This window comes from Panthera onca, chromosome A1 (genome assembly GCF_046562875.1).
Source record: "Panthera onca isolate mPanOnc1 chromosome A1, mPanOnc1 haplotype 2, whole genome shotgun sequence".
Lineage (NCBI taxonomy): Eukaryota > Metazoa > Chordata > Mammalia > Carnivora > Felidae > Panthera > Panthera onca.
The window spans coordinates 72903340-72975428 of record NC_138339.1 but is presented as its reverse complement, the minus strand read 5'-3'; positions in this window follow the sequence as shown (position 1 = coordinate 72975428).

The window sequence follows — 72089 nt, the reverse complement described above, 5'->3', positions numbered from 1 at the left end:
TGAAATTCACAGACACCTAGATAGATGATGTGTGTAAGAATGTATGAGGAGCCAAAAGCCTAGCACTGCAAGGAAAGAAGGCTGCCATTTTTGTCCCTTAAAACTTCTAGTTGTTCAGGGTCAATGCACTGAAACTTAGAAAGAATAAGAATTGGAAACAAATTGTATCTGAATCATACCTTCCTCTAATATAAGAAGTCAGCAGAGACTGAGAATGAAAGTAAAAGGGAACCAAAGGTATCACGATAGTTGAAAGTTAAGGTACAAAGGATTTGTTGGACTTCTGCTAGGACCCAAAATTTTCTAGTGATTCTAAACTGATCAAATGACCTCATATTCTCTCTTTCTTACTATCTCCCTCCCTTTTCCCTTTCCTTTCCTTTCCTTTATCTGGAGTTTAACTAGGAGAGAGGCATTTTCATCCATACTACGTGCTCAGGTCCCGCCAAAATTGTTTAGATCAGGAAGGTCAAAGAATCAAAAAACATTCTTTCAAAACATTTGCCAAGATGTTATTAATCTCTAATTGACCCTCAATTTTTGTGTACTACAGCACTTTCATGGTATGATGAGTTCCTGGACTCCATGCCCTTATAAGAATTCAGCATACAGGAAGAAACTTCCCACACAGCTGGCAAGCATCCAACACAAAAATAGGTCTTCTGGGGCACCCAAATAAAGTCTCAGAAGAGAGCTATTACTTTGTCTTAGGAAATTCCAAACTTAAAACTGCCTTTTTTGCCTATCTTTTTTGTTGTGACATTGTTGAGAAACTAGATGTCAGCAAACTCTGGCTATTTTGGTTACCTTGTTCTGAGTAAAAGCATGTTTATTCAAGAGTGTAGAATTCATTACTTTCTATTTGCTAATATACAACACATACATGTAATTCACATCTTACCTCATTTTAGTGATCTCCTTATAATAATTGTGACTATTTTTTCTCTCAGATAATTGAATTGGAAGTGAAATGTCAAATATATATTAATGTCAAAGTCTACCTTTTCTAGATGCAGATTACATATATTGAACACTAAAGTAGTAGAGTATGATGCCTGCTAAAGGCAAAAGAAATGAGTTAATAAAGCTAATTTTATGCCTTATACCTATTCCTTGTGTTTGTAAAAGAAAATTAAATATATATCCTAAAAAATATACCAAACCAACTGGTCATGGAGTCAAAAGCTCTAGAACTTACTTTCATAGAATTAATGAGGCAGAACCATCTCTTCTTTCACAAACCCCCCTTTGACTTCAACAAATGTACAAACTTTGACTTGGCCAAAATAAAAGGGTTTGAAAGTATAAAAGTCTGTCCTACACTACCAAAGAAATGTTTGTATCAAACCATTCATTCAGTGATATGAAATTCAGTTCCATGTATTCGACACCTGAGTGTTTACTTGAAACAGGTGACAGATGTATTAGGAAGAGCACAGGCTTGTGACTGATTCCTGGCTTTAATTCTCAAAGTTCTGAATTCTTCAGCAAGTTTTTCAGTGTCTCAGAGTCTCATTTACTTAGAGGAGAATCTCAATCTCAAGATTTAAACTTATGAGTATGTGTTATGTAACTAGCATATCTGAATAATCCATACAAGTTGATTGGAACTCAATAAGGAATCAATAAATGCCTAGTCCCCTCCTTCGCTAATCAGAAATTCCTAAGTAGAAACTGTAAGAAGTCTATCTAAAGTAATGCCGCTATCCAGAAACACATGGAAAATCTAGAAATCTAAAACTAAATTTGATGGCAAAAAAATTAGGGAAATGAGATGCAGATAAACAACAAGATTTTCTGTGCCTAGTTTAAAAAAAAAAAAAAATGACTGTCATTTAGAGGAAGAACCATAAAAAATGCTACTTGAGAAGGGAAATGTGATCTCAGAAAAGTGTCTTAAAATCAGTGCCTAACAAAACTGTCTTTCCTTTATTATAATTTCTTCTGTTATATATTCAAATATTTAATCTCAGATCTATAACTATCTTAAGAACAAAAAATTATATACAAATTTACTGAATACATTACTATCTACAACAATACAAGACTTACAAAAAATATTTTATTCTGGAAATTATAGTGAAACTCAAAATGTGTCTTTGCCTGTTTTTAAACTTTTAACATTATTATTTTTTCAATTTTGGATGTTAAATTTATGAGTCATTCAGTTTACACTAAAATATAAAACATATTTTTTTCCTTCTAACTTTGATAGTGTTCTTTTTTCAGATGATTTTGAACATCTAGAAGTATACTAAATGAGAAGATGCTAACTGAAACTATTTAGAAAATGAATTAATTCTCATATAATTGTGGATCAGAATAGATGTATCCAGTAATGTATATAATTATGAGAGGAGTATATTATATCATGCATCTCTTGTGTATCTACTCTTAGATATATGACAAATATCTAAAAATATAATTTTGTAAACTATAAAACTTATGTTTAAAAGGAACATAATTTTAAATCATCATGAACAAGAGTATTACACTCACCATAATATTTCAAAATATTAATAAAGAATATAAACTACCTTAAAAAGGACATTGAAAAGGACTTTAATTTTTATTAATGTTTTGAACTCAGAACTCATTTGAGCACAGAACTGTGAGACATGTTTTTCAGGTTTCTCACCCTAGTTGATAAAAACCAATTTAGCTGCATTTGCAAGAACAAATTCGATAATAATACTATATTGATTTAGGGTTTTTGTTTGAAATAGAATCCTACTGAGTTAGCTTATCACAAAAAGAAAGTTCATTTAAATATTACTTCTAAGACCCTCGAGCAGGGTAAATCCTAACATCAGGAATTAATTAGAACCAGAACTAAAAGAACATCAAGATTCTTTCTCCCCCATCTCTGTTCCCAGTAAATCTCTGGGCACTTTAACTGTCCTGTCTCTGAAGAACACTTTTATGTTCTACATAGCTAGGCACAACTGACCCCAGCTTGTCCAAGTTTACTTCTCTTCCATTCCATTGATACATTAGACTATGTTTTGAATATCTTTGTTCTTCTAATTTCCAAAATAGAGAACTGTATTGGCCCTGGATGATGGGTCTATCCTGGACTAGTCTGTATTCTCCCACCTTATTTTTGTGCTTGGAGATTCCAGAGCTACTGGTGATGCTTGTGAGAGGGATTAGAACTGGGAAGTTTCCTGAATACCCAGCCAAGCCAACCAGAAAAAGTACAAGTAGGCACTGGTGATGCAGAGAAAAGCAGATATTTTGCAGCAGTGGCCCAGTCAGGAAAAGGAGAATTCAGAACAGCAGAACCAGTGGCAGAGGGAGAAAGGAAAGGAAAAGGAAGGAAAGGGTAGGAAAGGAAAGAGGAAAAAGGAAAAAGGAGAGGAAGAATGATTACAGAACATCAGCCTCTCACTTGTGCATTTCAGCCAAACCTTTTTTCAGTGTAGTAAAGAAAACCAGTGTGATAAGCTCTGCTCTTCATGAGTCTATCAAAGTGAATACTGGCCTAGAATATGGCATCCTTATTATAAAAAAAAAATAAATCAAATGATTTTCTTTTACAAATTTTCACAATAGCATAGATTTTTTCTCATCATAAGCCTGGTAAAAAATTAGGTGGAAGAAAATTAATTTCTCATAGATTACCTCTCCCAAATTGTGAATACAACAGACTGGTTAAAAATTGGCCACATAGAATTTGCTTGATATGTTTTCAATGTAGATCTCAAATGGTGTTAGAATAGAATTCTCAGCATACCATTAGCATAACTTTCATTTCCCTGTGGGCTTCCAGCTGAAAATAAACTCCAGTCAGTTTCCTTATCTCTGTTCCCAATAGAAGAGAAAAGATAGCTAATCTTTCAGTACAATTAGGTATAGAGAAAAGATCAAGGGTTTTTCTAAAAGAACCAGATACCTCCTGCCAGAAATTTTATCTTCAAGGGTTATCAGGAGTTGTCTAAAGTCTTTCCCCAAATATAAGAATTAGAGGACTCTCTGGGATGCTTTTGAGGAGACATAACTGGAGTGGCCTGACAATAGGATAAGTTGTGAAAAACAGTATTGGTCCTGCCACAATTACCCTGAATTAAGAAAAGATAAATGCAATGTGTGAATGTGTGTTAAATAGCATTGCTTCATTTTCCCACTGAAGATTAGCCAGGCTTAATGTAGGCTATGTCCTGAGGGGTAAGTGAAATTAACCACTAGTTTTTAGTCCAATTAACCTAGAACAGTGCCTCCCATAATACAGCATGCATCCCAGTCACTACAAAGACTGATAAAAACAGAGCTTGCTGGGTGCCACTCCATGTTTTCTGATTCTAACAAATTCCCAAGTGAAAATGATGACGCTTGGTGCTGGATCCACACTTTGAGAATAATTATAATAAAACCAAGATGCTATTGAGTGGTTCAAATACTAAAAGATTTGTCTTTCAAGATTCATAGTATATGCTACTTCCATCATGTGGCAAAGCCAAATAATAATTATAAAAACAATAATAACAATGATAACAGAATAAGGAAACTCTTTATGTAACTACAGATGAAGACTGAAGTCTATTGCTTTTACACTAAGGTTGGTAATGGCCTATTATTTTAATAGGCACACCTTTTTTGAAGAGCTCTAAAAGCATAAGTTTAACATCTCTAATACAAAAATACAAACGATATACAGAATTATTCATTTGCATAATATATTATTCCTTATAAATTATATTGCAAATCACAATTCAAACTTCAAGCAGAGAACTTGCTAAAAATCAGATTCTTGGTGTGTATCCCCAAATGTTAATTATGTGAGTCATAACTGGGCCTCAGAATCTATTTGTTTAATAGGCAATCATGTGACTCCTGTGTAGGGAGCTAGCAGACTACATTCTGGGATATATTGCTTCTAGATGACACTGTGAGTTAGAAAGAGTCTGATTATTCTTCTGTTTTGGTTATTCTTCTGTTTCACTAATGCGGAAATACAGTCAGAGAAATAATGCATTATTCAATGTCCCTAAGTTGGTAAGTGTTAGTTTCAGAACTCAAACTGAAGTCTTTTGACTTTGAGCTTCATGCCTCTACTCACCATATTGCATTATGTTTTGGGTTTTTTTGAAATGGATTTTTTATTTTCATTTTTGGGGGCTTAAACAGGTAATGTGCAGTCCCCTGAGATTTAGAATTGCAAAGTGCTAAGGCACTGTATGACTGTAACTTCATTTTCAAAAATCTTGTTTTAATGTTCTTTTATCCAATTTTAGTTCTACTCTATTCAGAAATCCTAATCTCATACCATCTTTTTTATCTTTTCTCATTACCATATCACATTATCTTAAAAATATGGATGAAACTAGTATTCATTAAAGTTCAAGGGTATAAAGAAATTTAACTAATATTGATACAGTAGCATTATTTATTTGTCGCTACTTTGTCGATATAATTTACTATTTTGGAATCCCAGACACCAATGGTCTTCCCAATAGGTTTGCAATCCAAGAAGGAAAGAGCATTTTAAGTTCATACAGAATGTAATTGATTCTGTCTATACAATGCTGAATAAAACAGCATGAGGAAACACATGCTTAAGCAAAGTCTTAACACTAAAAGAACTTACTAAAATAGCATGAAACTTGAACTGTTTTCTATCTGCTCTGCTTAGAAAAACTTTTAAGTTATATGAAATATATCTGATAAAATGCCAGTGGGAAGTACTAAATTTACTTAATAAATACATACCACTTCTATCAAACTACGAAGGGGGGAGGGGGCTTGCAAGATTTCCAGAGTTTTCACCAGTTCTGTATTTATGATTTGAAATATATTTATTTCATCATATAAAATGTTTGGAAAATACTGTCATGTTATTCTGATATGACATATTAAGTTTCACATGGAATTAATTCCAAATTTTAGTCCATTTGATCTCTTGACTCTTAAGAAAAAGGTTGATCTACATTTAACCCTACTCAGAAATAAACCTTCTATTTTCTTTTCAGCAGCTCAGAGTTCAATGTCATGCATATTCATTCATATACTAGAACTTTTGTTAACAATTGAAACTATGAGTGCAAGAGGAACACTTTCCAGCCCTCACCAAGGATCTGGGGTGGATCAAAAAGAGCTGTTAAATGATGATTAAACTCTTACATCCCTGTAAGCTCCCTCTGACTGGCTAATGGGAAAAAGCTGGTGAAAAACATTTCTCTCTGTTGTCAAGCCAGCATTATATATTATGAACACTGTTTCAACTGGACTTCTTAGCAGTTTCATAAAAGAAAGCCATTAGGATTTTTTTTTCTATATGCCTTAGTTTATGTGCTGCTTAATTGTAATGGAATAGTAAGAGTTTCCTTCTGGCTTGCTCAATGATTTCCCTCTTCTTGAATTTCTATTTTCCATATGTGTTTAATATGTCAAACAATCATAGGTAAGAACAGAAAACTATATTCACTACATGCAAAGAAAAAAATTATGTGCAGACTCAAATCGATATCCATGGCTTGCACACTATCTGTGAATTTTGTGCTTCCCAACTCTAAGCAGACAAACTGGATATGCTTTAATCAGTTTTGTTTTCATAGACTTTAGAACCCCTTTTTTAATTAGCATAATGAACAAATAGCTTCTTCCATCTCATCCTTGTCTCCAAAAAGAGTCATTAAAATGATTGCATTTATCTTGTTAAAGAGGAACTTTCATTCCACCCTAACCCTGATTTAGTTTCATAAAGCTGAGCACTTTAGGAAGTAGAAACACTTAAAAAATGCCCAGGTTTTGAACTTTAGTCTAAATCCTTTTGTGAGCTAAAAGAATTTTCCTTACTAAGCAATGTAGTGAGTCTATATAAAAACCTCTATGGAATAAAATGTCAGTTTATAAATCCTCTGGCTTTCTAGTTTATGTGAAGCTCTTAGTCTTTCTGTTTCCATCTAACAGTAAGATTGTTACCTCCTGAGGTAAGTTGAATGGAATAAATTACTCGAAAACATTTCCTAGAATAAAACCATGGTTTTAGTGTTGTCATAGTCTGTAATCACAGAGTGATTAAAACTGTCCATCCCTATCTTTATCACAGTTACTAGAATACTGTCTTGTTTTTACTGTCAACACTCAACATCTACGAATGCAAGTTCTTGTTGATACTATACCTTATAGTCATAGGACTCAAGATTCTGGCACTGTTCACTGATATTTCTCGCTTAACAAATGGCCTAAAAAAATCACTCTAATAATAACTTGTATTTTAACTCTAATTAGGCAAAATTGTTTTTCTATCTATTCTGGTAGTATGGCCTAATTCAACTTCTTAATTTGATATATTAAGGCTATTGTACATAGCAAGAGAATTATCATAACATATTAATTCTTTCCTTCCATTACTGATATGAATAAAGGGTTAACCATTAACCAAATATTTGTAATAAAGAAAATTCAGGATTTTAAAGACTATTTCTAATTGTTCCGCTCTAAAATTTAATTCACACAAGTTATTTTTTAAGTTATTTACTTTTAAAAATGTGGTAATATATAGTTTATCCACATACAAAGTTGATCAGCAAAGGTAAAAGAGATAACTTTAGTAGCTATGTACATTTGTTTTTTCTTGCTAACAGCTAGTTTTTCTTAGTCATGATACATTTTTGAAAATAAGTTTTCTAGTTTCTAGAGTTTCATGTGAGTTTACTATAACATTAGAAATAGACTGTCTTTTTAGTTTCACAAATTATATTTTCTTAGGGTGTGTTAATAAAATCATATAACCTGGCTAGTAAACCTTCAGCTTACGTAGTCAATTCAACTTAATAAACATTTATGTTTAGACCATTATACTAATGATGTAAAGAATCCCAATGTGTAAAAAGTATGATCCTAATTTTAAGCCATTTATAATCTTGGAAATAATTAGAAATGTCTCACTCTAATGATAACCATAATGAGCAACAGTTAGAGACTGTTAATTTGAATAACCACAAAATCACCTGATACACAATTGTCTATGTCATGTCCAAAATTCAGAAAGTTACTCTGAAAAGGGCCTTCATGAATTACATATGAATAATATATAGGCTTACAGATTTTACTTCATTATAAGAAATGGAAAGAGGAAGATTTTTCTCACCCTATGTTGAGAATGTTTCCACTTATCTTGCTCAGTATCCCCATTCAACGTCCCTTATAACAAGTCTTCTTAACATGGAGATCTTTTAAAGGCCTGACACATTTAGGGGTGCCTGGGTGGTTCAGTCAGTTAAGCGTCCGACTTTGGCTCAGGTCATGATCTTACTGTTCGTGAGTTCGAGCCTTGCGTCAGGCTCTGTGCTGACAGCTCAGAGCCTGGAGCCTGCTTCGGATTCTGTGTCTCCCTCTCTCTCTGCCCCTCCCCTGCTCATGTTCACTCTCTCTCTCCCTCTCTCTCAAAAATAAATAAACATAAAAAAAAAAAAAAAAAGAATGGATACATTTCCGTATACTGAATAGACACAATTTTGAAAGCCAATATGCTTTCCTTTATCTTTCTGGGCTTGAGGTAGGGGAGGTTAATTATTAAAAATTAAAATTACTTTTAAGTGACTTTTTAATTATTTTAGTCTGAAGCAGTGATCTTAAAATAAGACCTATAGATGGTCACTGAGATTCTTTCAGGAGGTCTATGAGGTCAAAACTATTTTTATAACACTACTAAGATGACATTTGCCTTTTTTATTATGCTGACTTTTTATTGCTATTACCAAAGCAACAGTGGTTTAATAGGGCAGAGATTAAGGTAAGTTAAGTGAGACACTCGCCCTGCGTGCAAAATTTAAGGGAACACCAAAAAGATCAGTCATCGACAATATTTAGTGCAGTATTTTAAAAATCAAAATTTATGCAAAAATACATGATGCAAAAAATTAATTTTAAATAAAGAACAATGCCATGCTAAGCAACACTGAGGTCTGAGTAAAAAAAATTCAATATTTCAGTATTTTTAAACTACATTAAAATTCTGGAAAAAGTAATAATTAAAAATACATTAAAACATATATAAACATATGCATATACAATTAAAATATATAAAATATACATGAAACACACAAGAACACAAACATAATCCATTTTGTGTCAGGCTCCAATATAGCATGTCAAGGCACTGGTAACTAAAATTGCTGTATGTCTTACCATGAATCAAGACAGTGGCACAAAATTGTATTAGTAGCCATTGCATTCTTCACCATAAGGTACTTGTAGCAAAAAGAAAAACTTTTATTACACATTAATTTCTTTAATAAGGCAGAGTAAACCTTGGTTCTTGAATGTTTTTAATGTTTTTTAATATTCTGTACATTAAATTGGAAGTATGCATAAAGTGCTGCATACCACACTACCATTGCTGTATTCAAGGGATAAAAAGTTTTGCAATTGTTTGAGTTGTAAGCTGAACTAGCCACTTTTCTCATTAAATTCTATTTTAACTCAAATGGGTGGCTAACCAAAAAACTAGAATTATTCAGAGCTGGTATTTGGCACAAAGTTTGTTGAAGATAAATGAAATGAGACAGTCACATCAAGAAGACAAAAAAATGACATGATTGTTTCCCAGTGACACAATTTGAGCCTTCATACAGATAGCATTTTGGAAAAAATTTTATCTGAAAAGAGATTTGTAATAGATTGCATCAAAATTTGGAAAGGTTGTGTGTCAACAAGCTAATATTTTCTGAAGGACAGATTTAAATAATCTGCTCAAAGTGTAAGACAGACCAATTAATTTTAAGTAAACGAGTAAAAGTCTATTTATATGTCTTCAGATTCCATATTGTAACTAGTCTTTGAAAGATGACTACTTAGACAATTGGGATATTGTATCAAAGAAAAATTTCCATGATTATCCAAAAAGGTTATTAACATCCCTTCCCTTTTCCAGTTACACATCTGCAAAAGGCTACAATTTTTATCACGTACTTCAGCCAAAACAAAATATTTCAATAGGCTGAATGTAAAAGCAAATAGAATCTAGCTGTTCTCTATAAAACAAGACATGGAAGAACTTTGTAAAATCCAGGCTGTCTTATATGTTTCTGAAACTATGGTTACATTTCACAAAATATGCAACACATTTAAGTTACCATGTGATGGTTTGTTATTATATTTAAAGAAATCAATTAAAATATTTTTAAATTTTTTCAATGCTATTTTTTAATATAAATTAAATATTTATCTACCCATGGCCATTGGCAAAACAGACTTGCATAGCCAGAGCATTGGAGTCATGAGGACTTGATGTAAGATTTATGTAGAAAAGTTGGTAGAATAAAGTTTACAAAGAGATCATTACAATATGCTAAAAAATTTAATTTCTTAAATAAAAAAGTGACATATTCAGAAATTTCAGGAATGTAATTCTCTTGGCCTCCTGGAACACTGAAAGGAAGAAACTGGAAGCAAGAAAATAAATGACTTGCAAAAATCGAAGTGAGGGATCATTGAAACCCAGACCAAGTCAGTGTCAGCAATGAAAGAAAGCAGGATTATATCCAAGGGATATTTAGGAGACAAAGTCTTCAGAAATAATTAACGCCGAATTGTGTAGTTAATGAGGAAGAAAAGGGTTTGGTGAAGAGTTTCAAATTGGGTAGATGGAGATTACGTCATCTCAAATGTAAAACACAAGATGTGGTCATGTTTTGGTGACGAAATAAAGTAAGCTTTGGGTACGATGAACTTGGAAAGACTATAAGATATCATAAAAGTAGAGCAGGCAAATATATTTCTTTCTGATAGCCCTAGAGGAGATCTAGATTTGGAAGCAAGCAATTAGGAGTCATTAGGATAAAGCAGTAGTCACATGCATGGAAGTGATTAAGATTACCAAAGGGAAATTTGTAGATTAAGAAGAGACTGACGTTAAAACGCCACACGTTACCAACATATTTGCTCTTTAAAAAGAAAAACAATAATGTTCTCACTATGAAATGCCAGAACTGATTTTCACATAGTCCAAAGAGTATGCACTCAAAACTCTGCAATATGAGACAAACTTTTACAAATCACTCTAATTCCTATTCAAGGGAAAGGTTTTTTGTTTGTTTGTTTTGTTTTCATAGTGGGCCAAAATAAACTTTGCTAAGCAAAATTTTATGATTCATTTGAAAAAAAATTAACACAAAATTTTCCTCATTTTGTTCTTGGTTTCTTTTTTGTTCATTTTTTAAACACTGTTTCTTTTTTTTTTTTTTTTTTTTTTTTTTAGTTTGTTTATTTTTGAGAGAGAGAGAGACAGAATCCGAGTGGGTTAGGAGCAGAGAGAGGAGACACAGAATCTGAAGAAGGCTCCAGGCTCTGAGCTGTCAGAACAGAGCCTGACAAGAGGCTCAAACTCAGGAGCTGTGAGATCATGACGCTCAACCGACTGAGCCACCCAGGCACCCCTTTTTGTTTCTTTGTTTTTTAAACCCTGTTTCTTCTTTTGTTTCAGCACTAGGGACACACAAATGGACTTCAGCTACAGTTGACACGAGCAGTTCTCTGAAGCCTGTTACTGTGTACTTTCTGCCCAGAATCTTCTGTGGTTAGTTTTCAACATAATGCTTTTGTTTAATGAAGTTTGAGAACCGCTACTCTGGATAGTCACTGTTGTACTTTTACTCACAGACATTCTATTTACATTTTAATACTCTGTGAGTAGGCTTGGTATAGATTTGAACCACTGGTTTATAAGCTTCTCCTCTGTGACTTCTACCATATTTTTAAACTTATTTCGGTTTATATGTCTTTTGACTGCCTCAATAAGATATGATCCCACTCTAACATGTTTTATTCATTCTTTTAAGTTGGTTTCCCTTAGAAAATGGAATCTGAGATGTATATATATTCATTTATGTGGTTTATTAGAGAGTGCTCTCAGAACTATTCCTGTATGGGAAGAAAAAAACAGGTTTGAGTAGAAAGAGAAATTGAAACATAGTAAAGTTAAGACCTCAGCCCATTCCATGAGATGCAAAGGAACTAGGAGAGACTTGCAGTTGTTTCAAACAGAAGCAACAGGAGTGGTCATTTGTCCCCCCACATGGCTAGCCACTAGATTAGGGAAACTCCCAGGAAGAGAAGAATCTCGAGCAAGACAGCCATTAGCAGCAAAAGTCAATTCCTAGAGAGGGAATATGCTGTGAATTATGCTAAAAACCCTAATAGTAGCTAAAAATGAGCACCTTGGTCCTAAAAGCAGCGTCTGAATGGATAATGACATTACTACAGCATTAACAGCAAAAGCTGATTCATCTTCACCGAACACACTTATTCATTTATGAAAGTATTTTTCAAGAAGTTCCTTTCTAAAGTTCTGGGTAAGACAAGGAAAAAAATGTAAATATGTAAAGAGGGGAAAGTTTTTAGAAAATAAAAGAGATTTTAGAGAAAATAAGCCTGGAAGAAAAAGACTCACAGAAGTTATAAAGCCTAGCTGAACTCTTGCTTTGCCCATCTTGAAGGCAGTGTGTACTTTTTTATCAGTTAAAGTGTTAAAAATTCTTAAGAGTTTGTAGTAATTTTTGAAAAAACACTGGAAAATCAAAAATATTGCAAATAATAACTTTTCAGGGGGAAGAGTTATTTAAAATCTGACTTTATTCCAAATGAGTACACTGAAAGTAATGTTTGCAACTACAAAAGCTGCTGGCTGCTCCGAATACAGAGGATGCTTTTTCGGGAGTGCTGTGTTTCACAGTATTTACTGCTTTCCAAGATTTGACAAGTCTGCTTCATTTAAGCTTTGGTTACTAAATTTAAGTGAGGTCTTTTATTCGTTCAGTAAATCAATAAACATAATGTAAGTTCTATGAGTAAAGCTCTGCATTGGGTTATGGTGATATTAATGTGCTACTGACAGACACAGGCCACAAAGTCCCTGCCTCAATTGCAGTGATTGAGTCCCCTCACTCAATTGCAGTGATTCCCAAACTATCAGGGGCTGATATTTTTGTATGACACAGTGAAAGTGTATTACCAGTGAAATGAAATCGAAATACATGGCCAAAATTCTTTATCATTACATCCATCATATGTAAGATTACTCTGTCATATTGCCAAAAGAGTTTCTAAACACTTTCAATTTCTTTACTTATTTCATCTCAGATTAGTAAGAATTTGTGGTCTGGCAACAGGCCATGGATTACAATCAGAGTGAGACTATTTTATGAAATATCCCATATTTCAACACAGATGAGGATCCTGACCAATACACTTCCACTTACAATAGAATATGTTCAGTGCATTGAATAAAGACCTAATCCAGAGATTTGCACCCAAAGGAATCTGCCTGGAGGAAGTAATAGCTAATGCCAATGCTAAAGTTTACATGGGATTAGGAAAAAAATATAAATTATCTGGCAGTAACAAAAGATGGAAATTTCTGGTTAGAAAAGAAAAACTTATGCGGATATCCAGATGAGACAGAAATTGAAGGAATTAGCAAGATCAAATTCATAAAGACTCTCACTGGCCCTGTTTTGGAGTTTGAATTTGTCATTAGGTCAAAGGAGAACTTTAATGATGGAGTGACATGATTTATGGCTATTCACTGGAAATAACTGGAATGGTATATAGCATTTATAGGGAACACTGTGTTTCTGTTTTGACCAACAAAACGGATGATAGTTCCAATGATTGGAATAGAAAATTCAAAAGTAATCCATTCGGGGAAGGAAGATGATGAGTTTAAACAGGCTGAATTAGAATCACCTCAGGAATATCCAAGTTGAGTTGTATAAAATTCAGCCTAAAGTATATAACCCTTAAGAGATATTTTAACTAGAGTTACATCTACAAATTTTATCAATTTAAATGGGCTAAGAAGATATTACCAAGGAAGAGTATATACAGTGAAAAGAGAAAGGCGTCTGAGAAGACAAAAAGTTGGACAAAGACCATTCAAAGTACTGGAACTTTCTACTTGAAAGGAACACATTTTCTACACAGTACCTAAGTAAAATATTTCCAGTATACAGAAAATAAACACTTAAAAATTTTATGAAAATGCATATGACTATCTTAGGATAGAATCCATAAACTGGAGGTACACTAACTTTCTGGAAAAAAGTAGCAAAATAACAAGACTTTAGCCTTGATTACATTAAGAAAAGGAGTCTAGGAAACTCTATTGCTATTGCCTCTTTTGACATGATTTCAAAATAAAGCATCTGTTTTTAAACCAATGATTTTCAAGGAGAAAAGAAAGTTGTGTTCAGTGGGGACTTGTCAAAATCACTTGGGGATTTTCAAACACAACATGCTTACAACTGATTCCCCACACTCCAGGCACCCACAAACCATCAATTTCTGACATGATAACTCCAAAATGTATGTTGTAGTAATACTGGACTCATTTTCTTTATGTAATAATATCTTTGAAATAGCAATTTGATTCAGCATGAACATCTATTATTTATTTATTTCATATTATTTGTCCTTAGCACCAGGGATATGAGAAGAGTAAAAAAAAAAATATTCATAGAAGTCGCAAAAGAGAGAGAGAGAGACAGAGAGAGAGAGACAGAGAGAGAGAGAGAGAGAGAGAGACAAAAATAACACACAAAAATCTGATTTAAAAATGGGCAGAGAAACTGAACAGAGACTTTTTTCAATGAAAATATACAAATGGCCAACAGGTACCTCTTCACCAACAGGTGAAAAGATGCTCAATATCACTAATTATCAAGGAGATACAACTCAGAACCACAATGAGACATCAGGCCAAACTTGTTAGAAAGGCTATTATGAAAAAGACACAAGATGACAAATGCTGGCAAGGATGTGGAGAAAAGGGAACTGCACTGCTGGTGAGAATATAAATTGGAGCAGCCACTGTGGAAAACAGTGAGGAGGTATCTCAAGAAATAAGAAATTAAAATAGCATATGATCAGTAATCCCACTTCTAGTTATATATTAAAAGGAAATAAAATCAGTATCTTAAACAGATATCTGCATCCCATGTTCACTGTGGCATTATTCACAATAGTTACCACATGGAAACAACCTAAGTAAGTGTTCACAGACAGATGAATAAAAGAAAAATGATAGATACATATGTGATAACACACACACCCACAGAGCAATATTATTCAGTCATAAAAAAGGAAACCTGGATTTGTGATATGATGGATGAAACTTAATTATGCTAAATGAAATGAGACAAAGAGAAGGACTTATACTATACAATTTCACTCCTATGTAGAAACCCTAAAAACACCAAACTCATAGAAATGGAGAATAAATTAGTAGTTACAGGGGCTGAGGACTGGAAGAAATAGGCAGATATAAGTCAAGGGTACAAACTTTCAGTTATAGGATGAGTAAGTTCTAGGGATCTAATGCACAGCATGGTGATTATAGTTAACAATACAGCATTGTTTAATTAAAAGCTGCTAAGAGAGTAGATCTTAAATCTATTCACACACAAAAAAAAAAATGGTAACTCAGTGAGGGGATTAGTATGTTAGGTAAACATACTGTGGTTATCATTTTGAAATATACACATACATCAAACTATCAGGCTGCACACCTTAACCTGTGTTATATGACAGTCTATCTCAATACAGCTAGGGAAAAAAAGAAACACTGAAGAAGGAACTTCTTTTTTCGTTTGCAATGTACTTGTTTTAGAAACAGAAAGATGCATGCATTGGAGCATAATATAAATATTAACTTTGGGAGAAATGATAATATGCTATTACTGGAGTGGTAGAGTAAGATGATGAATCAGAAGATTAGTTGTTTCTAGTTGTGATTCTGCCTCTCAATAGTTTTGTGATCTTGAACAAGTTTCTTAGAGTCTTGGAGTTCCAGGTTTCTTACATGTTAAAAAAAGAGTTTTTGGACTGTTTTACTTTTTTTTTTTAGAAGAACCAAGTAAGAATAAATTACACAGATTTCTAGATTCCACTTCAGAGTTACTAAGTATTTTCCATGATTGAGGCTCCCTAAAAAATTGTTTTAGGTGATACCTATATAGTCAATCCTGTAACCGTCCATTTGACCATCATCTGGACACATCTGGAGTAACTGACCACTGAAATCATGTATACTTAAGTTAGGAAACAAATTCAACCTCCTGGAATTTGAAAACGGTTATATAATTATATAAAATCCACCCTCTGCTTTATAATTGTGTTTCTAACTTTCTATACTATTCTCTAAAGATTGTGTTATTTTATAGCTACATTTTTTTTCTATTCCCTTTTTAAGTTTTAATTTTTATAAGTCAAGATACCTTTTTATATATTCATTAGCCATTTCCATTCTCTTCAATCACTACTCATATTCATGTGTCTTGCCCTTTTAAAAAATATTGTTTGTCTATTTCTTTTTGTTTTACAAAACCTCTTTTTATAAATTAGGGATATTCTTGTTTCAAATTTTTACTAAATTCTAGTCAGTTAACATACAGTATAATATTGGCTTCAGGAGAATTTAGTGATTCATCACTTACATGTTACCCCAGTGCTCATCACAGCAAGTGCCCTCCTTAATGCTCATCACCCATTTAGCCCCTTCCCTCCAGCAATGCTCACTTATTTCTCTACAGTTAAAAGTCTCTTATGGTTTACCTGCCTCTTTTATCCCCCTTCCCCTATGTTCACATATTTTGTTTCTTACATTCCACATATGCGTGAAATCATATGGTATTTGTCTTTCTCTGACTGACTTCTTTCGCTTAGCATAATATACTCTAGCACCATTCACCTCAATGAAAATGTCAAGGTTTCATTCTTTTTGATGGCTGAGTAATAGTCCATTGTGTATACAGGTATGTATTTCGGTATGTGTACATACATACATATACACTGCATCTTCTTCATCCATTCATCAGTCGATGGACATTTCAGCTCTTTCTATAATTTAGCTATTGTTGATAATGCTGTATAAAACTAAATTTGTAATGAGTAAACCAAATAGCCCATAAGGTTGTATATAAACCAAACCTAACTAAATCAATTACTTTCCATTCTAATAACAAAGTAAAATTTTGTACAAATAACCTTTAATTACAAACTTTGGTAATACAGTATCTATATAATATATTGATATATTATATATAATATATAATTATATTATACTATATAATATATATAGTATATAGTATATAGTATTAGTATATAATATATAGTATATAGTATATATAATTATATTATATTATATATTTAATAATACACAGTCTGTATATATACAGAAAATGTATTCATCTCTTTCCAAGAAAAGGTGGCATCTTCTCATGGGTAATAATCTTATAAATTTTTCTACCTACTCTTTTAGCCATTCAAATCAGCCAATCCTTCTTTGGTTTACAGAAAATCTATTATACATAAAGCATTGTGCTAATGGTTTTATCAATGATAGTTCCCACCTTTTAAAAAGAACCATCATGGGTGTACCTGGGTGGCTCCGTCAGTTGAGCATCCAACTCTTGATTTCAGCTCAGGTCATGATCCCAGGGTCATGGGATCAAGGCCTCCATCAGGCTCCATGCTGAGCAGAAAGCCTGTTTAAGATTCTGTCTTTCTTTCCCTCTGCCCCTCTCCCCTGCTCACGCTCTCTGTCTCTCTAATATGAAAATTAAAATGAGTAAAAATAAATAAAATAAAATAAAAATGAATAAAAAGATCATCATGAATACAAAGTTTTTCTCAAACTAAATGTTAACCATGAATTTGGGAAAAAAATGCTATTTATGGACCCACAGGGAAATATGTGCCAATAAATATATTGCCTGGACAGGCACTATTCTAAGCACAAACTTTTAAGCATTTAATTTACAATGGAAACATCAATTCATTCACTCCACAAGAAATTATCTAATTTGGGAAGAAATTATTATCATAGATTTCCTTCCTTTTATTTCTTGGCCTTGGTGTAGAATTTTATCAAAGAAAATTAAGGACATGTGTACATGTAATGTGCATGTAAGTGAATGAGAAAAAGGAAAAGTGATACTCTGAGTATATATCTGGCTGACATGTGTGTGCTCTAAATCTTGTTCACAAACCATGTAAAACCACTAGGAATGCTTTTGGAATATTCAACAATTCTATGAATGATTAGCATCTCTTTTTCATTGAAGAAACATGATAACATCTCTTTTATGAACTCTAATTCAAAACAAGGGTAGAGTCAAGCCAATTTTTAGAAATACATCAATTCTCTAATGTGTCATGATGTTTGAACAAAAAGATTTTGGACTGAGCAGGAAGATGCATTCAATATTTTAAAGGGGAAACTTTAGACAGTTTTCTATGATTTTTTTTCATGCAATGGGAGAAAATGGTAACAGTGCTATATACAATGAAAATAGTGAAAAATGCTGGAGTCTGCTCTACATGCCGTATATGATGTAAAAGAGTACACATTTGTTATCCCATTTCATCTTAACAGCAATTCTAGGACGTGGATCCTATTGTTACTCCCCAAAGAAGAGGAAATGGAAATTTAGAGAGATAAGGTGACAATTAGGAATCTGAAGAAATCATATTTGAATCTAATAAGCAATCCAGATCATTTATCCATTATATCAATTAACTTCTATCTACAGAAATGCATGTTTATTAGCAGAAGTTCATAGGGGATCCTCCAATGTCTATGCTTTGCCACTAAAAATTGTAAGTCAGTGTCATCTAATAGACACAGGTATCAGTGTAGTCACATTTTTCTCTCCAGGAAGAAAAATGCTCAATCAATAATATTAATATATAAGAATTAAATTTAAAGTGCCAGGATATGCTGACAACAGGAGCATTGAAGTATGTTCTCTTATTTTGTTTCATTACTTGGTTTGTTAGTTTTGTCTTTGAGTAGTGATTTTAATGGCATAATGCCAGCCTGGAGTAACAAGTTCTCTTAGCAGGGGGATACTGAGGTAAACACTCAAGTCCTTTGTGGTGTTGTTTGTTTGTTTGTTTTTTGTAGAAAACATGGCACAAAACTCTCTGTAGATTTGTTTTTATGTACAAATAACCAGTACACTATTAAATAAATGATTGAGATCTACATAAATTTTAAAAGTATATATTATGAATGCATTTTTTTAAAGTTTACTTTAGATTCTAAGAAATCTCCTGTGACTCTTGTATTCATAAAAATTTTGTCTTGAGTTGGCTATGGTTTTCAATTGCTGCTATTCTTGATTATAATTATAGATTAGTGTTATTTTGCCTTCACAATCAGCACTTTAATTTGTTGTAGGTTTGGGTAATTATAAAGTGATGCATATTTCCATTAACAACCTTTTTAGAAGCATAATTTTTTTTAAACGGGCTTTTAAGAAGTGTATGCATTGTGGTTCAAATATGAATGATTCACACCTCTATTGCTAAAAGAAATGCAATTATAATTTTAAAACAGCACATTTGTACAGTGACACTCCATTGGAAAACAGTAGAGCAGACATGGCAGAAGGTCCTCTTGAGGCAACTTCATTAAAAACTATTTGAGAATAACCTAAAAGCAAAAACTGTTTTGACTGCCTGTTCTTAAAAAAATTAAAGACCGAATATGTCAAACTTACCCTAATTTAATTTATATGTTTAAATGTATACATATTTCTTTCCAAAAAAGATATGAAAGAATGTACATACATAATAAATCTGGTCTAACATAATTTCAGTGTGATATTAAAAGCAAAGAAAGAAAATGTTCTAACCATACTTAATACGATTATAATTACCAATTAGTCTTGAGAATGCACCTTGATTTTGAAAAGGATATTAAGAGCCATGTGTTGTCCAGGAATTGAGATTTTTTTCAATTAGGGTTCGCTTGTAAAGTCTATCGATCTTATAGACAGTTAACATTTTAAATAATGATTTATGTGGTATAAAATTTATACCTCAGTATAAAAATTATTCCTCAACAATTAGAAATAGACAAAACTTCCTTAAAAACTATAAATGTTTTCCCAGTGTTCCTGTCAAGAGACAGTTGAGTATTTTATAGCAGTTGTGAGAGAAATAGTTGAGATGTTTCAAATTAAGGATTTCATACTTAAGAGATCAATTACGATAAATTCTTAGTTGAAAATTATATATTGTAGTAATTTTTATAAGTTTACTTATTTTGAGAGAGAGAGAGAGAGCACGAGTAGGGAAGGGGTAGAGAGAGAGGAGAGAGGGAATCCCATGCAGGCTCCCGCTGTCAGCACTGAACCCAGTGTGACGCTTGAACCCATGAACCATGAGATGGTGACCTGAGCTGAGCTGACATCAAGAGTTGGAGGCTTAACCAACTGAACCACCTAGGATCCCCCTGTTGTAGTAATTTTAATTTGCTTGATTAATTGCAAAGTTATACTATAGAAAATTGTATATCTTGTTAATTTGGGTTTTTCAGTAAATGGTCATATATTTTTCTAGTTTTCTTTTACCTATTTGAGGTTCAATTACTTTTATATTTAAATCTATGAAATTTACATATTAATACTTTTTGTTATATTTGTTATTAATATTTCAAATGTGCCATTAATTTTATACGTAAACTTGTGTAAAAGCAACTGAACTTAATCTTTGAAATTTCTTCCATTGCTTTTGTGTTCAGATAACCTTCTTTCATCTAATGGTAAGTTAAATACTTCCTTTCATTTTTTTTTAACTACTAATTTCTTCTGAACCAATGTGACCTGCACTGAAAATCACACAACCACCATTGTGTCTGGACATAGATCAATCAGAATAAACATGAACAATAGGTTGAAAAAGCTCCAGAAGAATGCTGCTCCTGCCATATGGTCATTCATCCTTCCATTGTTAGTTAGGAAAAAGGTCTTCAGGGCTGTCTGGAGGCAGAATCCTCCTCAAAGGGCTTAAGGAAGAGTCTATAAAACCACCTGCATGAAAAGATTCAGCTATTTTGACCATATGATAATACTGGTGCTCTTCAGCAGACAATCAACACTGGATGAGAGGCGAAGTTCTAACTGGATCTGTACTTTCCATACAGCAAAAGATTCTTCACATCAAATAATCTGATCAAATATCCATTTTTCTTTTGGTTCTAATTAATGAAGGAGAAATTCAGTTTATCCTAGTATTAGTCCCTAAGGATCCTATTATTGTTGTTACTGCTATTTTGTGTGTATTTGTTTTCTGGTTTCCGTTGGTTTGTTTTCCCTATGCCCAGGCAAATTGGTATATTTTGGGGATATTAATATTACAGAAAAATTCTGTTAGAGCAAGATGATAGATTGTTTTGCTACAATTGCAGGCTCTTCTCATTCCTTAAAAAAAAAAATAGAAAAAATGATAGACAACTTTTAAAGCTTTAAATTTCCTCTGTCCTAAGGATTAGCCCAATCTTGATTATACCACTGAGGGAGGGAAGTTTAGGCAATGAGCCAACCAAAGTAGAATTTTATTAGTATCTATCTACCACTTAAATGAGACAAGATGTTGAGACAGTTACAGGATTTCCTAAGCTTAGTCTTTGCATCTGGAAAATAAGTATAATAAGTTTTAAAGTATTATTGTAAATATATTGGTATGGGGGTGTGTGTATCATTTATTTAGTGCCAATTCTAATCCATTCTACTCCCAAGGGTAGGCACTGTATATATTGTATAATGTATGTATGTGTATGCACACATACATTGCATTCTATACACATTGTATATACAGTATATATAACATATATATACTCTATTATATATAGATTAGAATTTTGACTAATTAAATGATAACTACTATTGTTTTTTATTAAAAACCTCACCTTCCCTTAATTAGGATTACAGGTTAGATAAGTCCCTTAAATTTTAGCATGGGCCAAAAGATGGCAGGATGAAGGTAGGATTAACTTCTTCATAAGATGTTTACTATTGTACCCAGTTGCACCCTAATTTCCTCAACGCTCTACCAGCAATGTCTGAAATAACATGATAGTTGAGGAAAGAAGAAGATGTCACTGTCTTGAAAGAGGCCTATCATTAAATCAGCATTTACTTTCCTCCATGGATTTCCCTTACAATCCTCAAAATAAGACTTCATTGGAAGAGATTATACCTTCCCTGAATAAACCTAATTAAAGGGGGGAGGGTTAGCTATTAAAAGTTTTACAGTAATCAATGAACTTTAGGACACTGGTTGTTTGAAAATTGCAGAGCATTTTCCAGAATTCCTTTTGGAAAGAAAGGTTGGTAACAGTATGACTAATTTTCCTAAAAACCAGCATATATTCATAGATCATTTTATTGAGAATATCTTTTAGACACTTTAAACACTGGAAATGAGAATATCTAGTATGGTAGGTAGTTCATGATACCAGCTGCAGCATTTACAAATACCTCTCTGCTTATCACTGCACTGAAAATCCAGATTTCTATCATGTGGTAATATGTAAGTATGTAAAACTATATACTACAATCATTAGATATATGTTACCTATGTTCTTACGCACTGAGACATTTCTCTTGATTAGGTCTTGTTTTTACTTTCTTCAAAGTCTGTATTATAACATCACCTTTATACCATGATACTGAGTTTTGAATATCCATTACATACATCCCTTGAAGGAAATTCTGCCATATGGAGCTCAAGACTTTTGGACCCAATTCCCATTTGAGCATTATATTTGAGCATCACTGGCTGTAGTGAAAGATGCCAAAGTTGACCAGGCAGTGCTGTGTCAAAGCAAAAATAAAAGGAACAAATGGAACACTAGAGTATATGCTCCGAAAAGATTGAGAATGATTATTTTTCAATGCTTTCCTAGAGACTTTACAAATTTGCTACTTTTTAGAATATTTTTATGTTGGCTCTTATATTCAAACTATTTTACAGGTTTAACATTTTACATTAACAGGTTTAACTATTTTACAGGTATTTTACAGGTTTAACTTTTTCTAGTTTAACTAGTTGTCTTTGTCTAAGGTAATTATATAAACAAACTATTATCTTTTAAATTCTTTGTTTTTCCTCTAGGATAGTTTTTGAAAGTTGTTTTGCTTTAACTTCTCTATGTCACAAAATTTTAATTTTCTTTCTCAATTCCCCATTGATGAATTGCTGAAGATTTCCCCAAATTTATGTAAGTGAACACTAGGGCTTATTACCAAATTATTAATTCCTTATTAATTTTTATCTAAAAGACATTAATGTCATATGCACCCAATAAATTCCAAAAACAATCCTAAACTGTATTCCTAGTTGTTTAGTAGATATCCACAGTACACAAATCCCATCTATATTTCTAATCTAATTACACATTTTATAATCATGACCCATCTTTCTCTCAAAATTATCCAGGTGTCTTAATTTTTATTTCTTATGATCACATAGTCAGTTTCAGGAACAGTATATATTTCCAGATAAAACTGAGTTATTTAGGGTACTATCAATTTTCACAGAAAGATCATTCTGAAACTTAAGTGATTAACCTTACTGTCATTTAAAATCTATTACAGGAGAGATAATATAATCCCTTGTATAATCTTTAACATAATACTATATGGGGAGAGGAAGTGAAAGAATATAAATACATGTTGATAACTTGATGTTAATGGTGGATGATGGGACAGTAAGGTTCTGTACACTCTTTTCTCTTTTATATGTTTGAATACTGTCATCACTAAAAAATAACAAAGCAAAAGTTATCGAAATGAAAGGGAGTTTATAAAAAATAAACATAAACACCACAAATACAAAAAACCTCAAGAGCAATGAAAATATTTGTAAACTCTGGATACACTACTACAGGATCCTCCATACTAAATCTGTGGATTATAAGTATCTGAAGTATGCTTGTCAAAGATGGTTTCAAGCATCATAAAGACTGTTATACTAAAAGCTGCTGCAAAAATTAACACATTTAAATTATACAATCCATTTATTACATCATTCATTTGGCAACTATGTATGGCATCAAATATTATCGTATCTGCATGTGTTCTGGGAAAGGGAAGAGATAGGAAGTAGGAACAGGTATGAAATTAATGTAAGAATGATAGTGTCACAACTTAGCAAAATAAGAGTTAAGATTTATTGGTTTTGAAGTTAGGAAATATATGACACATTGAGCATGAAGATAATCTTAGCTCAGGGTCTCAGAATAATTCATTATTAATTAGAACTCAATGTAAATATGAGCTCCTTAAAACGTTCTTTACCAATAAGCTTTTATAAGTAGTAGTTACATATTATTTGTAATTTCAGTCTTTTTTTTTTAACATTTTACTTGGTTTGGTTAAATAGTTTTCTTCTCTGACCTACCCCACATGGAAAAGGGCTTTACTGAAGTAAATGAGACTTTTCTGTCAAAGACCTCCTCAACCTAAAATACCAACACACTTATAACCGTTACATTTTTTTCTACCAAGCATTAAATAGTGGGTCTGTCTTACTAAATGAACAAACCATTTAAGTAGTAACATTTAAGCGGTTTTTACTTAAGTATGCTAATGATTTTTCGTTTGGCTTTTTCTTTTTTTATTCAAATTGTGTGGTTCTCTTCTGGTTGAATATTTTAAAGTAATCTCTAGACATGTGATCAAAGATCTCCATAAAAGGGAACTGATTTGTTTCAGAAGCTTATTTTTCATTTCTCTTAAAGGAACCTCAGGGCTTCAGAAAACCATATGGATTTTAAATAGCCACAAGAGAAAGATTCAAAAGTTATAAAGGAGTCCGGGGATGATCTTCTCTGGGGAGAGGGTCTCAACAAACAGTATTGATTCTCATGTTTCAATGATGTACTCTGCCTCAAGGCAGAGGGCTGAACCAGATGACTGTGCAAGGTTCATCTCGGCCCTCTGGTTGTAAAAATACAGAAAATAGCCTTGATTGAATAGCCTTAATCAAATAATTTTTCTCCCCCAGCCCAGCCTGTCTCTCTCTCTCTCTCAAAAATACTAAATTTATATTTGATACATAATGTTTTACAGTTCACATATTTGTACTTTTTGTGGTATAACTTTTTATTTCAATGCTTTTAAAACATGAGGAGCTAAGTGTCTTGACTCAATTATTGAAAGATTTCCTGGATAAAATGCACATATATAATGCTATAGTTCCAAACTACACTCAATTTTAAAACATATTATTCCAAAAGTTTATGAACTTAGCAGTAAAACTGTCTTTTTGATGATACTCTTGCTTTGAATAAAGAAAAAAATTGTAATTCTTAGGAACTCAGCATTACTCTCATTCAACCAACATTTTATTCTTTCAAGCTAGCCAACAATTGTTTTACCTCATTTTCTTTCTTTTTTACTTTATTGGGGAAGAAAATCAGTCTACCCATTGAATTATCTTTACAAGCAGGCAAAAATAAGGCACTTGCTTCTGGATTCACTTTGAGCCTTTCCTTCAATCCATGTAAATTTTCACACCCAAATTCTTATAAGTCATTTGTTACGCATTTTTCATTTTTAATGATAAGAAATAGTACTTTTTCTTGACATATTTTCTGAAATGTTAAAATGCAACGCAGCTTAAATCTAAAAAGGCAATAACAACAGGAAGAGTTTCAAGTGTTTTCCACTAAAAGAAATGAAAATGGTGAAGTGGATGGTTGATCTGCTCAATTGGAAAGCAGAACTCAAGAGAAAGCCGATTTTTATAAGGATCCTCCTGCTCTTTATCTCATTGCTGCCGACAATTGGCCAACGTAGGTTATATAAAGTATTTGTCATTTAAAACATGGGTCTTAACTCACAGGCTTGTTGCCTAATTATAGGGTTAGTGAAATATTTTAGTGAAAAAAGCTCAAAACTTATAGTTGGATGACCAAATTTAAATAATACTCCTACCACTGACTAGGTCAGTACCTTTAACCAACTCTGCTTATTATATTTAGAATTCATTCACAAACACATATCATGTGCCATATTCAATGTTATCCCCAGCAAGGCCCAGTCAAAGCCCTTAAGCAACTCGCAAGATAGGCAAGTTAGCTACACCAACTAACTATAATGTTATGGTTAAAAAAATAACACCCACTGGAATCAAGGATGGGTCAGAGAGCACTTCAGTTATGTGATGGTCATTTTCTCTCATTGAAAATAGAAAAAATCACAGTTCCCTGGAAAAATTCCCAGAATTATTATGGGAGTAAGAATGAGAATGTAATTGTATATAAAAGCCCAGTGTTAACTAAACAGCACTGTCCATGTATGAGGATATTAATGACTCTTATTTAAGAGTAAGGATTATTTAGGGGCACCTGGGTGGCTGAGTCGATTAAGCATTCGACTTCAGCTCAGGTCATGATCTCATGACTCATGAGTTCCAGCCCCATGTCAGGCTCTGTGCTGACAGCTCAGAGCCTGGAGCCTGCTTTGGATTCTGTGTCTCCCTCCCTCTGCCCCTCCCCCTCTGCTTGCTCTGTCTCTCTCTCAAAAATAAACATTTAAAAAATAATAAATAAAAGAGTATGGACTATTTAACTTTTAAGATAAAAGGATGAATATGGTTCACCTAGCATGAACTTTTACCTCTGTTTCCATACTGTAAAGGCTAAATGGAAGGACAGTCAAACTAATAAGTATAATGCTTCTGACTAAAAATCTGGGATTGAGAAGCAAAGAAAGACCTGAAGAACACTGCAAAAAACATACTTCATAAAAGAGGCTCATGTTTCAGGGGGAGGAAATGCATTAAAAGTGATAGGAATTCCTGAAGAATTTCTTTTTTCTAGATCTAACTCTTCTCAAATAGATACAGAAAATTCCACTTCTGTTAGCTTTAGGCAAGACCAGTTGTGTTTCCTTAGGTGACAATACTGGGTTATTGGATTAAATGTCCCAGCTCCACAATGACCCTTGTTTTGACTGGATGGTGAGAACTACCTCCAGGTAAAAAGAGTAAACAAATCAAATTAGTACCCCTCATTTTCAGTCTACTATAGACTGACTCTGGTCGAGCTGTCATAGGAGTTTTAGGGAGGCAGGGCAAGGGACAAAACACAGCTAGTGGAGGGGCCAATAAATGTTAACTTCTTTCCACTTACATGTAACAGGATGAAATTTGCAAAATAAAATAAAAATAACTTAGGTAGAAAAATAATGTGCACTTTCCAGGACATTCCATGAGCATTTAGAATGACAAAATGAAGCCAAATGTTCACAAAGTCCAACTGCTTTCAAAGTAGAGTTTAATTCACTAATAGGAAGACCTTCTTCAACAACTGCTTGTTGAATCTCCAGTAGAAAGGATCAACACTCAGGTGAGTGCTATGGATGTTGACAGTAGGATTTTAGCATTCTGTGTCACTTAGGCATTTATATCACTATATGAACCTTTCAGGTCACCTAGCTGTCATCAGGAATTAATCAGAGGTCAAAGAGGGTATGAGTGTTTAGGTCCAAGGCAGAGCTAACTGGTTCCTGTTTTATCTAGAAAAAAAGCAATTCCCCAAAATCCAACTGGGCCAGACTGGGATATGGAGATAGCTGTCATATTTGCCTGGTTGGGTAAAGAAGGGTCGGGTCCAGCCAAATCTGAATTCTGAGTGACTGTGTATGGATACAAATTATTTCTCTCCAGTAACCAATGTATGTTGCTACTGTGTATTAATATAGGTGAGAATCTCCCCTCATGTAAAAAATTGGAACTCTGCAGAACATGAAAACAGAAAATTTGTAAGTTGATATAATAGAGTTGCTGGTGACCTTTGCTATGCCCCACCTGAATAATTACACTCTTCTTGGAAAATTAAAATAATAAGCAATTCAAAGCATACTGAGACATTTTTGGAATAACTGGACCAGAAAACAGTGTCAAAAATCATTTGCTAGAAGTTAGACAGTGTTCTTGCAGGAGTTCCTGAGCTCAGCATTTGTTTCACAACAATACACATTTCCCAACATGAAAAAAAAAAAAAAAAAAAAACAAAAACAGAAGTCATATAAAACTGATGATCTAATCCAGAAAATACATTCTAGTAACTTCAAGTCTGACATTCACAACCAGTACTTTTTAATTTACTTCACATGTCCTGGGCGCTCATCATTTGTTGAGTTCCAACAAAACAGTCAACACTTAACTTCAACATAGGATGGAATCGTATGGGAAGAGGTATTTGATTAGGAGTTATTTTCCTTCAAATCTGAAATTCCCTATCTGGATTGAACTTTTTACATTGTTCAATAATTATCATTATTATATCTGGAAGATTTGGGTATATAGAAATTATAGCTAAATACATGGAGTAAAGAGAAAATTACAGGAATGAGCAATGAAAAAATAGCTTTTATTCCTTTAGCAGTTTTCAGAAGTCTTATACTTTATCGAAAATAGGAAACGATTTTGGGATACACTTTTAAACTTTTTGCTGAAGCAAAAAGTATGTGTAATCAAATGCACATAAGTATAAACCCTGATGAATTTTTTGCAGATCAAATTTACCAGTTGTACCCAGCACACAGATAAAGAACCCACCTCAGATTCCCCTTACCCACCACCCCAACCAGTACCACTAGCCTGATTTCAATGCTATCAATTGATTTTGCTTGCTTTTGTACTTTGTTTCAATGGAACAGTCCTCTTTTGTGTCTGACATCTTGTGTGAAATTCATTCATATTGTTGTTTGTTGTTTTAGATCATTTATTCTCATTGCTGGGTATTATTTATTCCATTCTCCAGATTAGTTGCATGGTGGTTTCCAGATTTTTTTTTTCTACTGGAATCAATGTTGTTAAGAAGATTCTGATCGATGTCTTTTGGTGAATATTTGGGCACACTTATGTTAGAAATCTACCTAGAAGTTGAACTGTTGTGTAACAAGGTAGATGCATGTTTAAATTTACAAGAAACGTCCCAAAAGTTCTGAGTGATTTTGCTGAGTTGCACTTCCATAGTGTAAGTTGTATCACATCCTCACCAATGCTGGATGCTATCTGTTTAAGTCTATTCTGCTAATGGTGCAGTGGTACCAACTGCATTTTTAATGTGCACCTCCATGATAAGTAATGAAGCTGAACACCTTTTCATAAGTTAATTAACCGCTTTGAGTTTTCTTTTGTGAATTGTCCAGTCAAGACTTTTGTCTAGTTTCTATTCAACTTTTTCTTAATGATTTGTATGACGTTTTTTCATAAACTGAATTTACGTTCTTTTGCCATTTCATTTCCATGATGGAGTACGTTAAAGAACGAAGTTCTGTTGTCTATTAGAGTCCAATCTATATACTTTTTCTGACTAGAGTTTTGTGACCAATTTAAGAAATATTTGCCTACTCCAGGACTAAGAAGCTGATTTCCACTAAATTTTTTAAGGTTCTAGTTTTCATATTCATATCTGAAATTTCACTGAAATGCATTTTTTTTAAACGATAAATTCCCCTTCTATTTAGTGTCTCAAGTTTATACAGACATACACATACACACAACACACACACACTCATATACTATACACGCACATTCATTTTCTTCACAAAAGCTGTTACAGTGAGGGGCGCCTGGGTGGCGCAGTCGGTTAAGCGTCCGACTTCAGCCAGGTCACGATCTCGCGGTCTGTGAGTTCGAGCCCCGCGTCAGGCTCTGGGCTGATGGCTCGGAGCCTGGAGCCTGTTTCCGATTCTGTGTCTCCCTCTCTCTCTCTGCCCCTCCCCCGTTCATGCTCTGTCTCTCTCTGTCCCAAAAATAAATAAAAAACGTTGAAAAAAAAATTTAAAAAAAAAAAAAAAAAAGCTGTTACAGTGAATCTCCATTTAATTTGTTTTTTAGTAAAATACACCTCTTCCTTTGGCATATGTGCGCTTTTGTTAGTTGTGCAATTTGCACAAATCCAGTATAAGTAAATAAGCATACTCTATCTCATGTCTATTTTAAGAAAAATCAATGAAATAGTCAACTCATTAAGAGTTACTATTAAATTGCACATAACATGAAACACAACATTGCCACAATCTCTTACAGTTTTCTATTAATTTAATTTAAAATTATTTAAAACTATTCATTTCAGCTAAGCTCATACCCTTTGACATGTAGAAATATTCAAACAATACTTAACAAAAGGCAACATTTGCAATTCTTAAATCAGCAAATATTTTCTATTACAAAGCAAAAGCATGTTGATGCTACCTTCAATACCTTAATAAAACTTGTTAAATAACTTAATATGTACTGTTAATTCTAATATCAGGATACTTACAAGATTAAAAACAAAGAATGGAGTAAATTTTGGTTAGTATAGCAACTGCTCTTCCTCTGAGAGAGATATTTTCTGCATTCATTATATTCCTATATGTTTATGTCTACAGGTACAGGTACGTGTACACACATATACAAACAAGCACACACACAAATATATTTATCAAGAACATTTTTTTTATTTATGTTTCTTAAGTACTCTCTATGCCCAACGTGGGTCTTGAACTCAGGACCGTGAGATGAAGAGTCACATGCTCTACTAACTGAGCCAGCCAGGCACCCCTTATTTTTTTTATTTATATGTGTGAATATATATGGCAATAAACATTCTACAATTTTTTTAATTCACTAAATCACACTTTTGCTATTACTACCCCTGGGAAGAGAGACATGAGATAAAGCAATCATAACAGAACTTATTCAAGCTTGATTAGTGTACTTCCGATAAAAGAGAAATTAAGAACTAATTTGTGAAACATCATTCTCCTTTAGTGTCATTACCTTTAATTTATTTCCTTTCTTTTTCCATCAAGAAAATGTCAAGTAGTCCTAATTATATGATACAAGAGAAATCCTAAACACTGACCACTAGAAATTGTGCTATTTCTCTACGCATAACTTTTATCAGGGGTCTTGTTCCTACATTTCCCTGTACAATAAGAGAGAAATAGAGATATGATGAGAGAGAGAGAGAGAGAGAGACTATATCTGTTCAAGAAGATGAGTCCGCAAAATAAGGAATACCTTATTTTGACTAAGAATTAAATGCATAGGTCAGAATAAGAAAAAAAGGTATTACTCTCTTCTCAGAAATAAGTACATTTTTTATATCTTCCTCCATCTATAAAATTCCTTGCTAATTTTGAATTCCACATTCCAAAGAATTCAGATTGCTTTACAATAGTCTATCTTTTAGCTTCTCTGATATCCTGTAAGGAGTAAAATGGTATGGTATAACAAAAACTTCGCTAAACTATTATTAATATTACATTATCTCTTTTACATTCCTGTACTTCAGAAGTTTAAAAATAACAACGAAATATTTAATGGGATCATAGAAGGCAGAATGGTAATTACTTTCAATATAATTTCTGTATATTCATGATGAGGATTAATATTAAAGCTTGCCCAATGTAGTATGGGGCCACCTAATGCCAGAATCATGTGCTAATCAGATCAATTTGTGGTCCTACTATCCTCCGCAGGACTTAACATTAGGTATCAGTCTCAGTTATGGCTGTGTTGCTCCCCATTGTTACTAGCACTGTGCCTGACAGGAACAAGATATTGACATATATTTACATTAGTGACCTTATTGGCAGCACTGAAGAATCTGGATGGATGTGCTCAAAGTCCCTATGCATCTCTACCCATGATTAGAACCAGCTCTTGTGAGATCAATTTGTGAAACAATTTGTGAAATCATTTCTATTGGTGCTGCAACTAATTACCACAAATTTAGTGGCTTAAAACAATGCAAATACATTCTCTTACAGTTCTGAAGTCTAGAAGTCCAGAATTAGTTTCATCCCAAGATAGGGAGCCATGAACCCTCTAAAGGTTTGAAGGAAAGATCTGTTTTCTTACCTTTTGCCATCTTGAACTACATTCCTTGTATTCCTTGACTTGTGGCACTTTCCCTCATCCTCAAAGCCAACAGCATTGTAACGTGTTTGAATCATCACATTGCCTTCTGTTTCTGTGTCATTCTTACTCTGTCTTCCAGGACATTCTTGACTGCATTAGGTCCCACCTGGATAATCTAGGCTAGTGTTCCCATCTGAAGACCCTTAACTATTTACATCTGCAAAATCTCTTTTGCTATATAATGAAAATTCATGGGTTCCAGGTATTTGGACCCAGGTATCTTTGAGGGCCAATATTCAGCAAGTCACTAGGACATAAATTACAATAATCACAAAATATTGATAAATAACATAATATTTACATGAATTAACTCCCTTTCACACTACTATAATATATTCCACTGCCTTTTTTTGTCAGTATGCTCTTTGACTGATTCTTCATATGACAACATTTTATATTTTTTTTCTATTTAGACAACAGAAATATGACTGGTTCTTTCCTCTAGCACAGTTAATCAAAACATGTTTTTATTATTCTTATTATCAACACTTGGGATGCCTGAAATATCTGATACCATACATATCTATATGCATGATCCAGGTTTGTACCTTATGAATTTTTGATATTCTATCAAAAATCACATGGAACATATACTTAAATACCCTGCAAGAAGGAAGTTATCTTTTGACTAGATGTTGATAAATTTGGTGTAAACCAAACTTTATACAACTGACGCTGGGAAGTTTTTTGTTCCATTTGGTTCTCCTCCCACTCTTCCCACACCAGGCACCACAGGACTCATCCATACCACAATGCCACCTAGCCCTTTGTGACTCCATACAATGCTGTGTAGTCAACACTATGAGCTGCAGAAGTATTTCTAGAACTCATCCCTACATTGGGCAGGTAACAATAATTTAGCCAGACATAAAAGAAATGTGAACCATATAATTATACCCTTTTAAATTCAAACTGAATATATTCCAACTTTCCCTTAGCTGGATCCAAAAAAAAAAAAAAAAAAAAAAAAGACTCAGGGTGCCATGGTGCCATCAGTGAGGCATGACACAGGGGAAGTGAAAATGAGGGGAAGTCAGAGTGGAAAGAAACAGTGGTTTTAAATAGTTATCGTTAAAATATCTTACTTCAACAAAATTTACAAAAACATACGGCTTTGCGACCCATTGCCAAGGCTCCCCGCTCCAGGGCCTGAGGCGGGGCCATGAAATGAAAAGCCATGCAGCTAAAGCTACTTGGCTTTATAGGAATTCTGCCTCCATTACCTTGTAAGAACTACTTTCTGCATACCACTTACAAATTAGTTAGTGAATTTGTTAGTAATAACAAATCAGCTTAAGTAACAAAAAAGCAAACAAACGCTCTTAAATGGTTTGAAGTCCTCATCATTTTCTACCTAACTGTGTGAATGTATTGCAATCTTACTCATATTAGCACATGTGTGAACTCCACTAAACTCAACTGCTGTCTACCTTTTGATTATTTTATGATCTTTTCAAGTGCATTTAGCTAGCCTCATTAATTTGAAATAACTGGAAAGAAAGTACTCCTTGAATTAGTAAGTTATATGAACTATGGAGTCTTTTCCAAAGAAGTATACATTTAGTGCTTCAAGTAGCTGCAGTAGCAGAAAAAGCTTAACAAATAAGCATAGAGCTCTTATTTGGGCATATTATACCATAGAGATGCAGAAGATTTTAAAAAAGCATATTCTCATTCTGTATTTGTTTTAGACACTTACAAATAGATTAAGTAAAAGATTATCCTTTTTTGTTGTTGATTAGATATATTTCCTCTGCAATACTTCATAATACTAATTAGTTTGACCAATCTGGATGAAAAATCCATGAACTTGACCAAAACCAAGCTTCTCTCCTTCCCAAAGGCCCCAGGTTTTGGCCCACACTTGAGCTAAAGCAAGCACTGGAACACAGATCAACTTTAAGAGACCCTTTTATAAAGATCAAAGAAAAATATTCCCTTTTTAGTAATTCAGTAACAGTACCTGCCTACCCAACTCAAACCACCGCCAGTTATTTCTAGCTTTATTTACTGTTCCAATCTTGTAGTTGGAATATTCTCCCTATTGTAATAATATTTTAAAATAAAGCCTTTCCTGCTTGCCTGTATATTTTACTTGGCAGCATGTTAAGTTGCCCATTAACTTTAAAAAATCCAAATTATCTTCGAGTCCATATGACTGTGAATTAAATACTAGTTAATTTCAAATTAATAAGATTTCATTTTCTTTATATCCTAAAACCTATTTATTTTATTGAGATACAATCAACATAACATAAAATTCACCAGTTTAACTATTTTTAAATGTACCTTTAATTGGCTTTTTGGATATTCATAATAATGTACAACCACCAACATTATCTAATTCCAGAATATTTTCATCATCCCCTAAACAGGCCCAACAGACCCAATATCCATAATCAGTCACTCCACATTCCCTTCTCCTTCCAGACCCTAGAACCATTCATCTCGTTTCTGTCTATACATACTTGCCTATTATAGGCATTCTATATAAATGGAATCATATAATATGCAGCCTTTTGTGTCTGACTTTTTACTTATATTTTCAGGGTTCATCCATGTTGTAGCATATATCAGTTATTTCAGTCCCTTCTATGGCAGAATAATACTCCACTTTATGAAATGCCATATATTGTTTACCCACTCCTTATCTGATGGGCATTTGGGTTGTTCTACCTTTTAGTTACCACAAAAAATGCTGATAAGAATATTAACATACAAGTTTTTGTCTGGAGATTGATTTTCAATTTAAGGTATTTTTTTAATTATCTTTGAGACAGAGAGAGAACATGAACAGGGGAGAGGTAAAGAAATAGAACCCCAAGCAGGCTCCACACTGTCAGTGCAGAACCTGATGCAGGGCTCGAACTCACAAACCTTGAGATCATTACCTGAGCCGAAATCAGGAGTTGGACATTTAACCGAATGAGCCACCCAGTGCCCCTGGACATTAATTTTCAATTTTCTTGGGCTTAAGGATGGGAGTGAAACTGCTAAGTCACATGGTGATTCTATGTTTAACTTTTTGAAGAAAGGCTAAACTGTTTTTCATAATCGCTGAATCATCTTCTGTAACCACCACTAATGTATGAATATCCAAATTTCCCCACATTTTTGCCAACATGTTTTCTTTTGTTTTCTATTTTTATTTGGTGTAGAATCTCACTGTTACTTTGATTTGCATTTCCTTAATGAATAATGATGTTGACCATAACTTTCTTGTGCTTACTGGCCATTTGTATATTCTCTATGGAGAAATGTCTATTCAAGTCTCTTGTCCATTTTTAAAATTGGGTTGTCTTTTTATCATTCAGGTGAAAGTATTTTTTATATATTCTCATTATTAGACCCTTAACAGATATATGATTTGCAAATATTTTGTCCTATTCTATGGGTTGATTTTTAACTTTTTTGATATCATACATTGATGTAATTTTTTAATGAAGTCTATTCTCTCTCTCTCTCTCTTTTTTTTTTTTTTTTTTTTTTTTTTTTTTTTTTTTTTTGCTGTTGCTCTGGCTTGTTTTTGGTATCATATCTAAAATCCCACTGCCATATCTAAAGTCATGAAAATTTACCATATCCCTATTTCATTCTTTTGTATGGGTAATTCATTTGTAGTTTTCCTACAATCCTGTGAATGGTCTTGGCCTCAAAAATCAACATACCAAGAACATATAGGTTTATTGCTGAACTTTCAAGTTTATTATATAATTCTATATGACTACCCTTATCCCAGGATCATATTACTTTGGACACTGAAGATCCGTAATAGTTTTGAAACTTGGAAGAGTCAGTTCTCTCTCCAACTTTGTTCTTTTTTCAAGATTGTTTCAACTATTCTGGGTCTCTTGCAATACCACATGAATTTTAGAATCAGTTTATCCATTTCTTCAAAAAATGCAGTTAGACGTTTGATAAGGATTGCATTGAACTGCATTGGGACATACTGTCTTAACAATATTACATTTTTGAATACATAAACCTGGTTGGAATTTCTATATACTTAGGTCATTTTTTAATTGCTGTCAATAATGTTTTGATTCTAGAGTATAAATCTTATACTTGGTTAAATTTATTTCAAATTAGCTTACTGTTTTTATCCTTTGTAATCTGAATTGTTTTATTAATTTGATTTTGAAATTGTTCTTTGCTAGTGTACTAAAATGCAATTGATTTTAGTATGTTGATCTTATATCTGTAACTCAACTAATTTTTTTATTTGTTATAACAAGTATACAGATTGGGAAGTAAGAAATAAACTGTCTTTGTTCACAGAAGATATGACTGTTGTGTACAATATCTGAGAGAACAGAAAAAAGTCTGCTACTACTAAGTGATTATAGTAAGGTAACAGGATACAAGGTTGATATAGAAAAGTCAACTGCTTTCCTATACACTAACACCTAGAAACTGAAATTTGAAATAAAAAACACAATGCCATTTAGATCAGCACACACTAAAATGAAGTACTTCAGAGTAAATCTCACAAACTATGCACAAGGTCTATCTAAGGAAAAAGACAAAATCTATTAAATGAATACATTAAAAACCTAAATAAATGGGGAGATATTCCATGTTCATGGAAAGAAAAACCCAATATTGTAAAGTCAGTTTTTCCCAACTTGATCTATGGATTCAATGAAGTTCCCTAAGTCCCAGAAAGTTATTTTACAGATATCTTCAAAGTGATTCTAAAGTTTACATGGGAGGCAGGGAAGGGCAAAAGACCCAAAATAATCAATACAATATTTGAAGAGAAAAATCATGTTGGAGGATGGACTCTACTCCAAGGCTTATTATAAAGCTACAACAATCAAGACAGTGTGGTACTGGTGAAAGAATAGAGAAACAGATGAATAGAACATAATAGGGAGTCCAGAAATAGACCCCCAGAAATATAGTGAATTTATTTTTGGACAAATGGTGCGGGAGCAACTGGACATTCACACACCAAAAAACGAATCAACACAGGCCTTACAACTTTCATAAAAGTTAACTCAAAATGGACCATCAACCTAAATGTAAAATGCAAAATTAGAAACCTTCTAGAAAAATACATAGGAAAAAGTTAGATGACCTTGGGAATGGTGGGGCCTTTTTAGACACAAAAAAGGCAGAAACCATGAAAGAAATAATTGATAATCTTGGCTTTATTAAAATTAAAAACTTCTGTTCTGTAAAAGATAATGTCAAGATACTGAGACAAAAAGCCACAGACTGGGAGAAATCATTTTCAAAAGACACATCTGATAAAGCACTATTATCCAAAACATACAAAGAACTCTTAAAACTCAAAAGTAAGAAAACAACCTGATTTTTACAAATAGGCCAAAGCCCTTAATAAACACCTCACCAAAGATGTCATATGGAGGGCAAAAAAGCATATAAAAACACAATGGAAGTTAAACAATGGGTCACTACTATTCACTTACTAGAATGGCCAAAATCCATGTTAAATGAGAACGGGAAAGTGGCCCCTTCCCTGAGTCATGTTCTCAGGAACACTCTGGAACTTCTCGATTTTGGCATTTTAATTAGAACTAAGTTGTAAAACAGGACTAATCACCTCCATCCTTGGGACAATCACAACTTATTTTCCCAGTCACTTTTGGGATCAGATTGACCACAACTGCTATCTCACCCACACAAATATGAAATCACTGTCATGTCCCTGAGAGATGGCTGCCCAAGACTGGGACAGAAGTTCATAACAATTACATATTTGTATATATTGCAAAATGATCACCACAATACAGGCCCCCAACTATGTGGCCAGGTGGAAGGAGGACCTGTACTAGAAACTGACCCAGAGAACAATCCTTTGGCTGGGCAGTTATGGGAGCCCATCAAGCGCATGCCTTGCAGGAACATCACAGAAAGAGGAGCACCAGACAAGGAGAACAATCCGGGGCACTCTTCCACAATAAGACCTCGCCTGCAGATACCATCCATATTATCCCCAATGCGAGGCCACTGCCTCTAACACCTGTCACCCAGCCCTGGCTCATGGAGCCCACCTACCTGCTGGAGATCCAGCGTCAGGGTCAAGTGGCTACTGGCTTCTAAGGTGTCCTGAAGGATGTGAGCCATATCTGCAAGGAGTCCCTGGTGGCAGGCACCCCCCATACTTGCCGTAAAGGCCTACTTTGCCTGCTAAGGAGTGCTTTGCTTCACCACTCACCTCACGTCCCACGCGGGCAGAGAAGCTTTCTTCCGAACATGTTTGACCGCTGCCAAATACTGCCCTGAGACCCCTTGTGCCTGTTTGACCACTAAACACTGCCCTGAGACCGCTGGCCAGGTCGGGGCGGCGTCAGAGGCGTGCAAACTGATGGACCCAAAGCAGCCCCGCAAACTTCCGGGGAAATTGTAGGCGGCCTTCCCGGCAGCCCCCGCGTCCGCGCACCCGAGGATCTGCCCTTGCAGCAAGCCCTAGCGTTCTCCTCGCTGTCCTCCTCCCTCTCCTCTCCCTCTCCTGGTTCTCCTATCAGAGCCGACTCTGGGTTGCCGTCAGGCCGAGCTTGACAGCTTATGTAGTCCCGCCCGGTGTCATTGCACAACATTAACACTTGAGGCCCTTTCTTTTGATATTGATTTTGAGGTTTCGGAAACAATGGAGATGCCCTGCAGCTGAGACTTATTTGACGGGCGGGAAGGGGGGAGGGGTTGGGACACCCAACACTTTTTTTTTCAATTATTCAAGAGGGAAACTCAAATGTCCCCCCAATTTTTTATAAATAAAAGCATTAAGAAATTAATCCAGTCTAGATTAAGGATAACAAAGTTATGATAATTTTGGAGTTGAAAGTTCAAAAACTGAAAACTTTTAAAATATATTGATGTTGGGGCATCTGGGTGGCTCAATCGGTTAAGTGTCCTACTCTTGGTTTAGGCTCAGGTCATGATCTCATGGTTTGTGAGTTTGAGCCCCACATCCGGCTGTGTGCTGACAGTGCAGAGCCTTCTTGGGGTCTATCTCACCCTCTCTCTGCCCCTCCCCAGCTCTCTCTGTCAATAAATAAATAAGCTTAAAAAAATTTTTTTAAATAATAAAATAAAAATAAAATATACTGATGTTTAGGGGCGCCTGGGATAGCTCAGTCAGTTAAGTGTCCAACTTTGACTCAGGTCACAATCTTACCACTGGTGAATTCCAGCCCCCTCTTAGGCTCTCTGCCGACAGCTCAGAGCCTGAAGCCTGTCTCACATTCTATGTGTTCCCCTCTTTCTCTGGCTCTCCCCTGCTCGCTCACTCTCTCTTTCTCTCAAAAATGAATTAAACATTAAAAATATATATATACATCGATGTTTGTAAGATAGAGATACTCGCTTTGTGATAAATGTTTAATTTCGTCATACTTTAAAAACATCACACTTTGTCTCATTTTTGCACAACTTTTTAAAACAATCTCATGGCAGTCCAGTGACATACAAAACAAGTAAAATGTACTATCTCTTTGACAAATTTAATTTAATTATGATAATATGACTAAATTATTTTCCTATTCCAAATCATATTAAACATCTGGTCTCATAACCTACGATTATAATTTGCTTCATTTTCAAGAACTCATTTTATCATGAAGGAAATGTAGATTATAGCCCTATAATACATTTGAAGTGTTAAATCCTAGTGTTTTGCAAGGCAACCTTGGGTAACATGGTCTGTTTTCTGCAAAGAGAAATGTTATGTTATGAATCACTAAAAATTTATGAAAAGACCTTGATTATTTTTCATTGTTTTTTTCTTTAAGTCACAGCATATTAAATTATCATTGCTTTCTCTAGTGTTTCAGTTTAATTTCTGTACTTGAATTTTATGTGTACAAAAGCATTAAAACTTCATATATGATCACAGGTTAAGAATGGTTACACTAAGGGGCGCCTGTGCAGCTCAGTCGGTTGGGCCTCTGACTTCTGCTCAGGTCATGATCTAAGGGCTTGTGAGTTTGAGCCCCACGTGGGACTCTGTGCTGACAGCTCACAGCCTGGGGCCTGCTTCAGATTCTGTGTCCCTCTCTCTCTCTGCCCCTCCCCTGCTCATGTTCTGTCTCTCTTTCTCTCAAGAATAAATAAACATTAAAAAAAAAAAAAAAAAGAATGGGGCACTAAATATTCTGAAGTCATTTACTATAGTTTTCCTTTAAAACCATGGCATGCTGAAAGGAAAATCTATGAAGCTACAAATTGGGGTGATAGAAGATTAGACACAGAAAATGCTCAGAAACAAATAGAATACCTAAAAAATAGTTACAATGCCTATATATTAAACCTATTCACATGCCAATTCTAAACATTCAAGATATTTTGAGGCCTAGAAACTCTCCTTTATGGAGTGAGTAAATGTTTAAAGTTTAAGTTAAGAATGTAATACTCAAGTGTAGAAATGACAGAAAACCTAATAGAAAATTCATCATATGCTCCTGAGATGTTTCCTTTTTCATTTCAAATATTTTGTCTTTTCTTGTTGTTAATATGTGCATTGCATTTGGTGCACTAATAAAATGTAGTTCTAGTATTTTGTTTTTATTACCATTATTTCAAGTATTATATTTCTATATTCTATTTGCAAATTAATTGTGTATCTGAAACACTTAATAACAGTTTGTCTGAGCCTATTTCTCATTTTCTTTAAATCACATTTCTGAATCTTATTTTAATTAAGAAATAATTTTATTGATTGCTACTTGTATCCAATGTAACAAACTACCAAACAAACATCAAGGCAGTACAAGCATAAAAAATAAACAGAAAGTTATTAACTCAAAAGGCAAAGAAAGACTCTAAAAATATGAAGGATGATCTCACAGCTCGTGAGTTCAAGCCCTGTGTCAGGCTGTGTGCTGACAGCTCAGAGCCTGGAGCCTGCTTCAGATTCTGTGTCTCCTCTCTCTCTCCCCCACCCCACTCACGCTCTGTCTCTCTCTGTCTATCTCTCAAAAATAATAAACATTTAGTTAAACATGTTTTAAATAAAAACATGAAGTTAAACAGAAAGGAAAGGATTTTTTTTAATCCTTTCTGAGGACCTTTACAGAAGTTGAAATAGTTGAAGAAAATAGTAGCTTTTGGCCATCCTTTGTGCAAACATCCAGATTCATGGCAAAACTGAAACTCAGTATATTTAGTCTATTACCTACTAGTTGCAAGTATGTCACTATCAGGAGAAACAATTTCTTTCTCACTTTGAGTTCTACAATGAAACTGGAATATATACACTTACCTACACAAACACATATACATGCACACAAAACTACATATACATATGTTAGATACACATACATGCAAAGAGTAATATTTACTTTAAAATGTAGTCTTGCACAATTATCTGTAGCTTTGAATATATAAGGTTTCCATATATTGCATATATAATAAAGTATAATATAAATTTAACTAATATAGCAAGTAAATGAAGTAATTGCTAGTGTTCAAAGCCCTAATTTCTAAGAAAAAATTTTAAAAAGCATTCCCTTTAATCCTGAATTTCAAAAGAACCTCCTGGTATCTTTGTCAAGTCTTTCCTTCCAGTGGGAAACAATTAATATTTTCTGACAAAATTTGTTCAACTACATTTGTTCAAATGTATCTGGTGTGAATTTGATGTGTGGGTACTTTGATGAAGGTTTTATGGCACAACATTACTCTCCTTGGTAGTGATTTTGACTTTTCAGTGAAATTGATCTTGGTGTTTGTCCCCATGAGAACACAATCATGCTTTCTTGCTGCTGCAATCAGTGCTTCGTGTTATTTCACAAAACATTCCTTAAAGGAATATATTCTTTCTACTTATGTATAGCGATTTTTTAATGTAGTAAATTTAAATTTTTGGATGCAATTTGAAAGATGAAATAATTTGTGCCAGACCTAACCTTCAATTCTAAGCAAGTTAAATGTAATCTACTCTTCAAATCAGAACATAAATTTAACTCTATGTGATATTTCTCTTTAAGTTCATATCTTAGTACACCATGTAATGACCTTAAGAGCATTCTTAGAAATTGCTTACCTGTGGGAATGCAAACTAGTGCAGCCGCTCTGGAAAACAGTGTGGAGGTTCCTCAAAAAATTAAAAATAGATCTACCCTATGACCCAGCAATAGCACTGCTAGGAATTTACCAAAGGGATACAGGAGTGCTGATGCATAGGGGCACTTGTACCCCAATGTTTATAGCAGCACTTTCAACAATAGCCAAATTATGCAAAGAGCCTAAATGTCCATCAATTGATGAATGGATAAAGAAACTGTGGTTTATAAACACAATGGAATACTACATGACAATGAGAAAGAATGAAATCTGGCCTTTTGTAGCAATGTGGATGGAACTGGAGAGTGTTATGCTAAGTGAAATAAGTCATATAGAGAAAGACAGATACCACATATTTTCGCTCTTATGTGGATCCTGAGAAACTTAACAGAAGACAATGGGGGAGGGGAAAGGAAAAAAAAAAGTTAGAGAGGGAGGGAGCCAAACCATAAAAGACTCTTAAAAACTGAAAACTATCTGAGGGTTGATGGGGGTGGGAGGGAGGGGGTGGGTGGGTGATGGGTATTGAGGAGGGCACCTGTTGGGATGAGAACTGGGTGTTGTATGGAAACCAATCTGACAATAAATTTCATATTAAAAAATAAATTTAAAAAATTTTAAAAATAAAAATAAATAAATAAAAGACTGCTTTTGAACTAAAAAAAGGAAAAAAAAAAAGAAATTGCTTACCTGAATCACAAATAAGTTACACACACAAACACGCACACACACATACACACACACCTTTTCTTTTTGCTATGATATACAGCTTTGAGCAACTAATTTAGTTGGATAAAAATCTGTTAATATTACCACATTATTTTATTAAGATGTTTGAATATTGTTTTAGATTTTTAGCAGACCTGTCATTCTTTTGGTTAAGATTTAATCACTTCCTAACATGGTAGATCAGACAGATTATTCCTCAAGTGATATGCACAGCAATGAGCTTCAGTATAGATCAAACTCTTCTGAGTGAAGGACAACAGCCTGCATGATCACAAAGTATCCTCAGATGCAAGCATATGTCAAGACCTAGAACATGTCTGTTCAAAATATGCCTGATCCAATCAAAGATGTCCTTTATATACTTTGGAACCTTAGTCAAAGTAGTTGGAATGGTGGGGTAGTACAGATTAAATAACGATATCAATTTATTTTTGCAAATGTTGATAGAATATTTAGTACATACAATTTACTATGTTTTGACCAAAAGAACACCTATCAAACTATGATCATTGATTGTATAGTGATTATTTTTCCTTTTCTATATATAAGCAGTTTCCTTAAAAATGACTGTCACTGGCGATTAATATCAAGCACGCTATTCTTTTTGTTGGTATTCAAGTTGTTTTTGTATCCATTTGCAAAGGCAAATTTTAGCATTAGCAAACCCATTATTTCCTTCCAAAAAAATTTACCTCCAAATGAAAATAATCACTAAGTTTCTCATCTCAAATGAAAACCAAAACGATGTCTCAAATGAAACCAGAATTTTAGAAAAGATTGGAAATATTTTGAAATGTTGAATTGAAATATGTAATCCCACAGTAATTTAACTGAAAAATATTTTCTTCAAATTTGTGTATCCCATATTATTGACAGGAAGTTTTGCTTCAAATAGTTCACCTGATGAGATGAAAAAAGTGTAAGCTCGATATTTTAAATCTAACAGTGTGTTCTCATATGCATAAAGCTACAGTAAATAAAATAGAGTAACTTACGATACGCATCAATAGTGAGAATTGTAATGATAGTTGTAAATGTCAAATGTAAATTTGAAGATTGAAAATAAATTTCCTACACAGAAATTTACTGAGCATTTGTCAACCATTAAAGCAATGTAAAATGTACAAATCTGGTAGAAAATAGCAAAAGAGAAGAGTATGTTATTTTCTTAAAGATTTTGATAGGATTATATGATCTTGTTATTAAATGTTCTTTTCCTCTTACCTTTTAATAGTTGATAGTTTTCAAACAAATTGTTTTAGCAAAGAAATGTTTGTGTTTCAAGCTTCAATAGCATTTCATATTCTGTTTGAAATTGAATATGGCAGCTTTGATAAACCCAAAAAAGAATTCTTAAGATTCTACTTTTAGAATCCTTAAGACATTTAAAGAATGAAGATCATGAGTAGTTACTTCTACTCTGAAAATGATTTTTATATTTGTTTTATTTTATTTTGAGAGAGAGAGAGTGAATGCACACGGGGGAGAGGCAGAGAGAGAGGGAGAGAGATCCCAAGCAGGCTCCATACTCTGTGCAGAGCTCAACATGGGGCTCAATCTCACAACCCTGAGATCATGACCTGAGCCAAAATCAAGAGTCAGTCACTTAACCCACTGAGCAACCCAGGCACCCCGACTCTGAAAGTGATTCTTATATTTATGGCACACTTGGAAATTTATATTGTGAGAAGCAAGAAAACATGACCAAACAGCATGTCTTATGAAATACAGGATCTTAGTTCTAGTACATAAAGTCAACTTTATTTTATTTTAAGGGGAGACTGTTTGGTTTTTGAGATGATCAAGGGAAAAGAAGATAAGCCTTCTGTATATCTGCGACCAAAAAAAAAAAAAAAACTACATTGAATTCAAATAAGTTTCTAATGTAGTTCCTTCATTCGACATTTCTGTATCATAGTCTAAAGAAATAGGATACTACTATGATCCTACTGTCATCTTTTTGTCTTGTAGTCACTAAACACTACTATTATGTCGGCCTCCTGCTAACCTATTATTTACTAACACTATTCCTTACACCCTCATGAAAATAAATGAAAAATCACCATAGACAAAATTGTGATGTCCTTAATAATTCACTTTGACTGAATACCTTTTCAATATTTATTATTCACATTTGTTAGGGAGATTAATGCATATTTATCCTGTGTCAACTGGGAATTTATGATTCTGTTAAAGAGATTAGCTACACAGTTATCATGTGTTAACTGGGTGACTACATTTTTTATACTATTCTTACTGGATTGTAGTGTACAAAGATTGTAGTATGTTTAAATACCAAATATGTGATCTTTGGCAAGTAATTTAACCATTCCTATAGATGAGTTTCCTTATTTATAAAATGGAAATAAACATAGTACCTTCCCACAAAGCTTAAGTAGATCAATATATATACATTAGTTAGTTCCTTTGTCATTAAACTAGTTAGAAATTCACTTTATAAATTAATTAATATGAGAAAATTTGACACCTAATAATGTCCTCTAGAAATTTTCAGGGTGATATAATGGAGACACATGGTTAAATCTCATTGAAAATTAGTACCCCTGTTTTAACATAAAGTCAACCTGGGAAATCAAAATGTTTATTACCTACAAATCTGAAATTTTTCTTAGGAATAGTAAACTACAAATTATTCCAAATATTCTACCATTGTAAAAAAGATAATTGTCCTTTATTTTCCTCAAATTTAAGTCAAGATTCATCTTCAACCTCTATATAAATAGAAAGAATATTTAGAACATACAAAATAATGTGTAATAATGTCAGATTGATTTTGCTCCTCGACAACTCACCTAAAATCTTCCTTTGCTGGTTATATATTATTCTTAATTCTGGGGTTTTTTTTAGGGTTGTCTTCCTAAGATAAGTGGCTTTGAAAGTTAGTGACAGATTGCTGCAGATGGAGAGGCAAATTACTGCCACACTGTTGTTATCTCTTAATTGACCAGTAATAGGGGCTATATCATCATGTTCCTAGACACACGGCTTCTTCTGTGACCAGAATATGGTTAGCAAATGCAGCAGTGCCTTTACATAGAAAATATCCAATTAACTTTTTCCATTTGATATTAGCCATAAATCCTCTCTTCTGTCTGAACACTTTTGTTTCAGTCCTATTCAGCAATATTGAGGTGTGGGAGGTTGGCCAGAAAGGATGACAAAAATAACTGAGAAGCCTGAATTCTTTGCTGAGATGGAACCAGGTACTTCAAGGCACCTGGGCTGCCTGATAATAGTTGTCTTCTACCCTGCATATTGGCTCAGTCTTCTTTCTAGATTTACAAAGCAAATAAAATTACTATTGGTTCTCATATGCAGTTGTGAGTCTAAACTTGTGGAAATGATAATCTCACTAAGGCTCAGCCTTTTCTTCTGCCTGTAGGCAGTCTCTTATCAATTTCTGGGACTTTACTCCTCAGGCCCATATGAAGGAGCATTTTTATTAAATTAGTTAAAAGATCCTTCACTGAGAGCTCTAGGAATATGGTTTTAAATTTCACATTCATGAAACTTTAATCTGTTTTTCCAAAATAGGACTGCAGTGATAGAATACTCATACAGAGACTAGCAAGCTTCCACATGGGAGTCTGTGTCTGAACTTGGTTTGTCAAACATTTACTTATAATTAACACAACTAATAATATTTAAATTGACAATTACAAGCTTATAATGATTTTTCATATTGGGAGGGAAGACTAGACAGAGGGTAAAGGTATAAATTATTAACAACCAGCAGTGGGAGATGTTTGCTATTTTGTGGTGGACAGCTGTGTTCAGACATGATTACTTAGTGGTCTTGTTTTTGTTTTGATCCACCATAGTCAGAGTAACCTTGTTTACTCTATCATAGATTTACCCCAATTCTTGACAGCAAAACAATCTGGAACAAGTCCCCAGTTTCTTAAGCCCTGCCTCAAATCATCTCTAACATACTCTTGCTGAGACTTCCCATGGTTCCCCAAGAAGTGTCTACTTTGTTGCAACAAATAATAAATCTATCTTGTTAAACTATAGGAGTGTTCAAGCTGGTCTTTGAGTAGAGGTGATTGGCATGCTATTATTTGGAACTTCATCTTTGTAATTATATACCAATATGCCACTACAACTTTTATCTCATCTAATAAGCAAACCTATGAATGAAATTATGGAAGACTAAATTCAGTAAGACATCATTTTTCTGTGAAAAAACGGTCATTGAGGCAATAAATGATCAGATTAATTCAAACTGCTTTTTTGAGATGTGCTTTAAATTGGTTCTGTACTCCCTTGGTCATATTGAGTTAAGCTCTAAGTGTCATGGTTTATAGAGAACTTTCCCACATATAGCTCAGGTTCTAGTAAGGAAAACAAATGTGCATGGAAATGTAGTTACAGGAACATTGTGAGCACCACATGAAAAAGTTTTAAAGGAACACAGAGGTGATTAGAGTGGAATGATTTGTGAATCCTTGATTCAAGATTTGCTATAATATGTATTTTGGCAATCTTCATTGCTCTCAATCTTTTAATCAAATATAAACTACTGAACACTAAAATACTGTGAGAAGCTATAAAGTTCTAATACAGACTTTAAAGGATATTCACTACAAGGAGAAACTACAGAGAACACAAATAAATATAATAAGAATCAATTTCATAGAAGGTCAAAATCAATCAATGATGTATACTTATTTGAGAAGATATGTGAAATAACCAAGGGATTAAAAACTAGTTAGCTCTTTTTAGTTATTTTACTAACATCACCAATTTCCATTTGTGATGTAATACAGAAACAAAATATGGGAACATGAATTAATTTTTGTGACTTTTTTTGAAATTTATAGAACCAAATGTTTAATTTCATGTTTAAATATTTTTAAATTTTATCTTCCAAATTACATTCTTGGCATTTAATTATGCATGGAGTGTACTAGAAAATGTTTGAACAAGTAGCACTAATCATTAGGTAACCCAAAGTACCTATTTTATAGTAGAGCATAAAAATCCTCAATAAGTAAGCAGATTTCTTTTTGTCAAATAATACAGAATTGTTGTTAAGGAAAAGTCAACCTGTAAAAACTGGTATAGTTTGAGTACGTGTATATTTTTAAAATCTGTTTTTGTGGTCAGTTTAATTTGCATTTGAATACAAACAACTGAAGTGACTTCACATTAGTAAAATTGAATGGGTGGCAAAGAATAATAATTACCTTTTCTCTTTAGGTCTGGAGAAAAGTAAATGTTTTTCCTATTTTTTCTTATTTTTTATATTTAATATTATGTTTACAGAAAATAAAAGTAACTCCCCTAATACATGATATTCTGTCTTGCACAAATGAAACATTCTATATTTACAGGACCTAAAACAGAAAAAAAAAAAAAAAATTCAGGACGACAGCTGATAACATTTCAGTGTGATTTACTCACTGCATTTTATTTTTGCTGAAAATTTTTTAAAGCTGACAGTAATGTTTATTGTGTTGCAAGTACTTTTTTATCATTCTTTTCCTATAAATAGTAACTACTAGCATTTCAGTCTGTTTTTGGTGAGACAATCTATTGAAAACTAGATGTTGTTTCAGAGGAAGTTGGGATTTTGCAACTTTAGTCTTATCAATGAATAGGAGCCACGAAAAGAGAAAGATCTGAAAATGAAATATGAGAAGCTTCAAATAGATCCGCTGAATAAACTGTATTATTGATTTTTTAAGCTTTTTTTGTTATCATTTTGGTCAGTTTATATGGTATTCTGAAACTCTGTTGTGCTAATGCTATAAAAATTCACTTCAAGAGCATGATAGAAAGTCAGTAATACTTTAAGACTTTTATCACATTAGTAACTTTCTTATGATATTAGAAATTCAATAAAGGACAGAAAAGTCACTGATCCTATAGCTATATTGCTAATATAATGCAGCACTTACCACTATGACATGAAATATGCATTTTACTCTGATGCTTTAAAGCTTTCAATTTTTCTTTTCTAGCCCTTTGAGAGACTTTTCTTTTGGTATATTTTTTAACAATAAATATACAATAATGTGTAAAAGTTCACAAGTAGTAAAACAGCAGGACATTGATTCTTCTAAAGAGAAGAAAAATGTCATCAAAGACATTTGTGTGCCTGGGCTCATATAGCAAGAACTCATGTTTGTAGTAGAATACTTAAAAAGACAAAAAGCTACCAAAACATTAAAAACTGGTTGTAACAAGAGCATATTTCAGAATCTTGTATTTACTAATTGAAATAAGGAATATTTACTAATTGCATTTCAACTAGAGTGTTTTGAAAAATAATTTAAAGGATTAGTATCACATAGTAAATACTCAGAATATATAACACAATCTCTGATACTCATGAGCTTTGTTTATTAGAAAAATGGGTGTAGGGAAGCCTGGGCGGTTTAGTTGATTGAGCATCTGACTCTTGATCTGGGCTCAGTTCAAGATCTCACAATCCTGAGTTTAAGCCCTGATCTCAGGCTTCCTGAGTTGGAGCTCAGTTTCAGTTATGTCTCTCCCTGTCTCTGACCCTTCCCAGCTCGCACAGGCTCTCACAGGCTCACACACACTAGCATGCTCTGCACCTACCTCTCTCGCTCTCTCTCAAAATAAATAAATAAACTTTGAAAAAAAAAAAGAAAGAAAAATGGGTGTACATTACAGCAAATTCTATCTGGAGTGACAACTGAAATTCTGTTCATCTCTATTAAATCAACATTTTGTTAAATACCTGATCTGTGCCAAAATGCTTACAAGTAAAGTGACCTGTGCCAATAAGGCAATCTTCTATTGCATCTTTCCAGTAACCAAAATCTTCAATATACAAAATGTCATATTCATTTATTCATTCTCTCATTCATGAAATATCTATGGCACAATTACTATATACCTTTAAACAGGCACTTTGCAATGAGATTAGTATATAGTGTTGAACAAGGCAGACAAATAAAGTGTGTGAAATATAATGAATTATTTCAGGTAAATTCTAGGAAATTGGTGTAAAGGAATAATATAATAGCAAATGATGGGATTGGTGATGTGGTCAGGGAAGAGTTCACTGAAAAGGTGTTATTTTGATGGAGACCTAAAAAAAATGAGGAAGAGACATTTATAAAGTAAAGGAAGTGGTGCCTGGGTGGCTTAGTCTTTTGAGCATTCAACTCTTGATTTTAGTTCAGGTCATGATCTCAAGGTTCTTGAGATTGAGCCCAACATCGAGCTATGACTGGAGCCAGCTTAGGATTCTCTCTCTCTCTCTCTCTCTCTCTGCTCCTCCTCTTCTTACTTTCTCTCTCTTTTTATCTCAAAATAAATAAATAAACATTTTTTTAAAAAAAAATAATAAGGTAAAGGAGACAATCAAAAAAAAAAAAAAAACAAAAAAAACCCCTAAAACTTGGGGATCCCTGGGTGGCTCAGTTGGTTAAGAGTCTGACTCTTGATCTCAGCTCAGGTTTTGAACTCAGGGTTGTGTGTTCAAGCCCCATGTTAGGCTCCACACTCTGCATGGAGCCTACTTAGAAAATTAAAAAACAAATCAAAACAAAACGCTAAAATTTGGAAAAAAATTTTTGCTTCAAAGAAATAATATACAACGCTATTAAAAAATACATCTTATTAAAATTGTATCCAATGGTTATCAGAGCTATTTTTCATGGATCCCTTTTAATATAATGATTAATACCAGAAAAGGCATAAAAGTAGTTCCTGCAACATAAATACATGAAGAGAGAATGTAACCATGAAGCAAGCTGATTAATGCAATAAAGCCAGGCACTGAAAACAACATGTATTGCTGAATTGAAAGCGCAGAGTGGGACTGAGAGAAAAGAATTGGTTGAAAGCAATTTTATGAAGCTCTTAGACACCAAGAAGTCTCTGTGTGGTAGATTTCCTTACTTCAGCAGAAGATTAGGGGTTTCTCTCTGGAGAGAACAAACCAAAAACAATGTAGTCTTAGTGACACCAAACATGACCAAGGAAGGAGTAGTGGGCTATACTGATAAGAATGAAACCAAAATAAATATCTACACAAACAACACTAAGAAGAAAATGTTACAGTGCAGCTGCGTGGCCCAATTGGTTGATCATCTGACTTGGGCTCAGCTCGTGATCTCACAGTTCCTGAGTTTGAGCCCTGCATCAGATGAGCTCCAGCCCCATTTCTGGTGAGCCCCACTTTCTCTCTCTCTCTCTCTCTGCCCCTCACTCACTTATGCCCTCTCTCTGAAGAAGAAGAAGGAGAAGGAGAAGAAGGAGAAGAAGGAGAAGAAGTTACAAAGGAGCAATGCTTTGAGAATACTAGGGGTTGGGGAATAATGATGAGTCAGAGAGATATATATAGAAAACTATACATCAAAAGTAAAAGTAGAATGAAACTTTTTTTTCAATTTTTGAATGTTAAAAAAATTACTGCTATGCACTTTTTCTACGAACTAAAAATTGTTGATACCAGGCTTCACAAAATGAAACAGTAGCCAATCAACAAACAGGGAACAACAGTAGCAGTAAGATCAATGATATGAAGAACAACTAAATGAAACATGAGATAAAAAATATGTGGGTGGGATAAAAACTTAGCAGAGTAATTGACAAGGGGAGTGATGCTTAAGTTATATATTAAGCTTTAAGAATGACCAGGCAAGAGGGACACCTGGGTGGCTCAGATGGTTAAGTGTCTGACTTCCACTCAGGTCATGAACTCAGTGTTCCTGGATTCCAAGCGGCTGACAACGCAGAGCCTGGAGCCTGCTTCAGTTTCCCTCTCTCTTTGACCCTCCCCCTGCTTGTGCTCTGTCTCTGTCTCTCTCTTTCTCTCTGTCTCAAAAAATAAAATAAGCATAAAAAAAAAAGAATGACCAGGCAAGATTGGTGAATACCAATCTCCAGTTACATGTCTCTAAGTAAAGGGAAACTATTGAAAGGTATAAGATTTCTCATTTAAAAAAATTATTTGAAAACTTTAATAAGAAACAAAACAAATTCAAAATGGTAGAAAATATGACAAGCTTTATATCTTTTTTCCTTAAGTATATCAACAAGATTTTTCAAATAGGCAAAAATGATACAATTCACACAGTTAAACAGACCATGTAAAAATTACCTGGGAAATAGTTTTAAAAAAATGCAACTGTCAAGAGTATCTAAACAAATTTTAACTTTACTATAATGATATGTTACATAAAACAAATTAAAATCAATGCATGAACAGATAGCAAATCAATGGAAAGTAAACACAATTCAGAAAGATATCCAAGTACATAAAGAATTTAATATATGATATGATATAAAAAAAGTATATATGGTAAAGAAGACATATCAAAGCAGTGAAGAAAAGAATGAAGTGGAGAAAAATAAAATAATTAGCCAATCCTTTGGAAAAATATCATCATCAAAAATTTTGAAATCCACATGGATTAAACTAAAAATATGAAGGATATAAAATTTTAAACATTATAACCAAAACAATGAGAGTCAGAAAACAAATGGTTTCTTGAATGTGTTGAATTCTATAAATAGACGAAATTAACTTTTAGGAAAAAGATTTTATTTTTTATTTTTTTTTAATTTTTTTAATATTTACTTATTTTTGACAGAGAGAGAGACAGAGCATGAGCAGGGGAGGGGCAGAGAGAGAGGGAGACACAGAATCGAAAGCAGGCTCCAGGCTCTGAGCTGCCAGCACAGAGTCCGATGCGGGGCTCGAACTCACAGACCGTGAGATCATGACCTGAGCCAAAGTTGGACGCTCAACCGACTGAGCCACCCAGGTGCCCCAGGAAAAAGATTTTAAAGACAATTTCAGGCAAACAAACATTAGGAGTAAATGAAGCTCATTAAAGAAATATTATTATTAACAAAACTTTAAAAATTGTGTATTGTGAGTTTTATATATATAAAATAAAGTTGCAATAATCTTACATATAAGTCAGGAGTAGAGTGAATATATAAATATGTACTAATGCATTCAAATTTACTTTAGACTTTGGGTAAGTCAAGAAGGCATGTTTCAAACTCTGGATTGTACTAAAGCAAATAGAAGAGGAAATTTATGTTTAAATTACAATCAAACCAAAAATGTAACCAAAACAATAACAAAATAGGTGCAAAGTAAGCAATAAAAATAAATTTAAAATTAAATAGATCAATAATGAGGTCAAATGTAAATAATATATATGCTCTAATTTATTTTCTTTAATTTTTAATGTTTATTTAGTTTTGAGACAGAGAGAGACAGAGCATGAGTGGGGGAAGGGCAGAGAGAACAGAGCCCAACACGGCGCTAGAACTCACGTACCGCTAGATCATGACCTGAGCCAAAGTCAGACGCTTAACTGACTGAGCCAACCAGGCGCCTCTATATCCTCCAATTTACAGATAAGTTTGTGAAACTAGAAAGAAAAAAAATGTATATATATACATATATATATGTATGCATACAAATGTATGTATATATATATATGTATATATATATATACACACATTTTTGAGGGACATAGATAAAATATATGAATACAGAAAGGTTAAATGTGAAAAAATGGAAAACAACATATTATACCAATACTAAGCAAAAGAAAGATGGAAGGCCACATTCATATCACATAAATAGATGTTAAGGTAGAAAAATGCTGTCAATGATACAGAAATGGCAAAATGATAACAACTTGATGGAAAGACAAGACAATTCTTTAAGGTGATGTCTAACTTATTGTATAGTCTGAAAATACATGAAGCAAAATAATTAAAGCTTTATTTATTTGTAGAAAAACAAATGGCCCTGAGTAGCTAAAATCTGTAGGAAAAGATAATAATACGCTTCTCTTTGTTTTGAAAAGAATATTCATTTTAGTATGCATATTAGTGATTTGAACAAAACACACGATCCCATTGACATATGTGAAATACTACACCAAAAGCCGTGGGATACATATTCTTTGCGAATTTGAAGGGAATATTTAAATATTGCCATTTTACTGGGCCAAAAAATAATTGTTTTCTATGAACATAAGGAATTAAGTTGAAAATCAAAACCAAAATCAATTTAAACAAAACCGACTAGTATTTCCATTTGGGTCTATAAAGAATTTGGAAGTTGTCAATTCTGTTTTCACAACAGTAAAATTGCTGAAGAAATGTCCAGCATATCTTTTCAGAACCATGAGAGAAGTCAGGTGACAGGACAAATCACTGCTCTGAAATCTGGGGAGACATGTGAAAACAGACATCTCAGCTTAACAGGACCAGAGGTTGCTAAAGACAGTAATTGGTAACATGTTTGAAGGGCAATTGTTGAATTGCTGGAAATTGAGTGTGGGCAAGTTTCTGAGTTCAAATACTTGGCCTTCCAGACATGGGAGATCCACCTTCCAATACACAAACACAAACACACACACACACACACACACACACACACACACACACACGCATGTTGGTTTTACCTCCAGGAGCTTCACCAGATTCTCTCAGTGAAAATTAGAGAAAAAGTCCCTACTGCTTCTGGCCTGAAAAAGAAGGGGGGAAAGACATTCCGAAATATTCCCCGAGCATTCTGTTCTTAACAAAGACCACCCCTCAAGAGGAAGTATTTAACCAGAGCCTTAACTGACATGACAGAAGAGCAATTAGTCAACTCTATCCCCCACTAGCTTTCTTGTCTCACAAAAGAGGAGGGAAGAAAAAGGCTGAAAAAATGATCCTGAAGGTCACATTCCCAGTACTCTAGACCACTAAAAAAAAAAAAAGTGTTAATCATGAGATTTTAGATTATAGAGATCATTGTATACCTTACAACCACATCAACAGAGCTCCAGTGTAATAGTATAAAAATAGTGGATGAAACCTGAGAAAGCTGCATGACACAGACTGTATTTAAAAAGGAGTTTCTAGGGAAACCCAAAGACAAGAGGGGAGAAAAATAAGGACATTCAAAGAAATTGAAGCCTCTGACACCTACAGCTACAACAAGCATTAAACATATACACTTCTTCACCAGAAAATAAAAAACTCACACTAAATGTCCATCTATTTCGTTCTTATTACTCAGCACGTTCCTCTCTGACTTCCAACAGAACATTATAAAACACACTACAGGAAAAAGTAAGAAAAATACAGTCTAAATAGGCAAAGCAAGGATTGAGAATCAGATATGGCAGAGAATTTGGAATTATTAGACAAGGAATTTAAAATAATTATGATGATCATGCTAATGGCTCTAAGGGAAAAAGTAGAAAACATGCAACAGACGAGTAATGCAAGTGGAAAGATGGACACTCTATGCAAGAATCAAAAGAAAATACTAGAAATAATAAAGTACAATAACAGAAATGAAAAGTGTATTTGATTGGCTAATCAGTAGACTGGACATGGCTGAGGGAAAGAATCAGTAAGCTCAAAGATATCTGATCAATAACTTCCCAAACTGAAATGCAAAGAAAAGGAAAAATGAGTGGAAAAAAAAATAGAACAGAGCCCTGGAGAACTGTGGGACGAACATAAAAGATGCAGCATATATGAAATGAGAATACTAGAAGGAGGAGGGAGAAAGGGACTGAAATATTATTTTAAATTATAATGGGTGATCATCTTTTTTAATTAAAGGCAGACACCAAACCATACATTCAGGAAGGTAATAGAATATCAGGCAGGAGAAATAGTCATATATATATATATATATATATATATATATATATATACACACACACACACACACACACACATCTAGGCATATCAGATTCAAACTTCAGAAAACCAAAGGAAGAAAAAGAAACAAAATCTTGAAAAAGACAAGAGCATATTATCTATACGGAAACAAAGAATGACATCACACTTCTCAGAAACCACACAAGTAAGACGAAAGTGGAGTGAAATATCTAAAATGTAGAAAGAAAAAGGCTGCCAAATCAGAGGTCTGTATCTAGTGAAATTATTCTTCAAAAGTGAAAGACAAAAAGAGAAATACTTTCCCAGAAAAGCAAAAGTGAGAAAACTTGTTTCTAGTAAACCTGCCTTGCAATAAATGTTAAAGTGCTTCAGAGAAAATGAAATTGGTGTATCAGAAACTCAGATTTACAAAATAATGAAGAGCATTAAAGAAGGAATACTAAAGTCAAATATTTTATTTATTTTTCATGTTTAACTGAGGTAATAGATAACTCTATTCAAAATAATACTGGCAACAATGTACTGACAGATTATACAATGTGAATAAGTGAAATGAATAACAGCAATGTTATGCCAGAAGGGTAGGGAGAGGTGGGAGTATTCTATTATAATCTATCTGCACTATCTTTCAAGTGGTATGTTATGTTTTGAAATGGATTTAGAAATATTTATAAAAGTATTTATAAATCTATATTGCAAATGTATATTACAAGTGTAAGGCAATCAATTTAAAAAAATGTAATTGATAAGCTAAGAGAGGGGAATAAATGGAATCATATAAAATGCTCAATAAAACCAGAGAAGGCAGAAGAAAAAGAAAGCTGAGAGTGGAGAGTGGAGAGCTGCTTGGGTTTCTCTCTCTCCCTCTGCTCTTCTCCCCTGATCATACTCACTCTCTCCTAAAAAAATTTTAAAAAAGAAAATAAAAAGAAATCAAGAACAATTACAACAAATATAAAACACAAATGTGATAGATAATAATCCAACTATATCAATAATCAATTGAAATGTGAATCATCTAAATATACCAGATAAAAGAGAGACTAAGAGAGTGAATTAAAAAAAAACTCAACTGTATGTTGTTTATAAGAAATCTGCTTTACAAATAAAGACATAGATTATAATTAAAAGGATGGAAAAAGATATACCATGCTCACACTAACACAAAGATAGCTAGAGTAACTATATTAATTTTAAGTAAAACAGACTTCAGAGTGAGAAAAATTGCCAGGAACAAAGAGAGGCATTAAATAATGATAAAGTAGTTAATTGTACAAGGCAATAGAGCAATCCTTAAAGCCTATATCCCTAACAAGAAAGTGTCAAATATGGGAGGTAAAATTGACAGCACTGCAAGGGGAAGTAGAGGAATCCACACAAATAGAGATGACTTATCTTTGACAAAGGGGCAAAGGAAATTAATAGAGAAAAGATAGTCTTTTCAACAAATGGTCCATTTGGGCATCTACATAAAAATAAAAAAGAATCTAGACACAGACCTTACAACTTCCACAAAGTGTACTCAAAGTGGATCACAGCCCTAAATTCAAAACACAAAATCGTAAAATTCCTAGAATATAACATAAGAGAAAACCCACCTATTCTGAAAAGGCCACGTCCTGTATGATTCCAATTATCTGACATTCTCAAAAAGACAATTATTATAGAGAGAGTAAAAACATCAGTGGATCCAGCAGCTGGGGGGCGGGGAGGAAGGATACACTGATGAAGCCCTGGGGATTTTTAGGATAGAGATACAATTCTGTATGATGCCATAAAGATGGACACATGACATTATGCATTTGTGAAAACCCTTAGAACTGTGGAATGCAAAAAGTGAACCCTCACGCAAAGTATAGAATTTAGCTAATTGAGGTGCCTGGATGGCTCAGTCGGTTAAGCCACTCTGACTCCTGATTTTGGCTCAGGTCATGATCTCACGGTTAATGGCTTCAAGCTCCTTGTAGAGCTCCACACTGACAGTGCAGAGCCTGCTTAGAATTGTCTTTCTCTCCCTCCCTCTCTGCCCCTCCCCCACTGGTGTGCATGTGCATGCGCGCTCTCTCTCGCTCGCTCGTTCAAAAGAAATAAATAAACCTAAAAAAAAGAATTGAGTTAATAAAAATTAATTAAAAAACAAAAATAAGTAAAACGTTGTATATTTGGAAATTAAGAAAAAACAACACTCAACCTATGGTCAAAGAAAAACCACAATGGAAACTAAAAAATAATTTTGGCTGAAGAATAATAAAAATACAAACACATGCAAGGAACACTAAAACGATGTTTATGAGGAAATTTATTTTGGTACATATTTTATGGTTTACAAATTAGACCAAAATAGCCAATTGAACCTAGAGAATCTTAAAAAAAAAAAAAAAGAAAATTAAAATAAAGAATATAGGAGAAAATAATAAAATCTAAAACAAACATAATACAGAGAACATTTACAAAGCCCAAAGTTGGTACTTTGAACAGAAACAAAATGGGACACTGCTTCAGACCCCACACACATTAAAATTAGGTAATAAGATGATATTATGGTGGAATTTATGACTATACATTTGAATATTTAATTAAAATGGACGAATTCTTTTTTTTTTTAAGTTTTTTTTTTTTTTTTTTTAACCTTTATTTACTTTTCTTTGCACAGGCAATGGATGGGACAGAGTCAGACAGAGCGGCAGGCACGGAATCCGAAACAGGCTCCGATCAATGGGCACGGAGCCTGACGTGGGGCTCGAACTCGCAGGTCGCGAGACTTCGACCTGAGATGCAGTCAGACGCTTAACCAACTGAGCCACCCAGGCGCCCCTGGACGAATTCTTAAAAAGCACAAGTTACCAAAATTTTTTAATAAAAAAATAGAAATTTTGATTAGTTTGATATCTGTTAAATACAACGGATTCAGTACTTACCAAGGGAAAATGAAAACTCAGATAACTTTACCATGAATTCTCAAAAGGAAGAAATCAACTCAGCAGCAACCTTTTGTACTTCTGGCCACTGGAACTGTGAGAGAACAAACAATGAATCCCTGTTGTTTTAAGCCACCCAATTTGTGGTAATTTGTTATTCCAACCCTAGAAAACAAATATAGAAGCAACATTGTCTATCTTTATTTAGGCTGCAGTTACTTAAATGTTTCTTTGATTTTTGTTTTTCTCTCTCTCATGTGAAGTGTTATATTTCAATGAAAAGAGGAACAATTAATAATTTAAACCATAAAAATATTAGATGAAAGCATGGGACATTATTATTATCATAGTCTCAGAGCAAGGAAAGTTTTTCTAAGCAAGATACACAATGGAAAAAATTACCATAAATGTAATTGATAATTTTGATGATATATTTTAAGGTTTTCATTTCTTAAGATACCAAAAAGCCCAAAGTCAAACAATAAACCAGGAAACATATTTGCAACATGTCTGCAACACACATGCACATATGCACACATGCACACACATACATAACAACTATAGACCCTTTAAAAAATGGTAAAGCCTTCATATAAACAAATTGACAAATATGTGAAAAACATGCTCAACATACTTATGATTAAGACATGCATGTTAGAAGTCTAGTAAAGATATTTATACCTATCAGCTTAATCAATATCTATCCTAACAAGATCTGGGAATGACTTATTCTCACCTATTTTGGGCTGGAATATTAATTACTTTAAACTTTATGCAGGATGACTTGGTAATGTCCTTCAAAATTAAAATAACATATACCCATTGAGTCAGCGATTCCATTTCTATGAATTTAGTCTTTATTCCCAACTGGACTCTGAACTGAACAATATCCTTCACTACCTTATGAATGTTTTCTGTGTGCATACAATATTTTTTAATTGCTAAATATATATTTTAAGTTACAAAATTTAAATACTCAAATGAAGGATCCAGATATTAACTTTATTTTAGAGTAATAATTATTTCCTAGCAGTTACAAATAAATAATGTACACTTATTAAATACTCCTAATACTTTATTTGATAAGGTGATGATTTTAGCGTAGTGTTTATTGAAAGGCTTTACAAAATTACAAAGTATTTGACAATAAAATATTTTTCTTCTCAGAGAGTGTAAGATACATGACAAAAAGAAAAAAATTGCAATAAGTGTATTTATAGGTAATTTAAGTGTTTTACAAGCACAAGTGAAATAAAATCTTAAAAGCTATATCATGAAATACCTAGCCACAATTTCCAGAATCATAGACAAACCTGAAAAATAGGTCATATATTTATCTACAAAAATAATTACCATCAAGTAGTTTCATAAAAATTTACAAATGGATTCAAACTTAACATACATTATAACTTTCCCAATTGAAGCAATTTATCTAAGAATTTGAAACATACTCTAAGCTGCATAATGTATTTTAAATAGTTTCCATTAAAGGAATGTTTCTGCTATATTGAATTAATAATGTACAAGGGGTCCCATAACTCACAATGGTTGCATATTTTCTTTCAAAATTCATTAGGAACTCATTAACTTTTTTCCTATGTAAATAATACAGATATTGTAAGTCCCAAATACAAAGCATATTTGGCTCAACAGGGAGCTATATAAACCTTAAAAGAATATTCAATCTTTATTCAATCACCAATGTCTAATATCTGAGTATTAAGCAGTTACACTGGAGGCCACTGTAGAAGTGCCTCACAAAGACTAGATGCCTGCCCCTGACCTGGGATCTCAAAAAAGTAATTTTCAACCTTGGATTCACATTAGACCCATCTTAGGAGAAATTTTCTTTTTAAATTCAATAGTCAGCCTTAATTCCAGACTAATTAAATCAGAGTCTGTGGAGCAAAAATGAGGCATCAGCATAAAAAAAAAAAATCCTTTTTGATTCCAATGTGCAATTAAGTTGGAGAGTAACAACTCTAAAAGCCATTTTTATTTTACACAAACCTTTCCTCGCTTGCAGAAACCATCATTATTCTAAATATGAGTATCTTTTTTTTTTCATTGATTTTCATAGAAACAGAAACTCCCAGGTGTGATGATACAGTATATATTTGTAGGGACAGGTCATGTTTATTTGAGTATTTTGAGTCAATTGTACCTGTAGGTCAATAGCTACATTTCTTTACCTGTCTCTATTGCCCTTATTGGCTTTCTCCAAATGTAATCTAGAATGTAAATGAGTAAGTATTAATCCACTCAGTTTAATGTAGCTGATACCACTCTGAAGCGCAGGACTGTTTGTTTTGCATATGTGCTTAGACAATTTCTAGTCAGCCTGTGGGGAAAAAAAAAGGGAGAAAAGGAAGGAAGGAAGAAAAAAAGGATGGAAGGAAGGAAAGTGGAAGGAAGGAAGGGAGGGAGGGAACAAGGAGGAAAAAGGGAAAAAAGAAAGAGAAAAAGAGAAAGAAGGTAGAGGAAGAACCTTAAGGGTCTTTATTGAATGGAAATTAATAATAAGAGGAAGAGCTCCTTACAAAATTGTGAGTGTGAAAAGACAAGTCGTAGCTATCAATTGTAAGCATTCTAGAAAATATTTTAGTGTGTCTGTACTCTTTCCTGCAACTTTGACTTTTCCTCCAGACAATATCAATGTAACTATCAAACAAGTTTCATGCTTATTTCCTCCTAGAAATAAAGAGGAATCTTTGCTGAACAATTGTCTGACAATGGTATATTTGTGATCATCTTTACAAAATATGAACACAGGCACATGGAGAGGGGAACTCAAACTCCAGGTAAGATACATAGTAAATTGATTTTAATTATTTTTGCCGCAGATGATGGAGAAACTGAACTCAATTTGCTACGTGTCAGGCTATTGGCTCCCGTAAACAAGTGTCAAAGATAAACAAAGCTGGACACTAGTTAAAGCGGTAAAGACAGATTTTAATCAGTGATGTGTTATTGCAGTAGGGAAAAGAGCCTAGCATTAACTGGACTGAACTTCAGTTTGTGCCAGTGTGACCGGGATTCCTAAAGGGAGAATGCAGGAGTAGGAAGGGGAGTAAGCGGGGCTGGGTGGAGTCCAGGGAGTGAAAAATTATAAGAAGCAACTGTGGAATAGGTCTGTGTGAAACATATCCACATTTGCTAACTAGTGCTTCTGGAAGCTAGGCTCCTACCATCCCACAAATACTGTGAGATAGGGCTCCTATCTTCAGGTGTTGATTGGAGCAAATAGTAAATATATTTTGCAGCCCTGTGTTTTCTGACAGACATTTTAAGGGATACTAAGGTCATCTGAGGGATATAACCTTGACGCATTAGAAATCATTCATGTTTGTTCAAGTCGTTATAGACCAAGATTGAGGCATGGTCAAGAAAGGCCTCAGAGGAAGCTGGCTAGAGTTTGGTCAGAAAAGAATCTTCGTCTCAAATTAGGAAAAGAAGTATCACATGGCTGAATCCGGCAGCTCCAATGACATTACCAATATTCCTCCTTCTCTGCCTCACAGCTCTATTTCCTTGTTTTGGCTTCTCCCTTTAGCAAAAGGACTCCTCTTTGTGATTCCCTTAGCATCAAGCTTTTTTGGTCACTTCAGTAATTCCAGCGCAGAATTTCTGCCTTTCTCCTAATCACTCAAGCAAATGTTCCAAGAGCTTAACACTGCATGAATCATGTTACTATCTCTGAGCCAAAATCCTCTTGAGTGAGGAAAGCAATGTCCTTGGTGATGGAATCTGTGTCACATTACTAACCCTGGATTCAGAATTGTAATCACTCTACCTAAATTATGTGAGCTCAGAGTAGGTGAGTAGTTGGTCACCAAGAAAACATGTTCTGTTTTCAAATAAAAGGGGAATAGATGCTTGTCAGCTAATGGAAAACAGCCACCAAACTCAAAAAGTACACGTTCTTATTTTCCTTACTCTTACCTATACCACTCAAGAAACACAGATTGCTGTCTGCAAGACCTAATGAGAAACTGGTCGGAAACTTTGCTTCATATGAGAAAGCATTAACCGTTCCAAGGAATTATAACTAGGCTATCCATAATTTATAAAAAATCGTAATTTATATTTTTTAAAGAATATGAATATAATAAATTTTTTTCTTGTGTAGTGTTCTGTAGTTCCATGATTCATATTACCTTTCATTCTTAAACTTAGATTTGAATGGGTATTAGTCTGTAATCTTCACTAATTGCTTTTCTATACTTGAAAAGAAATATTTATAAATGACTAGGAAATCAAAATCCACATGACATCTGTTATTCACAGCCGGAACATTACTCATTCACTTTTATTGTTCAAAATCATTTACATTTGACGTAAGGACAATTAACTACACACATCATGAAAGATAATCACATAATTAAATATTCTTCACAGCACCAGAACACTTTAAAAATATTACTGTAGGAAGTTGGTTCACATTGGGAGGGCAATTCTAACAAAGCATTACAAAGAGTGAGTTTAATTTTTTTTAATGCCTTTTTTTTTTTTCCAGATGTGAAAATAAGCTTCATGTTAGAAGGAAAATAACTATGTTTCCTTAGGTCGAACACCAGTATTTCTTTTTAAATCTTATCTCCTATTATTTCTTAAAGAAATGTTTTTTTGTTTATTTGTTTTTTCCTTAAGTTTTTTTAATTTTAATTCCAGTGTAGTTAACATACCGCATGATACTAGTTTCAGGTATGCAATATAGTGATTCAACTTTCTATATATTACTAGTGTTCCTCATGATAAGTGTACTCTTAAATCCCTATCACCTATTTCACCCATCTCCCCACTCATCTCCAATGTGATAACTATCAGTTTGTTCTGTATAGTTGAGTCTGTTTGTCTCTCTTTTTTTTCCCCCTTTATTCATTTGTTTTGTTTCCTGAGTTTTTTATATGAGTGGAATCATATGGTATTTATATTTCTTTGACTACTTTTGCTCAGCATTGTATTCTCTAGCTCTATCCATGTTCTTCACATGGCAAGATTACATTATTTCTTATGGCTGAATATCTTCTTTATCCATTCATCTATTAATGGACACTTGGGCTGCTTCCATAATTTGACTATGGTAAATAATGCTGCAATAAACGTAGGGGTGCATATATCCTTTCAAATTAATATTTTTTGGGGGGTAAACAGCCAGTAGTGTGATTATAGAATCATAGGGTTGTTCTATTTTTAACTTTTTGAGGAAACTCCATACTCTTTTCCACAGTGGCTGCACCAGTTTGCATTGTCACCAATAGTGCAAGAGAGTTTCCCTTTCCCCACATCCTCAACAACACCTGTTGTTTCTTGTGTCGTTGATTTTGGCCATGCTGACAGGTGAGAGGTGACATCTCATTGTAGTTTTGATTTGCATTTCCCTGATGATTTGTGATGTTGCATGTATTTTCAGGCGTCTGTTGGCCATCTGAATGTCTTTGTAGAAATGTCTGTTCGTGTCTTCTGACCACTTAAAAAAAACATTTATTTATTTAGAGAGAAAGAGAGAACAAATGGGGGAGGGGCAGAGAGAGAGAGAGAAAGAGAGAGAGAGAGAGAGAGAGAGAGAGAAAATCCCAAGCACTAACAGTGCAGAGCCTGATGTTGGGCTCCAACTCACCAACTGCAAGATCACGGCCTGAGCCAAAATCAGATGTTTAACAGACTGAGCCACCCAAGTGCCCCTGCCTATTTTAAATTGTATTATTTGTTTTGGGTGTGTTGAGTTATATCAATTCCTCATGTATTTCAGATAGTAACTCTTTATCAGATATGTTATCTGCAAATATCTTCTCCCATTCAGTAGATTGCCTTTCAGTTTTGTTGATTGCTTGCTTCAGTGTGCAGAAGTAGTCCCAATACATTATTTTTGCTTTTATTTCCCTTGCATCAGGAGACATATCTAGAAAAATTTGCTACTGTTGATGTCGGAGAAACTAACTGCCTATGCTATCTTCTAAGATTTTTATGGTTTCAGGTCTCACATTTAGGTCTTTAACCCATTTTGAGTTTATTTTTGTGTATGGTGAAAGAAAATGATCCAGTTTCATTCTTTTGCATGCAACTGACCAGTTTTCCCAACACCATTTGTTGAAGAGACGTCTTTTATCCATTGCATATTCTTGCCTCTTATTGAAGACTAACTGACCATATGATCATGAGATTGTTTCTGGGCTTTCTGTTCCATTTCATTGATCAGTTTGTCTATTTTTGTGCCAGTACCATACTGTTGTGATCACTACAGCTTTGTATTTATAACTTGAAATCTGGAATTGTGATACCTCCAGTTTTGTTTTTCTTTTTCAAGATTGTTTTGACTATTTGGGGTTTGATGGTTCCATTCAAATTTTAGGATTGTTCCAGTTCTGTGAAAAATGCTACTGGTATTTTGATAGGGATTGAATTAAACCTGTAGTTTGCTTTGGGTATTATAGACATTTTCACAATATTTGTTCTTCCAATCCACGAGCATGGAATACTTTTCATTTGTTTGTGTTTTCATTAATTTCTTTCATCGGTGTTTTATAGTTTTCCGAGTACAGGTCTTTGGTTAAGTTTGCTACCAGGCATTTTCTTATTTTTGGTGCAGTTGTAAATGGGATTGCTTTCTGAGTTTCTCTTTCTGTTGCTTCATTACTAGTGTATAGAAATGCAATAGATTTCTGTACATTGATTTTGTATCCTCTGATCTTACTGACTTCTTTTATCAGTTCTAGTACTTTTTTTTCTTACAGTCTTTAGGGTTTGCTATACAAAGTATTATGTCATCTGCAAGTAGTGAAAGCTTTACTTCTTCCTTACCAATGTGGGTACCTGTATTCTTTGTTGTTGTCTGATTGCTATGGCTAAGACTTCCAGTACTGTGTTGAGTAAAAGTGGTGAGAGTGGACATCCTTGTATTGATCCTGATCTTAGGTAGAAAGCTTTCAGCTTTTCATCACTGAGTATAATATTAGCTGTGGGTTTTCATAGTCTATATTGACAACATGACTCTTAACACCAGCATCGCCACATTTAAACTATATTCCCTGTGGTCTTCAGAGAGAAAGGGCAAAAACTCAGTGAGTTTCATTCAAGATCACTAATGATGTTTGGAAACTACAATTAAATGATTTCTTCTCTCTTCTACCATTCCTCCTTCTTTTCTAGTAGTGCTTATTTCCATGATTTTAATCACATATGATGTTATTTTTCCTTGGATCTCTCTTCATTTGTAAAGTGTTAAACAAAATGCCACATCACAATCTAAGCCTAAGAAGTCTCAAATATAGTTTTGAAAAATCGCTAACATCACTAAAAACTTACTTCAAAAGGAAAAATATTATTTTTAATCTACCCTTCCCAAACATACTATAAAATAAAGCACAATAAAAATGTAAAAAGAAACGATGCAAAGATGGAATAAAAGAGTATTCTAAATTATTTTTATCTACCATATGTAAAGACATTTATTGATTCTCACTCGAAATAATAATAATAATAATAATAATAATAATAATAGATTTTAAATGACATGGAAAAGGAAAAGGCAATGGAAAAGGCAAAACTAAAAACATGGTAAAACATGACAATAATGGAATAAATAAGTTTCATTATTTAGAAAATCCTGGTTTTATATTATTGATACAATACATCATACCTCTAATCTTTCTAGTTTTGTGTATTAATTGCAATAATTATCATAAGTAAAAATATAATCAACAAATTTATGTAAATCAAGAGCAATTTAATCATGGGTTTTGCTCATTAAAAGATTGTAGATGTTTTCAAATCCACCCGTCAAGAATGCATAGAATGATTTTTTGTTTTGTGTTTTATCTTTAATTGCCTAGGAAATTTCTGACTTGAATGTTCTTGAGAAAATTCAATCGCTCCTAAAAACTTAAAATGACTGTTTTAAACATACTAGTTATATAGATTCATAGCTGTTGAAACTCTTTGGGATGTTAAAGAACTTAGGTATGAATTTCAAATTTCAAAAGTCTACAGACAATGGAGTTTTTACATGTGAAACACATATTTATGAAGTTTTGAAGCAACAGAACTCTCATTTGTGTTGTTGGGACTGCCAAATAGTACAGCCACTGTGTAGACAGTTTAGTAGGTTCTTACAAAACTTACATACTTTTACCATATTATCCACCCATGGCACTACTTGGTGTTTATTCAAAAGGATTGAAACTTATGTCCACACACAAAACCTGTACACGAGTGTTTATAGTAACTTTTTCATAACTGCTAAAACTTGGAAGCTACCAAGATTTACATCAACAGGCAAATGGAAAATAAACTGTGGTATATTCAAAATGGAATATTATTATAATAATAAAAAGAAATGAGTTACAAATGATGAAAAGATATCAAGGACCTTTAAATGCGTGCTGATAAGTGAAAGAAGCCAATCTGAAGACTGTGTACTGCATGATTCCAACTGTAAGTTATTCTGGAAAAGGCAATACTATAAACATGGTAAAAATATTAGTGGTATCCAGATGTTTGGGGTGAGGTAGAGAGGAAGGAATAAGTGGACCACAAAGAGTTGTCTTTAAAGACTTACTTTTTTTTTTGGAGCACTTTAGATTTACAATGAAATTGAAAGTAAGGTACAGAGATTTCTTATATACCACCTGCCTGCACACTCTCCCATTATCAATATCATTCACAAGAATAGTACTTTTTTATTTTTTTAACTGAGGATGAACCTACATTGACACATAATTACCCTAAGTCCATAGTTTACTTTAAGGCTCAGTATTAGTATTGTACATTATGTGAATTTGAAAAATGTATAATGACATATATTAATCATCATAATATTAAACAGAGTATTGTCACTGCCTTAAACATTCTCTGTTCTCTCCCTGGGCCTGTTGCTTTCTGTTTTCAGAGGTTATTAAATATCAACTCAATTTCTTTAGTAACAATAGACCTATTCAGATCTTCTATTTATTCCTGTGTGAGTTTTGACAGATGGGGTCTTTTAAGGTTATCAAATTTGTTAAGCATCTCTATAATTTTCATTGAATTTGTCTCTAAGCCTACAACAGCACAAAAATTCTATTAATTTTTAAAAGTAAAATTAAGAAACCTTTTTTAAAAAGCATATAGTAGGTTGATATCCCATTATGGATTCATATCCCATTAAATCTTCCCTGTTTGGAAATTGTCAAAGAGTCTAGATAAGAATTTCTTATTTGTAATAATATGCCTAAAATGGAATTTTTATATGTGAAACACATGTTACATGTATTTGCATGGATCTGGTTTAAAATCCTTTTGCTTTAGCATCAGTTTTTTTTTAAATGATTGCTTTGTTATTAGTTTTATCTTTTTATTATTTTTTAATTTTTTTAATGTTTATTTATTTTTGAGAGAGACAGAGTGCAAGTGGGGGAGGGCCAGAGATAGACGGAGACACAGAATCTGAAACAGGCTCCAGGTTTTGAACTGTCAGCACAGAGCCCAACACAGGCTCCAACACATGAACTGCAAGATCACAACCTGAGCTGAAGGCAGACGCTCAACCAACTGAATCACCTAGGCACACTTTTGTTATTATTTTTTAAACTGCACTTAAAAATGAATAAAAATTACTTACTTTTAAAAATATTTCATAATTAACCCATTTGCTAGCCTACACATTCTACCATAGACAACATTGGTAATTTTGGAACATTTCTGTTTTGGTAGAAGGAAAATAAGTCATCTACTCATAAGGCTGAAATGTATTACACTTTACCAAATGTATCTTGGTTTTCCTGAGATAGTCTCAAGCTAAGCCTTTTGTCTCAACATCCTCTCCATCCTTTTCAAATGTGTTTCATTTAGACAATAAATTATATGGTCACCATCAATAAAAATAAGAGTGACAATGTGAGATAATATCACCATTAGTTATCAATAAGAAAGGTGTTGTCAATGACTCCAAGCTTGTGCTTGAGTCGACACCATGGTAGGATTTTTATCATAAATAAGTTTTAGCAGATATTATTAGAAACCCTAAGAGGAAGTTTGATTTTAACAAAAAGTATCCTCAAGTAGTATATTATTTACCAACATTCCTTATACATTTTTCTAGCTAATATATGGCTTCTAATCTGGTTTCTTATTATCTTATAAAGGGTTTTATGTGGATTCAAACTTGATACTAGGAAATCTTACAAATGGTAATTTGTTATGTTGTGCAATCACTAAGTTCTGGATATTAACATGTATATATGTAGTAATAGTAGGAATAATTATATGTATTTTCTTAGACTTATTTCCCATTATAATGTTGAGGAACTGTTGAGCATTGACTTACTAATCTAATAATGCTATAGCCCCAAATTTCTGGGTCACTATGTGAACCATAGTTTTGCTAAGATAATGGAACTTCTGTTTTTAGATGAGTTTTAGATAAGGATCAATAAGCATGTAGGCAATTTAATGCAACTATTTGGCTATAAACTGCCTCAGTAGACATATGTTTCTTTAATGCATTCACTTTAATGTGGTAAAAGTAATTCTATTTACATTCATATGTATTAGTTGCTGTTTTTATTTAGCAACAAATTTTAAGGATTGGGAATACTTTTATTTTGCCCTGGCTTTCCTCCATTCCCTGAACTTGTATCTACTTATTCATAAACACACAGGGAAGACAGCAGGCAAACAATGATCCATCCTCAATTAAACATTATACTTTTATATCAAGGATAAAGAGGGTCCAGGGAAATTAATCCTTTGCCCTAGGAAGTTTATTAAAAATGCTAAATCAGAAACTGATGGCAGCTTAAATAGCTTGATGTAATTCTCTAGGGGAAATCTTATAAAATCCTATCTATTAAGGTAGACTTTGTTCAAGAAGAGGCAAAGACCAAATTTTTACAAATTGCATTGTCATCAAACAATGTTGATATTAAATATCAAGTTAAGAAAGTGAAGAAAATTTGTACACAATAGACATTATAAACTGATAAGAATCTATTTAGTAGTGAGCTTAAATAATTTTTTAACCTAAGAAGAATTTAAATATCTGAAACTATCTCAGAAACAAAAAATAGTTATCAAGATTGAAAAATTGGTGCTTAGTTAAGCATTTACATTTATGCACGATTGGAACATGTCTTCTACAAATATATACTGCAAAAATGACACAGATTGAAATGCTTCTACACATTAAGACATGGTCTTAGCTTTAGGACTTATTTGTTAAAGAGTAAGGAGATGGAAAAAATGCACCCAATATTTTCATTAATTGAGGTATATGGCAAGTGTCACAAACTCTGATATGTACAAAAATATATTTTAGGCTGCAATATATGATAAGTATTCCAAGACTAGTATAAAAAGTCGGTTTTAAAAACTCTAAGAGAAAATTCCAGATCTGCTCTGATGTGTAAAGATCTTGGAAACAATCACTCTCATATTCACAATAAGAAACAAACTAAACAATTTCATAGATCCAACAGAACATTGAAGTCACATACCAAACCACTGCCCTGAAAATTGGAGACACAGACATATATAGTGAATCAGAGCTTACAGGGAGTAAGTAATAGGAAGAAACACTTAACCAGTAATTCACAAATGACTGAGAACCTAATGTGGAATGCCTTGAGAATTAAAAACTCCTGGGGGTCCAATCTTAGGGAAGACCCCTGTACTTTCTTGAGCTCTTGCAGGAGCTCTACCAGGTTCTTTTGCTGAAGGTCCAAGAAGAATTACCTTCTACTTCCAGTCATGGAGAATTAGAGGGAGAATAACAATTTTGAAATATGCCCAGACCATTATGTTCCCCATAACAAATTACCCTCAAGAGAAAATACCTTATATAAAATACTCAGAGCCTTATCCAACTGCAGGGAAGAGGAAATCGACAACTGCAACATCCAGTAGACTTCAGGTCTCACAAGGGGAAGATTAAGGAAAAAAAATAAAAAGGCTAAGAAATGCTCCTAAAGGTCGCAACCCACAGACAGTGGCATCCCCTCAAAATGGGCAATTAATTACAAAATTATAGAATGCTTCTCTTCCTCAAAACCTTATAATCAATTCAACAGGGATCTGGTATAGTGACAGTGGGTTATTACTGACAGAGCTTCAAGACAGACTCTATCAAAGGAGTTTCTAGGAAAAGCCAGAGAAAGAGTAGAGACAAAAATAACAGCACGGAGGAAATTGAAGCCTCTGACTCTTTCAGCTACAGCAAACATTAAATGCCCCATAAACTCTAGTCAGATACACATGATTACTTCTCACAAAAAGCCTATTTACCTCAGTTCTTATTTCCTGACACATCATGTTCAGCTTTCAACAAAAAACTACAAGGTAAGGTAGAAAGGCAAGAAAAACCACAGTCTGAAGAGACAACAGTGTCCAGAATCAGATGAGGGAGATATTTTGGAATTATCAGATAATAAATTTAAAATGACTATGTTTAATATGGTAAGGGCTCCAGTGAAAAGAACTGTCAGTGTGCAAGAACAGATATGTAATGTAACAAAGAGATGGAAACCCTAAGAAAAAATTGAAAGCAAATCAAAGACAATAAAAGAATCAAAGAATGCTTTTGATGGATTCATCATTAGACTGAATACAAAGGAAGAAAAAAACCAGTGAGCTTGAAGATATGCAAATAGGAACTTCCCAAACTGAGAAACAAATAGAGAAATGGATGAAAAACAAAACAAAACAAAACAAAACAAAACAAAAACAAAAACAGAAGAGAACATAATACTCAGAAACAATGGGACTATTATAAAAGGTGTAGCATAAATATAATTGGGAATACCAGGGGGAGACAAAAGACTGAGACAGAGCAAGATAATTATTTGAACTAATAATGGCTGATAATTTTCCAAAATCAATAACTAATAGCAAGAAACCTAGAGAACAGCAAACAGGGTAAATACTAAAAAATCTGTACCTAGACATATTATAGTCAAACTGCAAAAAATCAAAGACAAAGAGAAAATCTTGAAAAAAGTCAAAGGAAAAAAAACTGCTCTACTTATACAAGAGCAAAGAATTACATCAGACATTTCTTCAAAAACTATATAAGCAGGAAGAGAGTGGAATAAAATTTTTAGTGTTCAAACAACAATGATCTAGAATTCTGTATCCATTCAAATTATTATCTGCAGTGAAGGATGAAGAAAAACTTTTCCATTCAAACCAAAAACTGAAGGAATTTGTCACCAGTAGATCTTGAAAGAACATTAAAATAAAGTATTTTATTTTTCTCTCTCTTAATTGATTTAACAGAGCTATTTGTTCAAAATAATAGCAACAATATATTGGACAAATATATGTTATAAATAGAATGAATAACAGCGATGTATAAGAATGAAAAGAAGAATTGGGAGTACTTAGTTATAAGGAGAAAGATAAATCACAAATAAGAATGTTAATTTGTTAAATGTGGGAATTTGAAAAAGGTAAGAGGAAGTAGCTTCATTTGGGAAAAGAAGAATCACTTTTTGAGGTAGGAGGGGGAAAAAAAGCAATGATGTGAGGGTGCAATTGAGGGAGCTTATGCAAATGACTTCCATTCTCAATAAATTAGGTGGCACGGCTCTCTGTGGAAAGAAAAGAATGATATTGAAAATGACATTAAAACAAAGATCTGACAAAGAATAGGAAATCTAAAAATACTTCTACAGGTAAAGAAATCATTTAAAACAAATAAGCAGATTTCTGGCTAGAGATTAAGAGTTAAAATAAATAAATTATTATATGGATGCTCATCACATGTTTCTAGGAGCATTTCCAGCAATATCAGGCTGAACAGGAGCAAGAAATGAAGTGAAGACACAGGCAGAGTATTGTCTTAGGGAGCCCTGTTTTTTATTTGTTTATTTCCCTAAGTGTTATCTAAATTTCTGCTCTCTTTATTGATGTGTCCTTCTAACTATTTGATTTCAGTGGTTAAGATGAAATCAACACTCCTATCTCTAGCCTTTCTGGATAGTGTAGAGAAGAAAAAGAAAAAAAGTAGTGTGATAAAGTGTCTAAATTTTTTTAAAGCTTTTCATGGTCTCTTTCTAC